The following is a 71,098-nucleotide window of genomic DNA, read 5'->3' as shown; positions in this document are numbered from 1 at the left end:
CTGTGATGAACTTCTTCAACCAGACTCCCTCCTTTGCTGCATCTGATGCAGCAATGTACTCCGCCTCTGTGGTCGAGTCAGCAGTGGTATCTTGCTTGGAACTCTTCCAGCACACTGCTCCTCCATTCAAGGTGTACACATACCCTGAATTCGACTTGCTATCATCGACATCAGACTGAAAACTTGAGTCAGTGTAGCCTTCAACCTTAAGGCTATTACCTCCATATACTAGTAAAAGATCCTTAGTCCTTCTCAAGTACTTAAGGATACACTTTACTGCTTTCCAGTGCTCCAAGCCTGGATCCGCCTGATACCTGCTCGTGACACTCAGAGCATGCGCTATATCAGGCCTAGTACATAGCATGGCATACATGATAGACCCTATTGCTGAGGCATAAGGTATCATATCCATGTTCGCCCTTTCTTCTGGAGTCTTTGGGGACATACTCGTAGAAAGCGATATCCCATGTCTCATCGGTATGAGACCTCTTTTGGAATTTTCCATGCCAAACCTTTTGACAATAGTTTCTATGTACCTGGACTGGGACAAGCCAAGCATCCTTTTGGATCTATCTCTATAGATTCTAATCCCCAAGATATAAGATGCTTCTCCTAAGTCCTTCATGGAGAAGTGTCTAGATAACCAAGCCTTTATTGTGGATAGCATTCCTATGTCATTCCCAATGATGAGGATGTCATCCACATATAACACCAAAAAACTAATAGCGCTCCCACTTACCTTTCTGTATACACAAGGCTCATCTTCGTTTTTAACGAAGTCATAAGATCTGATTGCCTCATCAAATCTTATGTTCCAACTTCGGGAAGCTTGCTTTAGTCCATAAATGGATCTAAGCAACCTACACACCTTATCTGGGCAGTTCTTGGACACGAATCCCTCAGGTTGCATCATATACACCTCCTCCTCCAGGTTCCCGTTGAGGAATGCGGTTTTCACATCCATCTGCCAGATCTCATAATCATAGTGTGCTGCAATAGCCAATAGAATTCTGATGGATTTTAGCATTGCTACGGGTGAGAAAGTTTCGTCGTAGTCAACACCTTGCCTTTGACGATACCCCTTAGCCACTAGCCTTGCTTTATAGGTCTCTACCTTTCCATCTACTCCGATCTTTTTCTTAAAGATCCACTTGCAACCGATGGGTACAATACCTTCGGGTGCATCAACTAGGTTCCAAACCTTATTGGAGTACATAGAATCCATCTCAGAATTCATGGCTTCTTTCCACTTCCCGGAGTCTATACTCATAATAGCCTCCTCGTAGGTCTGAGGATCAATATCCTCTACATCCTCTGCTCTAATATGTCCCACATATCTCTCAGGAGGATGGGATACTCTATCAGACCTGCGTAAAGTTGAAACTTGTGTATTAGATACCTGAACAGACTCGGGCTGTAGAGTGGTGCTTGAGCTTGGTTCTCCAACCTCGCTCAATTCTATCATTCTCCCACTGTCTCCGTCAAGAATGTGTTCCTTCTCAAGGAACACTGCTCTCTTAGCTACAAAGACCTTTTGGTCCTCGAGATGATAGAAGTAATACCCACAAGTTTCCTTGGGGTATCCCACAAATTTACATCGCCCTGTCCTTGATTCTAACTTATCGGGGTTGTGTCTTTTAACATGGGCAGAGCAGCCCCAAATCTTAACTACTTTAAGATCAGGCTTCTTCCCTTTCCATATCTCATATGGTGTAGACACCACCGACTTAGTTGGAACTCTGTTCAGAAGGTAAGCTGCGGTTTCTAGGGCATATCCCCAGAATGAGATGGGTAGGTCAGCGAAACTCATCATGGACCGTACCATATCTAATAATGTACGATTTCTCCTTTCAGAGACACCATTGAGCTGAGGTGTATAAGGAGGTGTCCATTGGGATAATATCCCATGGTCCTTGAGGAAGTGAGTAAACTCTGTACTTAAGTACTCACCTCCTCGATCTGATCGAAGAGTTTTGATACTCTTTCCAGTCTGGTTCTCCACCTCATTCTTATACTCTCTGAATTTCTCAAAGGCCTCGGACTTGTACTTCATTAAGTACACATATCCATACCTTGAGAAATCATCAGTAAATGTAATGAAGTATGAGTAACATCCAATGGCATGAGTTGACATGGGTCTACATACATCACTATGTATGAGTTCCAACAACTCAGTGGCTCTCTCTCCAGTTCCACTAAATGGAGAGTTGGTCAGTTTTCCACGAATGCAAGGCTCACAAGTTGCATATGACACATAGTCGAATGGATCTAGATATCCATCATTTAGCAACTTTTGAATCCTTCTTTCATGGATGTGACCTAGCCTACAATGCCACAGGGTATGCACTGTTCAACTCATCTTGTTTCCTTTTGGACACATTTACATTCATGATATGTGGAGTGGTGTCTAACATAAATAAACCATTATGCAATGTTCCTTTCGTGATGATCTTATCATCTAATAATATCGAACAACCATTGTTCTCAAAAACAAATTTATATCCACTAACTGTTAAACATGAAATGGAGATAATGTTTTTGATAATAGAAGGAACAAAATAACGTGCATCTAATGCAATAAAAGCTCCACTAGGCAGATGTAGGGCGACCTCGCCAACAGCTAATACAGCAACTTTTGCTCCATTACCCATCTTGAGGTCCATCTCGCCTCTCTCTAGTCTCCTAGGCCTTGCCAGAACCTGCAACGAATTGCATATATGATAAGCACTACCGGTATCCAATACCCATGTGTTATCATAAGAGTCTGACAAATGGAGACTGATCATGAATGTACCTAAAGCTTCATCAAGCTTTTGTTTCGCCCTTTCTGCAAGGTACTCTTTGCAATTTCTCTTCCAGTGCCCATCTTTACCATAGTGGAAGCACTGGCCTTTGTCCTTTGTTGGGTCTTTCTTAGCAACCTTTGCTTTACCTTGTTTGCCCTTGCCCTTTCCCTTCTTAAGGGACCTTTGCTTTCCTTTTCTTTCTGGTCTCACCAGTGTAGAGAACTGGCTTCTCTTTCTTAATAGTACTCTCTGCCTCCCTCAACATATTTGAGGAGCTCTGGGAGAGTCACCTCAAGCTTGTTCATATTAAAGTTCATTATGAACTGTGAAAAGGAATCTGGTAGGGACTGAAGCACAATGTCCACACACAAGTTATCCTCTAGGACCATTCCTAGACCTGTGAGTTTCTCTATCCACTCAATCATCTTTAGGACATGGTTCTGAACCGGTGTCCCCTCAGTCATCCTAGCGCGGAAAAGGCTCTTGGATATCTCATATCGTTGAGTCCTTCCCTGTTCCTCAAACAATTTACGGACATGTAGGAGAATGGATCTGGCATCCATCTTTTCATGTTGTCTCTGTAACTCTGGAGTCATAGAGCCCAACATATAGCACTGAGCAAGAGTGGAGTCATCAATGTACTTCACGTAGCGAGCGATCTCATCCTCGCTTGCCCCTTCTTCGGGCATAGGCATCACTGTATCAAGGACGTACACGATTTTCTCCGCTGTGAGAACAATTCTCAAGTTACGGAGCCAATCCGTATAATTTGGACCAGTGAGGCGGTTGACATCAAGTATGCCACGTAAGGGATTTGAAAGCGACATTTTCTGAAAATAAAGATGTAGCAAAAATGAATAACATGCAGATTTTGCAAGAAATAAACTATCAAGATATGGACTTCTATCTTAATATGCTCCCACTATTTTACTAACGAGTCACGCGACACCCTCAGCACGTGAAACGGAAGTCTCCGGCAGACTTCTAGTGGGGATCAGGATCCAATCAGCGTCTTAGTGTAACCTCGAGGGACTCGACCAATCACACTAAGCCTAAAAGGTAGACAACTCTTGCCGATCACAACTCCTTGTGATTCCCGTCCTGTTCGGCCTCCGAATCACCATGGCCTCGAGGGACTCGACCAACCATGATGCTCGGTTAAGTCAACACCTTCGTTACAAGATGAGTCTGATTTGATGATATACCCTCGAGGGACTCGACCAAGCATATCATGCCCTCAGGTCACCGGTGACATCTCTATGTCGTAAGCAAGATAGCGAATCGCGATATAGGTGAGTCTCGAGGGACTCGACCAACTCAACCTACACCGGGATTCGGTTCCTACTCATAACGATGGAAGGCCACGTGGGTCAATCTAATTGCCTCACGTTTACCGACTTAATTTTATCGAGAGATGTTTCTATGATTTGGTCTCCTAATATGACATGTCACACATATACATATTTAATATATATCTACATCGCATGCAAATATATATACATATCTAGTATGTGTGTAAGCAATCACACCAGATGATCATGGACCACAACCTAATATGATTAGGCCCGAGCCAGTAGGCCTAATCACTCACATCAAGATCTATGTGTGCAACGGTTCATCTCCATGCCTTGTGATCGTCCATCTCGTCCTCGTCGGTTCCGTCGACATCTTGATGCATCTCCATGCATCACGATCGTCCGTCTCGTGGGTCCCGCTATGGCTTCCACGCTCCCGCTGCGCCTCCTCATGTGATTACAACTTAATCATAGGCACGCAGGCCCGACAATAAACGAGAAATATAATGGAGGTTCGCAGACCTCAATAATAATAATCACAAGTACACACATCACACGGTCCATGATCATCCGTCCACTCATCATACATCACATGTATAAATAATCATCATCATGTAGGACTACTAGATAATAATAAAAATAATAATCAACTAAACCTTTTAATTAATTAATATTTTCTGAAATCAGGGATATATAGGGAATTTCTCAATTCCTAAGGGTATTTTCGTAATTTGGACAAAAGACAGAAACTGGAATTTCTCAAATTCCGAGGGGGCAAAACTGTCTTTTTGCCCAGAAAACCCTAATGCCCTTCTCCCCCTTGCTGCTGCGCCGCCGCCGCCGCCACCCTGCTGGCGGCGGCCTGTGCGGCGAGGGCGAGGGCACTGCCCTCGCCTGCAGGTGGCACGCCCGCTGGGGTCGCTGCCGCTGCAGGTGGGCGCCCCCGCGGGCGCCGCTGCCTCCGCGGGCGGTTCTGCCCGCGAGTCAGCGCCCGCAGGTGGTGCTGTCTCGCTGGCGGCCGCCCCTGCGGGGTTTTTGCCCGTGGGAGCAGCGGCCACAGGCGCCGCTGCCCTGCGGTGCCTCTGCCCGCGGGCTCAGTGGCCGCAGGCGCTTCTACCCGCGGGCTGCCAGCCCCGCCGGCCGCGAGCCTGCTGCAAGCAGACCGCCGGCCGGTTGCTGCAGACGCAGCCCCTGCGCTGCCCGCCTTCGGCTGCGCTGCACGCACGCAGATCGAGGGCAGCAACTGTTGCTGCCCTTTCTCGCTTTTGCGTCAACGATTTTGACGTCAAAATTCTTCCTAAACACAATACACGCAGTTCAAAACTAATCATTCGCACGAACAATCTGGCTCTGATACCACTGTTGGGAAATCATAGGGGGCGACATCATATGCGCAGCGGAAGAACAAGAAAACAAAAATCCCCGATTCCCAAAAAGATGTTCATCGTCGTGCGAAGATTGGTGCGCAAAATCCGTAAAAAAACACAAAACTGCGTATAAAGATTGTGTTACCTAGGGAGATCGTATATCCCTGTTTCCTTGCAGATCCTTAGGAGAGGGTGAAGGAGGTCAAGCGTCCTCCTCTCTAGCGGTGATCCACACAGCAGGGTTGCGACGACGCTCCTCAAAACTCCAGGCCTACTCTGAGGGGGAGAGGGAGAGGAGAATAGGAAGGGCAAGCAAAGACTCTAGCCTATGAGGCTGTGAATCCCTCCTATTTATAGAGATCCCGTGTCAAAACCCTAATGGGTCCTTTCCCTAGTGGGTATTGGATCTGCATCCAATAAGACAAGGGCTCCGTCGGATATCTCATATCCGAACCTCTACTCATCGCAATGCCTACCATATGTGTGTGACCCTCTAGGCCCAATATCGAGCTGGCCGTGAGTCATACCTGTCAGAACTCCTTCTAACTCAGTGAATTATTATCTCTGTAATAATTCACTCGACTCATCGACTACGGAAGTACTAGGCCACTACGCCGTAGTCCCCAGACGATACAGGGGAATCCAATCCATTGGACCTGTCTGTCCTCAGTTACCATGTACCTATAGTCCCTCATCCATCTAATATCCCAGAGACCGTATATCGAGCATGGTGCTGTCAGACCCATACGGTTTCTACTCGAGTCTCGCTCTAATCGGATTCTCCCGGAGAACTCTTTCTCTCTCAACCCGAATGACCCTGGCCAGGGATTTGTCTGAGCAAGAACACATGGGATATTCCTCTCATGATACCGAGAGTGGATGATCCTCTATCGACACTCAATAGCCCTCGTAAGGTCGACTACCACTCCCAATGACCAGCTGTACTAGATCTGGGAACAGCCAAACCTATAAGTCTGGTATCAAAGAGTGGAGCACTCATACAGGACATCCTTGGTGTCTCAAGTCTAAGAACCAGATACACCACTAGGACTACGGAATCGTTGTGTGACAATAAGGCATCATCAACCATCCAGCATTCCGTAAGCGGATCAATCAGTGAACTCATTCTCCAATGAGCACCTGTACTGTATCCCTAGTGTCCCTACACGAGCAGCTATGAGACCAGCTGCATCCATCATATGGACGGGTATACAGCACACCAGTCTATCCGGTTATCACGATGTCCCTCTCGAGTAACCTATGACCGGGATTATTTAGGATATGTGTTTAAAGGTGAATCGATCTCATTATCGTGATCTCATCACGATCCGATTCCCATTGCACAAATCCAAGGACATCACAATATATATACATTTATGCAATAGTTATAAAGTGATATACGCCAAAATATAATAAGCAAAAAGATTCTGTATCAAGTCACACGTGCCATCACTCACGTGATTGGCTTGCTGGGCACTTATGACTAGCATCATCGACCATTTAGCACTCCGTAAGTGGATTAATCAGTGAACTCATTCCCCAATGAGCACCTATATTGTATCCATAGTATCCTCACACAAGCAACTATGAGACTAGTTCGATCCATTATATAGACAGGTATACAACACACTAGTTTGTCTGGTTATCTCGATGTCCCTCTCGAGTAACCTACGATCGAAATTATTTAGTATCTATGTTTAAAGATGAATCGATCTCATTATCGTGATCTCATCACAATCCGATTCCCACTGTATAAATCTAAGAACCTTACAATATATATATATATATATATATATATATATATATATATATATATATATATATATATATATATATATATATATATATATATATATATATATATATATATATATATATATATATATGCATTTATGCAACAAGCAATATAAAGTGATAAATGCCAAAATATAATAAGCAAAAAGATAGCGTGTCAAGTGACACGTATCATCACTCACATGATTGGCTTGCAGAACACATATAACTTGCAATCTCTAGCTTGACTTAAATACAATCACCTATATGTCTGATCCCCATCAAACCCTTATGATGCTCAAAGACAATATGAGATAACGACTTTGTCAGTGGATCTACAATGTTATCTTCGGATGAAATTCTTTACACTGCTATATCTTCTCGGGTCACGATCTCTCTAATAAGTTGGAACCTCCTAAGAATACTTCTGATGAGACCCAAGTTCCCTCATTTGAGCAATCGCCCTATTGTTGTCGCAATATAATGGAATCGGCTCCTCGCTGCCTGAGATGACTCCTAGATCTGTGATGAACTTCTTCATCCAAACTCTCTCTTTTGCTGCCTTTGTTGCAGCAATGTACTCTGCCTTTGTGGTCGAGTCAATAATAGTATCTTGCTTAGAACTCTTCCAGCACGCTGCTCCTCCATTCAAGGTGTATACATACCATGAATTCGACTTACTATCATCAACATTAGATTGAAAACTCAAGTCTATATAGCATTCAACCCTGGGGCTACTACCTCCATATACTAGTAAAAGATCTTTAGTCCTTCTTAAGTACTTAAAGATACACTTTATTGCTTTCCAATGCTCCAAGCCTGGATCCGCCTGATATCTGCTCATGACACTCAAAGCATGCGTTATATTAGGCCTGATACATAGCATGACATACATGATAGACCCTATTATTGAGGTATAGGGTATCATATCCATGTTTGCCCTTTCTTTAGGAGTCTTTAGGGATATACTCCTAAAAAGCGATATCCCATGTCTCATCGGTATGAGATCTCTCTTGAAATTTTTCATGCTAAACCTTTTGACAATGGTGTCTATTTACCTGGACTAAGACAAGCTAAGCATCCTATTAGATCTATCTCTATAGATCTGAATCCCAAAGATATAGGATGATGCTTCCCCTAAGTCATTTTTGGAGAAGTGTCTAAATAACTAAGCCTTTACTGTAAATAGTATTCCTACACCATTCCCAATAATCAAGATGTCATCCACATACAACACCAAGAAGGTGATAGCACTCCCACTTACCTTCCTATACACACAAGGCTCATCTTCATTCTTAACGAAGTCATAAGATCTGATTGCCTCATCAAATTTTATGTTCCAACTTCGGAAAGCTTATTTTAGTCTATAAATGAATCTAAGCAACCAGCATACCTTATTTGGATAGTCCTTGGATATGAATCCCTCGAGTTGTATAATATACACCTCCTCATCGAGGTTCCTATTAAGGAATGCAGCTACGGGTGAGAACGTTTCGCCATAATCAACACATTGTCTTTAACAATATCCCATAGTCACTAGTCTTGTTTTATAGGTCTCTACCTTTCCATCTACTCCGATCTTTTTCTTAAAGATACACTTGCAACCGATTGGTACAATACCCTCGGGTGCATCAACTAGGTTCTAAACCTTGTTAGAGTGCATGGAATCTATCTCAGAGTTCATGGCTTCTTGCCACTTCCCAGAGTCTATACTCATAAAAGCCTCCTCGTAGGTCTAAGGATTAATATCCTCAACATCCTCTCCTCCAATATGTCCCACAAATCTCTTAGGAGGATGGGATACTCTGTCGGACCTACGTAAAGTTGGAACTTATGTGTTAGGTACCTGAATAGACTCGGGCTATATAGTGGTGCTTTAGCTGTGTTCCTTCTTAAGGAACACCGCTCTCTTGGCTACAAAGACCTTTTGGTCCTCAAGATGATAGAAATAATACCCAAAAGTTTCCTTGGGGTATCCCACGAACTTGCACCGCTCCGTCCTCGATTCCAACTTATCGGGGTTGTATCTTTTAATATGGGCAAGGTAGCCCCAAATCTTAATAGCATTAAGATCGAGTTTATTCCCTTTCCATATCTCATATGGTGTAGACACTACCGACTTAGTTGGAACTTTGTTCAGAAGGTAAGCTACGGTCTCTAGGGCATATCCCCAAAATGAGATGGGTAGGTAAGTGAAACTCATCATAGACAGTACCATGTCTAACAACATACGATTCCTCCTTTCAGATGTACCATTGAGCTGAGGTGTATGAGGATGTGTCTATTGGGATAGAATCCCATGGTCCTTGAGGAATTGGGTAAACTCTATACTTAAGTACTCACCTCCTCGATTTGATCGAAGAGACTTGATACTCATTTTAGTCTGGTCCTCCACTTCATTCTTATTCTCTCTGAATTTCTCAAAGGCTTCGGATTTGTACTTCATTAAGTACACATGTCCATACCTTGAGAAATTATCAGTAAAGGTATTGAAGTAGGAGTAACCACCAATGACATGAGTTGACATGGGTCCACATACATCACTATGTATGAGTTTCAGTAGCTCAGTGGCTCTTTCTCTAGTTCCACTAAATGGAGAGTTGGTTAGTTTTCCATTAAGACAAGACTCGCAAGTTGCATATGACTCATAGTCGAATGAATCTAGATATTCATCCTTTAGTAACTTTTGAATCCTTCCCTTATAGATGTGACCTAGCCTACAATGCCACAAGTATACACTGTTCACCTCATCTCGTTTCCTCTTTGGCATACTTACATTCATGATATGTAAAGTAGTGTCTAGCATAAACAAACCATTATGCAATGTTCCTCTCGTGATGATCTCATTATCTAATAATATTGAACAACTATTGTTCTCAAAAACTAATTTATATCTATTAACTGTCAAATATGAAATAGAAATAATATTTTTAATAATAGAAGGAACAAAATAACATGTATCCAATGCAATAATAGCTCCACCAAGCAGATGTAGGGCGATCTCGCTAATAGCTACCGCAGCAACTTTTGCTCCATTGCCCATCTTGAGGTCCATCTCGCTTTTGGCCAATCTCCTAAGTCTTGCTAGAACCTGCAATGAATTGCAAATATGATAAGTACTACCAGTATCCAATACACATGTGTTATTATAAGAGTCTAGCAAATAAAGACTGATCATTAATGTACCTAAAGCTTCTCCAAGCTTTTGTTTCGCCCTCTCTGCAAGGTACTCTTTGTAGTTCCTCTTCTAGTACCCATCTTTTCTATAGTGGAAGCACTGACCTTTGTCTTTTGTCGGGTCTTTCTTAGCAACCTTTACTTTACCTAGTCTGCCCTTGCCCTTGCTCTTCTTAAGGGACTTTTCTGCTTTCCTTTTCTTTCTGGTCTCACTAGTGTAGAGAATTGGCTTCTCTTTCTTGATAGTGCTCTCTGCCTCCCTCAACATATTGAGGAGCTTTGAGAGAGTCACCTCAAGCTTGTTCATATTAAAATTTATTATGAATTATGAAAAGAAATTTGATAGGGACTGAAGCACAAGATCCACACATAGGTTATCCTCTAGGACCATACCTAGACCTGTGAGTTTCTCTATCCACTCAATCATCTTTGAGACATGGTTCTGAATCGGTGTCCCTTCAGTCATCCTGGCACGGAATAGGCTCTTGGATATTTCATATCGTTGAGTCTTTCCCTGTTCCTTAAATAGTTTATGGACATGTAGGAGAATGGAGCTGGCATCCATCTTTTCAAGTTGTCTTTGTAACTCAAGAGTCATGGAGCCCAACATGTAACATTGAGTAAGAGTGGAGTCATCAATGTACTTCACGTAGTGAGCGATCTCATCCTTGCTTGCCCCTTCCTCGGGCGTAGGCATCATTGTATCAAGGACGTACGTGATTTTCTTCGCCATGAGAATAATTCTCAAGTTACGGAGCCAATCCGTATAATTTGAACCAGTGAGGCAGTTGACATCAAGTATGTCACGTAAAAGATTTGAAAGCGATATTTTTTAAAAATAAAGATGTAGCAAAAATAAATAACATGTAAATTTTACAAAAATTAAATAATCAAAATATGAACTTCTATCTTAATATACTCTCACTATTTTATTGGTGAGTCACGCGACACCCACAACACGTGAAATGAAAGTCTCCGACAAACTTCTAGTGTGGATCGAGATCCAATCAACATCTTAATATAACCTTGAGGGACTAACCAATCACACTAAGCCCAAAAGGTAGGCAACTCTTACTGATCACAACTCCTTGTGATTCTCGTCCTGTTCGGCCTCCGAATCACCATGGTCTCGAGGGACTCGACCAACCATGATGTTCGGTTAAGTCAACACTATCATTATAAGATGAGTCTGATTCGATCATATACCCACGAGGGACTCGACAAAGCATACCATATCTTCAGGTCACCGGTGACATCTCTATGTCGTAAGCAAGATAGCAAATCACGATATAGGTGAGCCTCAAGGACTCAACCAACTCAATATACACCAAGAATCAGTCCCTACCTATAACGATGGAAGGCCACATGGGTCAATCTAATTACCTCACGTTTACCGACTTAATATTATCGAGAGATGGGTTTCTATGATTTGATCTCCTAATATGACATGTCACACTCATATATATTTAATATATATCTACATCGCATTTAAATATATATACATATCTAGTAGGTGTACAAGTAATCACACATCATATGAGCAATCACACCAGATGATCATGAATCGCAGCCTAATGTGATCAGGCTCGATCCAATGGGCTTAATCACTCACATCAAGATCCATGTGTGCAGCGATGCATCTCCATGCCCTGTGATCATTCATCTTGTCCTCATAGGTTCCATCGGCATCTCAACACATCTCCATGCATCGCGATCGTCCATCTCGTGGGTCCCGCTATCGCATCTACGCTCCTGTTGCACCTCCTCGTGTGATTACAACTTAATCATAGGCACGCAGGCCCGAAAATAAACGAGAAATAAAATGGAAACTCGCATGCCCTAATAATAATAATCACAAGTACACACATCACACGGTCCGTGATCACATCCGTTCACACATCATATATCACATGTATCAATCATCATCATGTAGGACTATTAGATAATAATAAATAAAAATAATCAATTAAACCTTTTAATTAATTAATATTTTCTGAAATCAAGGACATATAGAGAATTTTCTTAAGTCTAAGGGGGTATTTTAGTAATTTAGACAAAAAGGACAAAAAGGAATTTATCAAATTCATAGGGACAAAACTATCTTTTTGCCCAAAAACCCTAATACCCTTCTCCCTCTCACCTGCTGTCGCCGTCGCCATCGCCACCCTACCGGCGGTGGCCTATGCGACGGGGGGCGGGGGCGTTGCCCCTACTTGCGGACGGCATGCCCGCTAGCGATGCCGCCCTTGCAGGTGGGCGCCCCCGCAAGCTGCTGTGCCACAAGCCTTCCTCAGCAAAGCCGAGGAAGGGGCGACGACCCCTTCTTACGGGTGTTGTGCCGCCCATAGGAGCACCCTTGCGGGTGGCGTCGCCCCTACGAGCGCTGTGCCCGCAGGTGGGGCACCCGTGGGCTTCCAGCCCCCCACTTTGCTAGCTGCAGGCCTATTGCTGCAAGCGCAACGCCTGCACGTGCGTCAGCACTGTACCGCCTGCTCGCGGCTACCGCTGCAACGGTAGCACACACGCAGATGGCAGCACTGCCATCTGCGAGGGCAGCAACAGTTGCTACCCTTTCTCGCTTTTGCAACAATGATTTTCACGCTAAAAGCTTCTCCAAAATACAACACATGTAGTTCAAAACCATTCTTTAGCATGAATAACTTGGCTCTGATACCACTATTAGGAAATCTTGGGGCCCACATCACATGCACAACAGAAGAACATAAAATAAAATCCCTAATTCCCAAAGATATGTTCATCGTCGTGTGAATATTAGTGCACAAAAAATTTCACAAACTAGAAAACCACGTATGAGATAGATTGTGTTACATAGGGAGATTGTATATCCCTGAATCCCTGTAGATCTCTAGAAGTGGGTAAAGGAGGTAAAGCGCCCTCCTCTCTAGCGGTGATCCACACAGCAGGGCTGCGATGACGCTCATCAAAACTCCAAGCCTGCTCTGAGGTGGAGAGGGGGAGGAGAATAGGAGAGGAAGCAAAAGACTCTAGCCTATGAATAACTGATTCCCTTCTATTTATATATGTCTCCTATCAATATAACCTTAATGGATCCTCCTCTATTGAGTATTGAATTTCCATCCAACTACCCAAGCCTATAAGATTAGTAGATCTCTATCCAATAATCTCTCATGTGCTCTTATTGGATCTCATCCATAGAATCCAATAATTCATGGGCTTATTGAACATCCAATAAGATAAGGGATCCGACGGATATCTCATTTTCGAACCTCTACTCATCCCAATGCCTACCATATGTGTGTGACCCTCTAGGCCCAATATCTAGTTGGCCGTGAGTCATGCTTGTCAGAATTTCTTCTGGCTTAGTAAATTATTATCTCCATAATAATTCACTCGACTCATCGACTGCGGATATACTAGGCTACTACGCCGTAGTCCCTAAACGATACAGGGGATTCCGATCCATTGGAAATGTCTGTCCTCAGTTACCATGTACCTATAGTCCCTCATCCATCTAATATCCTAGAGATCGTATACCGGGTATGGTGCTGTCAGACCTATATGGTTTCTAATCGAGTCTCACTCTAATCGGATTCTATCAGAGAACTCTTTCTCTCTTAATCCGAATGACCTTGGCCAAGGATTTGTCTGAGCAAAAACATATGAAATATTCCTCTCATGACACCGATAGTGGATGATCCTCTATCGACACTCAATAGCCCTCGTATGGTTGACTGCCACTCCCGATGACTGGTTATGCTAGATCTGGGACATTCAAACCTATAAGTCTGGTATCAAAGAGTGAGGCACTTATACCGAATATCCTTGGTGTTTAAGTCTAACGACCAGATACACCACTAGGACTACAGAATCATTGTCTGACAATAAGACATTATCAACCATTCAGCATTCCGTAAGCAGATCAATCAGTGAACTAATTCCCCAATGAGTATATATATTGTATCCCTAGTGTCCCCACATGAGCAACTATGAGACTAGATGCATCTATCATATAGACGGGTATACAACACCCCAGTTTGTCCGGTTATCTCGATGTCCATCTCGAGTAACCTATGATCGGGATTATTTAGGATTTGTGTTTAAAGGTGAATCGATCTCATTATCGTGATCTCATCACGATCTGATTCTCATTGCATAGATCCAAGGACATCACTATATATATATATATATATATATATATATATATATATATATATATATATATATATATATATATATATATATATATATATATATATATATGTTACGGATTAGTAACTTTTTTAGCCATGACCTCTGGGTCGATGCGGCTGATTCAGGGCTCCGAATGGCTGGGATCATACGTGGCTTCCCTCGGGGTGTTGTGGTAGCTGACACAGGGGATCTGGCTGGAAAGTTCTACGGCGCCAAGTAGATTCAGCAGCGGTCGAGTACCTGCACACAGGTCGGGTCGGTTGCTCGGCCCGACCCCTCCGATGATCAAGTTAGTGATGGTGGAGAGGAGTTTTTGAGTGATCTCTCCCCTTGCCCGTTGGGAGCCAGGGGGTATTTATAAGTAGGTTTGATGTTACCTGATGTGCCATCCTGCCGGGGCAGGGTCGTACCTCTGACGGTGTCTGTCGTTGTCATGGACGTCGCGTGGAAGGCCGAGCTGCCGCAGGGTATGGGGGGTGTCAGTCAGAGCCTTCGCCTGCCTCGGCCGGCCGCGAGGGGTCAGCCGAGGAGGTTGTTCGGGTACGGTGGGTGTGGGTGCGTGTCGTTGTTAATTCTCGTTCTGGGGTAGTGCGTCGCCTAGGGTGTCCGACGTGGGGATGTATTACGTCAAATCCGGGGGTTACGTCAAACCAGTTTTTTACCCCTATCATATGCCCCACCCGAAAGGAGCCATGCGTCAACTTTGCATGTGGGGAGTCCGATGCGTGGCTTCCTGTTTCAAGCGGGTTGTTCAAGTGGGTCTGAGGGGCATGATGCAGACGGATCGGTCACACAAATGCATCTCGAGCAGTACAAGGACGAGGCACGCGATTTAGTCGGGAGGCCGAGTAGGATTGGCCTCGGGGGCAAAGGAACCGATGAGGACCGAGGAGCACAACGCGGGCGGGGTGACAGCGCGGGTGTGGTCCTATGGTGGTACGGAGCTGAGGGCCGAGGAGCACGACGCAGGCGGGGTGACCGCGCAGACGTGATCTCGGGAGGCGTAAAGCCGAGGGCCTAGGAGCACAATAGGCGAGGTGACCGTGCAGGTGTGATCTCGGGAGGCGTGAAGCCGAGGGCCGAGGAGCACAACAGGCGGGGTGACCGCGCAGGTGTGATCTCGGGAGGCGTGAAGCCGAGGGCCGAGGAGCACAACAGGCGGGGTGACCACGCAGGTGTGATCTCGGGAGGCGTAAAGCCGAGGGCCGAGGAGCACAACAGACGGGGTGACCGCACAGGTGTGATCTCGGGAACATGGAGCCAAAGAATACGACGCAGGCGGGGTGACCGCGCAGGCGTGGTCGCGAGGGCCATGCGACCGAGTAGCACGATCAGGTGGGCAGGACGCGAGGACGCGGCCTCGGGCACCACTCGGCCGAGGAACACGGCAGGCGGTCGGGCCGCGCCGAGGGGGGTCTCGGTAGAGATCGGCCGAGGTGCTCGGTGCAGGTAGGCTGCGCCGAGGGACGAGGAGTAGGTGGATGGGGCGGTGGAGTTTGACGCGGGCTGGCTGGCCGCGCAGACGTGTCTCGGGCTTTATGGAGCCGAGGGGCATGACGCGGGCGTTCTGGCGGCACTGGTTTGTCTCGGGAACATGGAGCCAAGGTACACGATGCAGGCGGGGTGACCGTGCAGGTGTGGTCGTGAGGGCCATGCGACCGAGTAGCACGATCAGGCGGGCAGGACGCGAGGACGCGGCCTCGGGCACCACTCGGCCGAGGAACACGGCAGGCGGTCGGGTTGCGCCGAGGTGGTGGTCTCGGGCGCAATACGACCGAGGTAGTACTTGGTTCTTGATCAGCGTTTGGCCGTTTGACCGTTGCGTGGGCGCGGGTGGCCAGGTTGCTTTTTCCCTGGGGAAGATCAAAAGGCCACCCCTTTTGGGCGTCGCCGGTTTTCGAGGTTGACATGATTAGGGACCCCGTACTTTGCACCGCACTGCGATTAAACGTCGCGCCCGCCGTAGTTATGACGATGCGATGTTTGCGTCTTCGCAACGCACTTCAGGAGAGGAAAGGTCGCCGTTTCGGCGGGAAACCGGCTACAAGTAGCGCTCCGTTGGTCTCTTCCACTTCTTGGTACCTACATCCGCTTCGACCCCCTCTTTGGGTGATTTAGCCTAGCACTCTTTAGCCGCCCCACCTCCCAAGAGCTCGGTACGGATGGCTTCCCCTCCTTCATTCTCTCCTTCGCCTCCTCTTTCCGGGGCCGTCGGCAAGGAGGTGGCGTTGGCGAGCTCCTACTTGTCGTCCAAGGAAAGGGCCACCATAGCCCTTGAATCGCTGATGTGGTCGCACGACCTCGACTCCACTGTGAGCGAGTCGTCGCTTGGCCTCCTTTGGGATCGTTACAGTATCCCGACGGAGTTCACGCTCATTGCCCCTGAGCCGGGGCAGCGGGCGTATGATCCCATACCTAATGGCTTTGCCCTAACCGTGGATGCCTTCGAGGCCAGGCTACGCCTTCCATTCCACCCCATCATAACTTCCTGCGTCCCATGGTGGCGCATCTCTCCTTCTCAGATGGCGCCGAATTATTAGCGTTATCTGGTGGCGTTCCTCGGGGAATGCTACTATGCCAAGGTCACCCCGAGTCGATCTCTTTTCCTCTCCTGTTTTCGTCTATCTAGGGGGTCGAGGGGCTATTACTTGTCTGCCCGACCGGGTTTCCAGGTCAGCGGGGCTCCTTCCAGCAACAAGGGGTGGAAGGAGCGCTTCTTCTATGTTTGTCATCCGGAGAGTTGGAACTTCGGGCTCCGGTGGGCGGCGCGCGCAGTCGATAATACTGCCCCGGCCTTGGATGAGGGGGAGCTCCGAGCCCTTCGAAGATTGAAGGAGATCCTACTATCCTCCAAAGTCATCCGAAAGATGACCGAGGCGTGGTTGGTTGAGGCGGGCTTGAGCCCGGTACCTCGAGGTATGCCTTGAGAAGGTGGCGGTGGGCCTTCCAGTTTTATTTTTCTCATTTGGGATACTAACCGAGGTTGATATGCTTGTGCAGAGATGGTGAACCTCGCTGTAGTGCGTGGAGGACGCGTCCCGCGTGCCGCATCTCCACGGCGCCAGGTTGGCTTGGGCGTCGGCACCAGAGAGGCGCCGGTGGAGCTCGAGGTCGTCTGTCCTCGAAAGAAGGCCAAGGTTGCTGCTTCGAAGAAACCGACTCCCCCAAGGGCTTAGGAGAGCGTGGGGGCGGCGGAGTCGGGCTCGCACGACAGGCAAGGAGGACGAGGTCGGGGCGAGGCCGGCCCGAGCAATGAAGTGGCGGGGAAGGCGCATAGGGAGCCTTCGATCCGGGACTTGTGTCATCTGCCCGTGGGGTCGCCGAACGACTCCTATCAGGCATGCCTGATGGGTGAGCTTATAGAGGGCCAGCCTTTTGATCGGCTGGTAGCCCGCTGGGGGGGGCTGACCCACGGGACCCGGGTGTGGGCCGACGAGGAGACCGCGGCCGCGTTCATCCGAGGAGGGCTGCATCCCGACATGGCTCGGGAGATGTACACCATGCCCTCGGACATACTGCTCGGTAAATCCGTGAAGTCGTTGCTATGGGTAAGCGTCCAGCCATTGATTTCCGGCCTGTGGTTTGTCCGAGGATCGTTCTGACTTTCCTTTCGCAGGGCCAGCACTACGCCATGGCATTGGCGGATCGCGTACGCAATGCAGGTCGGGCGCTGGGCATCCTGTGCGATCGAAATACCGAGCTACGCAGGCAGCTCGAGGAGGTTCGCGTGGGGGTGGCTCCGGAGGCGGTCGCGGCAGCCGAACAGCACTCCTCGGAGCTCGAGGCGGAGGTGACGCGCCTCCGGGTTGAAGCGGGGGCGGCCGACCAACGCACGTCAGCGCTGCAGGCCGAACTCCTTCGCTTGAAGTCCGAGGCGAAGGCGGCTGAGGAGGAGAGAGACAACCTCCGAGGGCTCCTAGGGGGGGCGTAGTCCGAGGCTTGTCTAGCCCGAGGCGAGGTGGCCGTCCTGACCCAGTGGCTGGAGGGAGCCCTGGCCGATGCGAAGGGGGCCTCGGAAGCTCTGATGACCGAGCGGGAGCGGCGGCCAGAGAAGGAGAAGGAAATAATTGAAGCTTATTAGCGATCCTCAGGCTTCCAACTTGGGCTGGTTCGGTCGGGGCAGGTCACCTATGAGTATGGGTACCGGATTGCCCTGGGCTGGTTCCAGATGCGCCACCCCGGGCTGGAGGTCGAGGTGGATCCGTTTGTCTCGCACCCCGAGGACTTGGATGTGGATATGCCGGAGGAAGTTCCTTTCGACGATGGCATCGGAGGTTCCGACGATTAGGACAGTGTTGAGGTCAGCTTGGCTGAGCTGTTATCGAGTCCTGTAACCTTCTTTTGCAATCTTCGAGTCCTATCGCAGTTGAGTCTTGTAATTCCATGCTTAAAAAATAAAGAGGTCTTTTCCCAGCATGTCTTTAAGCTTCAAAAATTGCAAAGCTTCGACTTGAAAGAGAAACCATGGGTATTGACCTTAGACAAAGAACTTTTTAAGGTTCTGGACGTTCCATGTTCTCGGTAAGGAGGAATCGTCCATCGCGGTGAGCCGATAGGTACCCGGTCGGACCACCCTGGTGACCCGATAAGGTCCCTCCCACTTGGGGGCCAGCTTCCCCCTCGTTCGGGTCGGGTCACTGACCTCGGCCCTTCGTAGGACTAGATCGCCTAACCTGATCGGTCGGGGTCGCACCTTTCTGTTGTAGATCCTTACGACGACTCTCTTGTGGGAGAGGGCCTTTAGGTGCACGTCAGCGCGTCGCTCCTCGAGCACGTCGAGGCTGGCGCGGATTCCCTGGTTCGAGGCTTCCTCGTCGTAGCTCCCTGTCCGAAGCGTGGCGACAGCCATTTCGGGCGGTAGGACGGCCTCGGTTTCGAACGTCAGGCTGTACGGGGATTCTCCGGTTGTAGTCTTGGGAGTGGTGCGCAGCGACCACAGCACACTAGGGAGCTCGTCCGTCCAGGTCGATCGGGCCGTAGACACTCTTCTTCTGAGGCCATCCAAGATGGATCGGTTGGTTACCTTGGCCAACCCGTTCGTCTGAGGGTGGGCCACCGAACTAAACCTCAGTTGAATGCCATGACCGGCGCAGAATTACCGGAACCTTGTGCCAGCGAACTGAGGTCCGTTGTCGGTGATGATGACCTTGGGCAACCCGAACCGAGTTACCAGGTTCTTCCACACGAATTTCTCTATTTGTTGTTCCGTGATCGTCGCCAGTGGCTCAGCCTCGACCCACTTTGTGAAGTAGTCTACTCCTACAATTATGTACTTTCGTTGTCCAGAAGCCGGTGGAAAGGGGCCGAGGAGGTCCAGCCCTCACTGCGCGAATGACCATGCGCAGTCGATGGGGCTGAGCGGGACCGCGGGCTGTCGGGGTGCGCGGGCGTGTTGCTGGCACGACTTGCACCACTGTACGTAAGCTTTCACATCTCGGCACATGGTCGGCCAGTAGTAGCCTTGGCGGAGTATTTTGTGCACCAAGGTTCGCTCGCCGATGTGCTCGTCGCAGACCCCCTCGTGGGTTTCGGCTAGGACCGTCCGGGCTTCGTCAGACTCCAGGCATCGTAGGAGGGGATAGGTGAAGGACCATTTGTAGAGGCGCCACACTCCTCGGTGTACCACGCATGCGTGCGACGCAGGCGCCGAGCCGCGCCTTCGTCGAGGGGAAGGGTTCCATCCCTCTTAAAGCGCAGTAGCTCTTGCACTCACGTGATTGGCGCGCTGCTCGGGGTCATCATTGCTATTTCGATGGTGCGGGCAGGGAGCTCCTCAATCTCCGTCCCTGCTTCAGGGGTTGGTCTCAACACCAGCTTGGCCAGCGCGTCGGCTCGCTCATTTTCTTCCCTCGGGACATTAGACAACGTAAAGTAATGGAACTTGGTGGTTAGGTCCCTTACCCGAGCTAGGTATTTCGCCATGGTTGTGTCCCTAGCTTCGTACCCGCCGTTGAGCTGCTCGGCCACAAGTTGCGAGTCGGTGTGGACGTGTATCGCGGCCACCTGCATCTCGAGGGCCAGCCTCAATCCTGCTAAGAGTGCCTCGTACTCCGCCTCGTTGTTGGTAGCTTTAAACCCGAAGCGGAGGGAGCGCTCAAACGAGCGTCCGTCGGGGGCGAGGAGTACCAGCCCCGCGCCGGCACCCTTTGAGTTGGCCGAGCCGTCGAAGTGTAGGGTCCAAGCCTTGGGAGCCTACTCGAGATTTATATCTTCCATTTGAGTCAGCTCCGCAATGAAGTCGGCTACCGCCTGGGCCTTGATGGCGGTCCTGGGCAGGTATCTTATGTCGTGTTCGTCGAGCTCCACCGCCCATTTGAGGAGCCGTCCTGCAACATCAAATTTTGTTAAGACCTGCCGGAGAGGTTGGTCGGTGACGACTTCCACCGGGTGTGCCTGGAAGTAGGGGCGCAACTTCCGAACCGAGAACACCAGGGCAAGCGCGAGTTTCTCTATCGGCGGGTAACGTTCCTCAGGTCCACTCAGGACGTGGCTGACGTAGTAGATCGGGAGCTGTTGGCCGGAGCTTTCCTTGACCAGGACAGAACTGACTGCATGCGGGGAGGCCGCCAAGTAGAGGCCCAGCTTCTCGCTGGGGGAGGTGGAGGCGAGCCGGGGAAGACTGGCCAGGTGCTGCTTCATCTATTTGAAAGCCTCCTCACATTCTGATGTCCATTGGAAGTTCTTCGGGCTTTTAAGCACCTTGAAGAATGAGAGGCAGCGATCGCCCAATCGGGCGAGGAAGCGAGATAGAGCGACCAGTCTGCCGTTAAGTTGCTGCAGGTCTTTAACCGTCCGGGGGGACTGCATATTGATTATTGCCTGAACCTTCTCCGGGTTGGCGTCGTCGATTCCTCTCTGGTGTATAATGAACCCGAGGAACTTCCCGGAGGTAAGGCCGAAAGTGCACTTTGTGGGGTTGAGCCGCATGCCGAACTTGCGCAGCGTGGCGAAGGCCTCGGCCAGGTCGGCAAGGTGCGTTCCGACCTCTCGGCTTTTCACAATCATGTCGTCCACGTAGACTTCCATGTTCCTCCCGATCTGATGGGCGAACATCTTGTTTACCGTCCTCTGGTATGTGGCTCCAGCATTCTTTAGCCCGAACGGCATGACCTTGTAGAAGTACACCCCTTGACCGGTGAGGAAGGTCGTGTGCTCTCTGTCTTCGGGTGCCATCCTGATCTGGTTATACCCTGAGTAGGCATCCATAAAAGAGAGTCGTGCGTGGCCGGCCGTCGCGTCGACCAGCTGGTCGATCTTTGGGAGGGGGTAGCAGTCTTTAGGGCATGCATTATTGAGGCTGGTATAATTAACGCACATCCTCCAGCTTCCATTGTGTTTTTTCATGAGGACTACATTGGACAACCATTGAGGATATTTGGCTTCTTCTATGAAGCCTACGGCTAAGAGCCGGTCCACCTCCTCTTGTATTGCACGTTGTCGGTCATGGGCCTGGCGCCGAGGCTTTTGTTTCACTGGGCAAGCGTCAGGCGGGATGTTGAGGTGATGCTCCGCGACCTCTGGATCGACACCCGTCATGTCTGACGGGGACCAGGCGAAGACGTTGGCATTTTCCCATAGGAGACTGATGAGCTGCTCCCGTTCCTATTCGGGTAGCTCAGATCCGACCTTGACTGTCTGGTCTGGGCGAGCTTCTTGCAAAGGAATGTCAACAGTGGATCCCCTCGGCTCGGGGTGGGGAGCTAGTTTTTTTGTTTCCCGCGGGTCTTCCAGGGACGCCTCGGTCCTGGCTCTCTTGCCCAATGTAACGGAGGTGAGGTAGCACCGCACCGTCTGGACTCTCGGGGGCTCGGGTTGGGAACTTGATGGTCTGGTAGTAGGTCGAGACGACGGCTTTGACCTTATTAAGGGTCGGCCGACCAAGTATGGCATTGTAAGCAGTGGGGAGGTCGACCACCAGGAAAGTGGTCACCACTGTCTTCGACCTTGGTGGGGTCCCCAGGGTCAAGGGCAAAGTAATGGCCCCCAGGGGCGATATTGAATCTCCCGTGAAACCGGTGAGTGCCGAGCACATCGGGCTTAGATTTTCCCTGGCCAGGCCCAGCTTCTGGAAGGCATCGAAGTAGAGTATGTCGGCCGAGCTCCCCGTGTCGACCATGATCCTCCTTATTTGCACGTTGGCTACCCTGGCCGATATCACCAAGGCGTCATCGTGGTCAGGTCGCTCGGCAGCTCGAGTGGGGAAGGTGATCTTGGGCTCGGGCTCATGTTCCGAGGCTTCGTCTGGAACGGCTCGGGCATACGCCTTTCAGCCCGACATGGAACCTCCTCCGGATGCGGGGCCCCCGGCTATCACATCAATGTGTCGCTCGACGGGGCCCTTTGGGCGAGGCGACTACTCTTTGTTCAGCCGGAGGTACTGGCCGAGATGACCCCTGAGGATGAGCTCCTCGATTTGTCTCTTCAACTCGTAGCACTGCTCAGTGTCGTGCCCGTGTTGTCGATGGAATCGGCAATACTTCGAACGGTCTGCGATCTCCCGCGGGTTCTTCATCGGGTGAGGGTCCTTGAGCAGCCCCTTTCCCCTCTCGTGTAGGAATATTTCAGTCTGGGAGGAATTCAAGGCGGGAAGAGGAGGCCTCAGGTCAGGTCTGTCCAACTTTCGCCGGGAGGCAGCGGGTTATTGCTGTCGGGGCGGCTATGACTTGACCTTTTTGTGCTCCTCCCGCTTTCCAGCCATCCAGGTTTCCGCGGTGATAAACTGACTGGCACGCTGGAGCATCTCGGGGACCGCGGTGGGGGGCCACTCCACGAGCGACCAGAAGAACCTAGAGGGCCGCAGGCTAGTCATGAAGGCATGCATCAAGAGAGAGGGGTGAGCATCCGACAATCCACGGATTTGCATCGTAAATCGGTTCAAAAAATAGGAGAGGGGCTCATCCTCCTTTTGGTTGAGCCCCAGGAGCAACGCCATGGACGGCTTTGGTCGGGCGTACGCCAGGAAGTTAAGCTCGAAATCCTTGGCGAGCTGATCGAAGGAGGCGATGGTCCCCGGCTTCAGGCTGCTGTACCATGTGCGGGCCGGTCCCCGCAGAGTCGTTGGGAATGCCCTGCACATCAGGGTGTCTGAAGTCCTGAACAACGCCATCTGGGCGCGAAAAGCGGCTATGTGGTCCGCTGGGTCGGCGGCGCCATCATACGCGTCCAGCGAGGGGAGGCGGAAGTGCAGAGGGATCGCTTGATCTTGTATCTCGGGGGTGAACGGAGATCCTTGGTGCTCGTCCGTCCTGAGCTCTCCCCTTGACTTGCGAACATCCTGTTGTACCTCGTCAAGCCTTTGACTAACGAGACGCAGCTGAGTCCGTAGGGCATTTGTCGAATCGACGGTCGGAGCCTCGGGCTCGGGACGGCTCGCCGCTTCTTCTGCTTCTCGGCTCCCGGGCCGAGCTGCGGGGTTTTGAAATGAGATGGGGAGCTTAGGAAGTGGTGCGCGAGTCTGGACAGGTGTCTCCCGTTGGGGTTAGAGCCGGGTCGCGTGCGGAGGGGTCCGCTGGGAGACGATCGGGATGATGGTCTGGACCATGCTTGTCAGGGTCCGGACTTGGTGGGCGAGGTCATGAAAGGTCTCGGGTGACACTTGCGACGGGCCGACGGGTGCGCCGCCGGGGGGCGACAAGCCTGGGTCATTGAACAGTCGCCAGTAGCGTTCTGATGCCGCCGCGGGGCATTCGTCGTGGGTTTCATCATGTGGGGGATGCTCCCCCAAGGCGGGGAGCTCAGCAGTTGAGGATCCGCCGAGGTGGATTCGCTGATCGCCTGACATTTGAAAGGCCCTCCTTCTAGCGTCAATCTGTTACGAATTAGTAACATTTTTTAGCCGTGACCTCTGGGTCGACGCGGCTGATTCAGGGCTCCGAATGGCTGGGATCAGACGTGGCTTCCCTCGGGGTGTTGTGGTGGCTGACATAGGGGATCTGGCTGGAAAGTTCTGCGGCGCCAAGTGGATTTAGCGGCGGTCGAGTACCTGCACACAGGTCAGGTCGGTTGCTCGGCCCGACCCCTCCGACGTTCAAGTTAGTGATGGTGGAGAGGAGTTTTTGAGTGATCTCTCCCCTTACTCGTTGGGAGCCAGGGGGTATTTATAAGTGGGTTTGATGTTACCTGATGTGCCATCCTACCGGGGCAGGGTCGTACCTCTGACGGCGTTTGTCGTCGTCATGTACGTCGCGTGGAAGGCCGAGCTGGCGCAGGGTATGGGGGGTGTCAGTCAGCGCCTTCACCTGCCTCGGCCGACCGCGAGGGGTTAGCCGAGGAGGTTGTTCGGGTACGGTGGGTGTGGGTGCGTGTCGTGTCGTTATTAATGCTCGTTCTGGAGCAGTGCGCCGCCCAAAGTGTCCGACGTGGGGGTGTATTACGTCAAATCCGGGGGTTACGTCAAATCAGTTTTTTACCCCTATCAATATATATATATATATATATATATATATATAACAAAGCAATATAAAGTAATAAGTGCCAAATATAATAAGCAAAGATCTCATTATCGTGATCTCATCACGATTTGATTCTCATCACTCAAATGATTGCACATATGATTAGCAAGTATAATATTGATGATATACAACCGCTATGACTCGCATTGATAGTTGGACTTAATATAGTATTATTATGTTTATTAGACTTATTGGCTTGTTTTAAAATTTATAGCCATGTATAAAATATTTTTTAAAATTCATTGGAATCTAATTAGGTAAATTTATTTTTTAGATAAATTTTATTTAATTTATTTTAGTTTTGAATATCTTTTTATATCTTATCAATTAATGGGTTAAGTGGGAGAATATTAGATTTTGTGACCCTTTATAATTGGATAAGATATATATAATATAACTAATTGGATTCTAAAGACATATATTGGCCAATAAAAAAGAAGTCCACTTAAAGTATGATTCCTTAGGAGATAACCTTGATGGGATGAACTCTCCTAATTACTAATCCTAGACCCTTTGCTCTCGTCTATAAATAGATAGGACCTCGAAGGACTGGACAAGAAGAGATGTTACGCACCTCATAGATGATTTAGTTGAGAGATTACAGTCTTATCAATCTAGGTGATCCCGTGAAATGATGGGAAGAGAGGAGAAGAATCTAGTTCTCTTGCAAATTGATAACGATCTTGGATCTAAAGACGATGTCTTTGCAGATCAAAATAGAGATCTCTTTTTCAGATAACATCAAAAAGTACATATCGTAAAACTAGATCTAATTATATTTGATTTTAATCCTAACATAAAAGATTATTTTTACATTTAATATAGTATATTATTGATTTTATGCTAACAAATACTAAGTGTTCGATGTACCCTCTTATCATTTGAGAGTCTTGTATATTATTTAGATGTTATACGAGACTGATGCATTATTTTATTTATTATATAAAAAATTATTATTATTTATTTGATACATGAGTTTCATGATGAATTGATATGTTATTATTTCATATTAAAGTATTAATATTTGAATATGTTTCATGTATATTGAATATTATTTTTATATATTTTTTTGGATGTTCTTACTCGGTATATATAATTGTTTATATGTTTTAATATTTATTTTCACTTACAATAGACTTTTCCGTGATTTCTGACACTATCAAGAAGTCATAGCTATTTTTTATTTGAATATATTTTCGGCACATGCATTATAAAGATAAAAATATTGAATTTTTTTTTTTTATAAATTATGCATATATTATATGTAGTATGTGATAATTTATGTAATACAATGTGCATAAGACATGTTCTTAATACTTAACATGAGTAGGATGTATAATTCAATACAATCTCTCGAATGGAAGGTTTGATAGAGGATAAAGATATCACTAAAAATAATATAAAATAAAAAAAAAACACAACCTCTATTACTCATAAAATTAAAGTGTTGATTAAGCAATGGAATAAGGAACATGAAAGACTCGAACAAAAGATATTTAAATACAAATTGTCTTGCCATGGTACTATCGGGAGAAAGAATTTATTGTTGGTTTTGATGTCCTCTTTTGCTGTTTAAACTTCCTCTTCAGATTTGGACAATAAACAACAGGGCTCTTAGATTTCTCACAACAGATAAAACTTCAAATTAAAGTTTTAGCTATTAGAATTTAGGGAAGAAGGGGTTGCGACGAGAAGAACTTGGTAGCACCTCTCTTTTTTTTCTCCTTTGGCTCTTTTCTCTTGCTTTTGGCAGTAACCTAAATGGCAGGGCTGATTGGGGTACTTATACTAGGCATATTTTTTATGATTAGCTTATGAAGTATGCATCAAACGTATGTTTGACATGTAGCCCGAGAAGAACACAATGGGCACATTTTCGATGCTTGGTCTATGGATTTATTGGGTGTATTTTTTATACCAAGAATGATGCATCAAACATGTTTTATTATGTTTGGCTCACGCATTGAGCTCATTTTGGATGTTTAGTATGAGAATATTACATTAAATATTTTTTATGCATGATCTAAAAAGGATATATGCATTTTCGATATTTAGCTCAAGAAAAATACGTTGGCCACTTTTCTAATATTCTGTTTGGGAAGAACGCGTTAGGCGTAATTTTAGTTTAATATCGAGTGTATTTTTGATTAACTTTGTTTAAAATACTTTAATCTTATATATATAAAGTATTTTAAACAAAGTTGTCCAATAAAAAAAAAATAGTGAACGTCTAAATTGTATTAAAAAAAAACAAAGTCTAAATAATTAGTTTGATATGGGTATCTCGAATAATTTAATTTTGTCTAGTAAATTTTCATCGTATATATCATTTTATACCTAAAATCAACATCATAACGGATAATTCGAGCTACATAGCAAAGATGCTATTAGAATTGAATTATTATTTGCATATTTGAAGTTACACGTAAAAAACACATCTTTTCTGCATTTGTGCCGTGGAGAATTGAATTGGAAAATAGAAATAAAACACTATTTTTCTCAAGATAAATATTTTTTTGAAGTTTATTGACCACCTTGTGTACATTGCACACAACGAGAAATTGCTTAACATATTAACCATATCATAAATAAAAACAAGAAACGTATATCTCTGTGTTTTTATCGAACCGTTCTAAAACAAATAAAAAAAGTTTCAATTCTGATTTAGATCGGTCAAACAGATATAAATTATAAATTAGGCCCCATTTTAAATATTTTTGAATATTTAAATATTCAAATAGGTATAAACCTATATCTATTAAAACAAACAAACATAAATTTATATCTATAAAAGCAAATATATATATTTTAAATATATATTTTTTGAAGCTTATTGATAGTACATTTTGATATCGCCCACGAGAACCTAAGCAAGTAGACATAATGATGCAGACGTGAAACTTCAAGTTCGATGTAACGCGCAACACACATGTGATGGGCAGTCGTCCCGAAAAGCTCATGATATAGCCCTCTCCGTACAAAAAGACATCATCATGGTGCAATCACCCCGAAAAGCTCGAGGAGGCACCATGCAACGTTAATCTGTGCAAGTCGGTCGGCGCTCGCACAAAAGCTTAAGCCAACCGCCTAAGGAGCCAAACACAATTATTTGATCTCATACGATTAACTCATACTCACAAGTAAAAAAACTAACTCTCCTTAATCAAGAAGGGAGGAGGGGATTTTTTCAGAAAGCTTAACCCTTTTAAACCACACCCAATACTAACTTAACCTTTGGAGGGGCTAAGTCGAGAGACCTCTCTTCTCCTGACTCAGACCTATACGTAGGAGCCTAGCAACGACGAAGTAGACTACGTATTATTAGAATTGTATCGACACTAAGAGGGGGGAGAGGTAAATTAGTGCTTTCGTAAAATTACGTCAATTTGAAAAACTTCATTCGATGAAATTATATCGGAAATACATTTGACTTAAAAGCATTCATAATCGTAGTGAGCAAATAAGAGTAGTAGACAATTAAATCGATAAGTAATGAGAACGAAAAGTAGAACAAAATTACAAATCGAGTTTATAGTGGTTCGATGGTTGCGACCTACGTCCACTCCCGATTCCTCTTCCATCGAGGCCACCGACGTTCACTAATGATATTCTTTCAACGGGCGAAGATCAACTGCTCTTTTACAACTCTTTCTTTTTTTGACATGCTTAGGAGAGAACCTTTACAACTTCTTTTTTACACTAGACCTCACTCCTCACTTAGAAAGACCTCTAACTCAATGAGAAAGAGATTCTAAACTTTAAAAGAGAGTATAATACTTTTTCACTCGAGTATTATTTTCTCTTTCTACTCAATTTCTTCCTTTCATATGTAGGAATTTATGAGGTATTTATGGACCGTAAATGACTTTAAAAATTAGAGCTAAAATTTAAATTATCAGGTTTTCAATAGTATTGGCGGTTTGAGAGACTGCCAGATTGACACTAGGTAATACTACCACTTGACATAGTTTGAGAAACTGTGTCTAGATGGTACCACCATCTGACACTGTTTGGGAGATTATGTCTAAGCGGTACCACCGCCTAACATAGTTTAGGAGATCATGTCTGGGCGACACCATCGCCTGACACTAATGATACCACTACCTAATACAATCTGGGAGACTGTATCTGGCCGGTACCACCTCTTGACCCATTTATGGGTCACTGAATGGGCCTCTCAATGGGCCCAAATCAACTCTAAATCAGGCCCAATGGGCCCCTAATTGAGTTAGCCTAGTTATATTCAAAATCAACTCAATTAGACCTAGACTATTTCGATCTAGACACACATGATAGTAAGCGCGAATCCTATATTTTTCAACATGTCATTAGTTCATCTGGTGCTTCGTCCAATCCTTCGGTGCATTATCCTCTCTTTCGGTATATTGCACAATCGGCATACTGACCTTCTGCAACATTCGATCTCCTTTGACGCAATATCCGATCCTTTGGCTCGATGTCCGAACTCATGATACGAAGTCCTTCGACACGTTAACTTGTTCTCCGGCTCAATGTCCATTCTTCTGACATATTCCACTCTAACCTAACATCTGAATTTTCCTGCTTCAATCTATTTGTCTTTCCATAATTGAAGTTAGTCCTACGTCACTTAAACACATATTAGATCATAAACTGATTTTATCATCAAAATCCGAGATTCAACACGTACCGATAGACGGAGCGCGCATGGAGCCAACTCTGAGTCCGACCCGACGAAGGCCTCAGGATGGTCTTGAACATTGACAACTAGATCGAGCTGTGCTGACACCTCGACTACGGTTAGAAAAGTTCATTAACGCTTATAAGTCACCTTGGTACTTCTCACACAAAATATATTATCCATATGATGAATAAAAATACGAAACCTATATATCTGTGCTTTTATCGAATCGTGCTAAAACGAATAAATGAAGATATATAAATATTAAAGAATCGAAATCCACGGTTGTTATTACGGCCAATTTTAACGCGGTCCAAAAAATTCGAACCGACTCGAACCGGATTTATCAATCTGTCTTTTTTTCCCGCCGCTGGAGTGATGGATTTGGCGCCACGAAATGAATCGTCGCCAGAGGAAGCTCCTAGAAGCCGTGACGGTTGGGGAAGTCTCCAGAGGCCGGTAGACTCCTCGATGCCTTTGGGAAGCTCCTCGAACCCCGCATTCTATATAAGAATCCCTTGTTCCTCTCTCCTCTCGCGTTACACTCGCGCTCCGATCTCTGTTTCCGAATCCTCGATCTCTCTCTTGTGCTTTTCTCTGTTCTTTCTGCGAAGTGGAAGCGACCGGCGATGGCGGAGGTGCAGATGGGCGAGACGGAGACCTTCGCTTTCCAGGCGGAGATCAATCAGCTCCTCAGCCTCATCATCAACACCTTCTACTCTAACAAGGAGATCTTCCTCCGGGAGCTCATCAGCAACGCCTCAGATGTGAGTCCTCTGGGATTTGTTGATCTTGGTATTTTGGTGAATTTGTATTGGCCTTTTGTCGACTGCGATTGACTTGGGTTTGTGTGTTTGCTTTGGATAGGCGCTGGATAAAATCCGATTCGAGAGTCTGACCGACAAGAGCAAACTCGATGCGCAACCGGAGCTGTTCATTCGCCTCGTCCCAGACAAGGCCAATAAGACCCTCTCCATTATCGACAGCGGCATCGGCATGACCAAAGCTGGTAAAGATCTATTTCTCCAATCGTTTGATTTGATTGGTGCCTGATCTTGTTGTTTCAATTGCAAAACGAAACCCACGCACTCCGTCCTCGGTATTCTTGTTTCTGGTCTCGTTTTGCTTGCATTTTATTGATCATGGCTATTTAACCAGAATTAGCTGTGATTTGGTTTATTTTGCTGTCTTGAATGTAGAGTACTAGCAGGTGTCCCATCAGGGGAGAAGTTATGTATGTTAAGCCTATCTAATAATCTATAACTTATTTCATGGAAAACAAATTCTCTTCAAAGCTACTCTTTCGGTGCTCATTTTCTTGCTAATACCTCTCGTGGAACTCTCAATTCTGATCTCGGTATGTTTCGTATCTGCTGTAGATCTGGTGAACAATCTCGGGACCATTGCTAGGTCTGGCACAAAAGAATTCATGGAAGCATTGCAAGCCGGAGCCGATGTGAGCATGATCGGTCAATTCGGTGTCGGATTTTACTCAGCCTATTTGGTAGCTGAGAAGGTCATTGTGACGACCAAGCACAACGATGACGAACAGTACACCTGGGAATCCCAAGCCGGTGGCTCCTTCACCGTCACTAGGGACACTACTGGTGAACAACTTGGCAGAGGAACCAAGATTACCCTCTTCCTCAAGGAAGACCAGGTACAGTTCCTGCCATGATCTTAGTAATGTACTTAATGTTATCATATTATGTTCGTTGTTTGGTTGCTGATCGATGGAACAAATGGTTACAGCTGGAATACCTTGAAGAGAGGAGAATAAAGGATTTGGTCAAGAAGCACTCTGAGTTTATCAGCTATCCTATCTACTTGTGGACTGAGAAGACAACTGAAAAGGAGATCAGTGACGACGAGGACGAGGACAACAACAAGGAAGAAGAGGGTGATATCGAAGAAGTTGACGAGGAGACCGAGAAGAAATCCAAGAAGAAGAAAGTGAAGGAGGTGTCTCACGAATGGCAGCTCATCAACAAGCAGAAACCCATCTGGCTTCGGAAGCCCGAGGAGATCACCAAGGAGGAATACGCCTCGTTCTACAAGAGTCTGACCAATGACTGGGAGGATCACTTGGCTGTTAAGCACTTCTCCGTCGAGGGGCAGCTCGAATTCAAGGCCATTCTCTTCGTGCCAAGGAGGGCCCCGTTCGACCTCTTCGACACGAGGAAGAAGATGAACAATATTAAGCTCTACGTTAGGAGGGTCTTCATCATGGACAACTGCGAGGAACTCATCCCCGAGTACCTCGGCTTTGTGAAGGGCGTCGTGGACTCTGATGACCTTCCTCTCAACATTTCCCGTGAGATGCTGCAGCAGAACAAGATCCTGAAGGTGATCAGGAAGAACCTCGTGAAGAAGTGCATCGAGATGTTCTTTGAGATCGCCGAGAACAAGGAGGATTACAACAAGTTTTACGAGGCTTTCTCAAAGAATTTGAAGCTCGGGATCCACGAGGATAGCCAGAACAGGGCTAAGTTGGCCGACCTCCTCCGCTACCACTCCACCAAGAGCGGTGAGGAGATGACGAGTTTGAAGGACTATGTGACCCGGCTGAAAGAGGGTCAGAAGGACATCTACTACATCACGGGTGAGAGCAAGAAAGCTGTTGAGAACTCCCCCTTCCTGGAGAGACTGAAGAAGAAGGGCTATGAGGTGCTCTTCATGGTGGATGCTATAGACGAGTATGCTGTGGGACAACTGAAGGAGTACGATGGCAAGAAGCTGGTTTCTGCTACCAAGGAGGGGCTGAAACTGGAGGAGACCGAAGAGGAGAAGAAGAAAAAGGAGGAGAAGAAGGCTGCTTTTGAGAGCCTCTGCAAGACCATGAAGGAGATCCTGGGTGACAAGGTGGAGAAGGTTGTGGTGTCCGACAGAATCGTGGATTCTCCCTGCTGTTTGGTAACGGGCGAGTACGGGTGGACGGCAAACATGGAGAGGATCATGAAAGCCCAGGCGCTGAGGGACAGTAGCATGAGCTCTTACATGTCCAGCAAGAAGACGATGGAGATCAACCCTGAGAACGGGATCATGGAGGAGCTGAGGAAGAGAGCCGAGGCAGACAAGAACGACAAGTCCGTGAAGGATCTGGTCTTGCTCTTGTTCGAGACTGCTCTGTTGACCTCCGGGTTCAGCTTGGAGGACCCGAACACGTTTGCCGGAAGGATTCACAGGATGCTGAAGCTCGGTCTCAACATCGACGAGGACGAAGCCGGCGGCGACGACACCGACATGCCTGCCTTGGAGGAAGATGACAATGAGGAGAGCAAGATGGAGGAGGTCGACTAAAAAGTCTCTCGCGCACAGGATCGAGTCCGTTGATGTGTCAGTCTGTTGTCGATTGTCCATGCTTACTACTTTCTCCCAAATATTACGTTCTCCGGAGTAATACTTAGTTTCTGTGATAAATCTTGGTGAATAATCTAGAGTCTGTATTGGCATATATATAAGCTCTTGATAGTCTCTTGAATCTGTCTTTCCTTCTGTTACGCGCAGCTCTGGGAGTGTGATAAATCGATTGAATTCCACATTTTGATGGGAAAAAAGTGATTGCACGACTCCCATTTCGGCGAGTGTCTAAATTCACCATTTTTGTCGTACCTCAAGTTTAGGGCAATGATGTGCTTGCGAGAGGACAACCTACCTGTTCGTTATATTGTTGGGAAACTCGAATTCCATCGTGTTTGATATTAATAATCATATTATTATGAAAGCCATATTGAATCATTATTAGACGCTACGTCTGCAAAGAAATATTGGTTTATATGTAAAAATATCAAACATTATTTACAACTGAAATGAGACTCAAAAGTGCTTCCAACGACACAATGAATCGGACATATATCCATCCACCTAATTATCTGATTCAGTACGGTCGTCGTTTGGCAATAAATACCATCTCTATAAACTCAAACAACTCGACTAGTGTCTGAAACATCGCCTAATCGAATCCGTCTTAAACCTATTTTCTTAAAAAAAAGATTATTATTAATCTAAGCAGGTTCGGGCAAATCAGACCATCCGCAAGCAATGATAAATCCCATGATGTTTGGCTACACTTACAGATGATATTATTTTTACCACTAAAATTAGACAGGCTGTTTTCGCGGGGTCGGTGCCCGAACCTTTGCGTGACCTGGAAATAGACCTCAAGGCTGAAAAGCCAATCAAAGACCAACGCGGTCGGATGTTATTTTACTGTGGCTAAGCTGGACGTCACATCGTCATCTTTACCCTTTCCTCTTTCCCCGTTGCGGTTCCCATTCTTCCAATCCCTTACAATAACAAAGGCCAGAGGAGTGACGCTAGCTTGCTTGGTATTGGAATCCACTCCCTCGTTTCCATGGATGCGTAAGTAATAGTCTCTTTCGCTTCCTTCCTTCTTCGTTGGTGGCGTGCGGAAAAGCTAAGGCGACAGCTCGATCCGTTTGCTTGTTTCCTAGATCGGAGGACAACCAGCCCAAGGAGTACACCATGAGCGGCGGCGGCGGAGGGGGGATGACGAGCATCCACGTGACGGCCCTGGACGGGCTGGTGAACGTGAACTCCCTCTTCACCATCGCCGTCTTCGTGGGGGTGTCCATCGCCGCCCCCGGCCAGCGCAGCCTGGAGGGGCGGTCCACGTGCGACGCCGGCCCCGACGTGGCCCGCAACCTCCTCGTCTTCGAGGTGGTCTCCTTCAGCTTCTTCCTCTTCTCCAGCCTCGTCGCCCAGGGCCTCAAGCTGGCCATCAACCTCCTCAACAGCAACGACGTGGACGAGGCCTTCCGCGCCCACATCAACGCCCGCGTGCTCCGCCTCGGCATGCTCGCCTCCGCCGTCGGATCCGTCATGGGCTGCCTCTTCCTCCTCCTCTCCATGGTCGACGTCATCCAGATCCGCCTCGGCCTACTCTCCTGCGGCAGCCAGTCCGCCGTCCGCGCCGTCGCCACCCTCGTCACCCTCGTCTGCACCGCCCTCGCCGTCTACATCGCCACCATCTTCTACGCCTTCACCCACTAATATAAACCCTCCCTCTTCTCTTCCGCTTCGATTTCACAAACTCGGTTATCTTTCTACCGATTTCAATGTAATGTAATGCGGGGCAGCATTTTCTAGATGGACACAACTTTACCTCAATCTGAGGTGCTTCTTTCGATCACGTCATCGCTCAAATTAGCAGCAGCAGCAGCAGCAGCACAGAGAGGGGGTGGATTAGATTAGACCTGTCAATTAGCAGTCCAAGTAACGATGCTTGGAACCCTAGAATCGGATACGGTGTGTGGGCCGCACCGACTCCCTCATTCCAGATGAGCAGTAGGTATAACGTACACATCAAAACAATAAATGAAATCGACTTTGTTGTTCCCCTTTCATCGCTTGCTATATCTTCTCATCTCTTCCTATTAATTCTATTACCATAATTAAATGTAGGATTTCTAATTATTTTCTGTAATTTCTTTCTAACATAGAGATTATGAGTAATACTAAAAACAAAAAATGGTTTATATAATATATAATTATTTTTTTGAAAAAAATTATATTTATTACGTCAAACGATAGATAAGATTAATAAATTTAATACAAAAAAATATAAAATTTTTATTTATCTCAGAATCAATGCTTTAAATTTTACTCTACAAATAAAACATATTTTGTATAGTTTATCTGCTGCTATTATGTACGTATATATTTGTGGGTACCCCAGAAAAGAAAAATCCTTTGCCAAACGGTCGACTCAAGTGACCCACCCACGTCGGATCCCTAAGTCCTCCCGTATATCCATTCCACGCCACTCTTTCTTCCGCCCAATCTCCTCTCCATCTCCGTTCATGGATGTCGCCTTCACCCCCAAGCCGCAAAGGCCCATCTGCTCCGTCTCCCTCCCCTTCTCTCCGGGCCTCCTGCCTCTCTCCACCCGGAGGGAATTCCTCGGATGCGCAAGCCATCTCCGGCCTCCCTCCGGCCTCCGTTCCCTCAAGCGATTCAAGAAATCGGGCCTCCAAATCCATTCTCCCCGGTGCCTCTCCCAGGAATTCTCGTACGAGGATTCCGTTCTTACCGCTGCCGCGGTGGTCGCTGCCTTCACAGCCTTGCAGTTCATTTACCTGAATCACAAGCGGAAGCGGAGGAGTGAATCCCCCAAAGTGAGGGGTTCTTTTGCTTCTGTCTTCCTAATGTGTTTTCCGTTCTTGATCTTTCTTTGGATTAATGTACGGTATCTAGTGTTCGATGACAGTTTGTCTCTTTGGTGCTTCTTTCATTAAATATCTGGAAATTAGGCTTTGGTAATTTTGTTTGTCGGTGACAGCCTTGCGCATTGGGTCTGCCCTTTCTATTCACTATTTTCTGTGATTTTTGTAGGTGTTCAGTCATTATTATTATTATTATTTTGTTATTTTATGATATCATGTAGTGTCCTATCCGAGCGTAGTTTAGGAAAGGAGGCCTATTTGAGTATGGCATCGATGATAAGGAGTCTTATCTTTAGATATATTGTGGTTTAGGAAAGTTATTTAGTTATTAGGGCTTCACTTTAAAGAGTTTCATAGGTCTTTCTTGTATGGGTTTTTGTGGGATGGTGAACCAGTTGAACAGATTCTATAATTAATCTTGTTTAGTTTTGTCATTTGTATCTGAGGTGGCTCCAGTTTACTTCAGTTAAATACACAGTTTGGGTTTCTCTATTAGTCATGGTAGTTGGGCAGAGTGCAGATCTTATGGGCTGTATCTAAGCCATTATATGGATGATATTTGGCAAGCAGCTATCATTTACTATCTGTTACTGGTTTTGGTCTTTGTAAGTGTTGATCAGTCCCAGACAAAAGAATAAGGTAACCATATTATGTGGTAGGTTATCTTGGTTATGGTACTTTCAGGGACTGGGGATTACATGTTCGCTCCCTCTTTTCTTTGTTTGGCTTTGGCAGGTGTAGACATTATTCAATTGTCTTAATTGGGAAGGTGCGATTATATGCTTGTCCGTCTTGTCATTTAATAAATTGACTGGAGTGGAAATTGTTGAGTTGTGTTTTGATAAAGATGAGCGGCATTGCCTAGAATAAATAATCTGGTTAGGATTAGTTGTTTTTGGATATTTTATAAAAGGATTTGTGAGATTTGGTGATTATAACTTTGTCTCCGCTCGCACTTGGTCTCTGTTCCCTGTTTCCATATCTTTCTTTTTTCTCTACTGTATCTCCTTTTCTCTACTTTGGGAAAAAAAGCAAATTTCTTCTTCTTTGGTATTTACAACGATGTAGACTTAAAATTGGTTGGAATTCACCTCTCTCAGCCACCCTAGTTATCTTTGAGAGTCAACCTGTCACAATAATATATATTTTGCATGGTAACCATTTCACTACTGCTACCGGAGAAATCAAGAGGCTTCTCTTCATTACAGGTCTTTAAATTATTAGTCAACGAGTTCCATATAAGGTAAGGATTATGTGAATATGTGGAAAACCATTTGTAATCTAACTTCTGGTGCAAACTTGACAGTTCTCAGGTTTACAAGTTTCTGATGTTACGGTTGGCTCTGGACCCTGTGAGCAAGATGCCATTAGTAGGAGTAAGGAAGGTGCGGCGAAAGAGTTTATGATCGGTCAACATAAACAAACCATGAATAGAGGAAGTGATATAATTTCCGAGAGGCCTCATGGATTTTTGCATCTAGATCAAGGTAATGCCTTTAAGAAACCAGTAGGCTGCATTCAAGTTGGTTCTATTTAGTTGTAGCATGATCCTATTGACCTTTATGTGAATTTTACAATATAAAAGATTTATTTCTTCATATCCATTTCTATTTTTGGGTTTATTTGGGTCAGCAATAGTTTAAAGAGGAAACATGATGATGAATAATTTTTTATTGATTGACCACTGTAACTTATACTAATATATTTTGGTAACGCAATATAGAATTTGTTAAGATGTAAGGTCACTGATACAAAGAAATACCTCTATATACTAATTGGAAGTACCACCTGCAACTATAAATATTCGCTGTAGTTAAAATATGATGGACACTCAGAAGTGCTTGTAGTATTATGTTTGAAAAATACATGGCTTGTTCCATGTTTTAGTTAATCTGAGTCAAGGATTACATACCAAACCAGTGATATGTATTAGTCTGACCCCACATTAGTGCAGCATACCAAAGCAATTCTGAGGCAAACATTTTCTTTTACAATTGCATAATGTGGTGTGTCGTACGGTGATGATTTCATAGTGGATGAGTATTGGATGCAGACCAGAAGTTATAGTTGAAGAGGGCTAGGTTTCTTAAACCAACGCAAACTAAATGGCTTTGATTTGAATAACATCATGCTTCTTACCATATTTCATTCATAAATTGGATGTACCTGCAGCCGTAGACAAAAGAATGTACATTGTTGATACTTTATGCTTTTCAACCTGCATGAGTACGTCCTGCTTTCTTTTGTAGTTACCTAAATAGAATAATCTGTAGGGCTGCATAATTCTTTTGACCCACAAATCATTGTTCTAGAAAGACAAGTTTTCATTAAAAATACCATATTTGCTGCCAGAATAACAACAACAGCAGTAGTAGTTCTGACACGCCTTACAAGTTCAACTTTCTTTTACTTTCTCAGCTAAGAAGAAGCAGGATTTGGTCAGTCAGGCTGATGATTTGCGCCATATTACATCCATGGGTGGTCAGAAAACCATGCTTACTAGGGATAATAGCCTATGCCTTAAAGAAACTCTTGCTTGCAGTGAAGAGGAACAGCTTGACTTCAGGTCTCTATCATGCTTTAAAGGTTTAAGTGCAGAACCTCTTCATCTCATCCTTCAAGAAAACAATGGTTCATGCAGTCAGTTAATGCTTGACCTGAGGTATCAGGACGCTCTTGCAAAAGGCTCTTTTCTTACAGCAGGTAAAGCTTGAAAAGATTAATAGTAGGTATTCTACTTATTTATTTTATGATTAATGTCTATGCTCGAGTCACAACAAGGTATTTTCAACTTCAGTTGGCTTCAAGCAAGTCATCTTTGTCAATTTCAGATCCTACTAAACAACAACCACCTATGTCATGCTTTAAGGAAGCTTCAAAAAGAGAAGAAAAAGTACTAAGAAATGTGCATGAATTTGCCAAAGACATAGGAAGAAACATGAGATGTAAAAAGGGTGATACAATCTTGTCCAGATTGCCTCAGCCAAAGAGGAATTTTGAGAAAAGTACAAATGATCTGTCATCATGGTTGAGAACCTACAATCGTCTCTTAAGGGATGGAAGGTATTATTTACATTAGCATTATCCGAGTGAATGATTTAGCTGGTTCATGCATAAAACTAGTGCTTTTAAGGTAATGTCGGTGTATTGGAAGAAAGAACTTACCAATAGCATTCCAAGTTGACATCATCTACTGAGTTTTTATTCTGCTACAATTTATGCTGGCCCATTTAATTTAAGTCTCCCAGTGACAGACTTTGCTTATCAGGTTGGCAGAATGCATCGACTTTCTGGAAAGCATGGAAAGGAAGGGATTGTTGGATATGGACAAGGTGACTGCGGTGACTCTATATGTCCCGTGCTTTTGCTTAACTTATCTGAGTTTCATCGTGCAGATTATTGATTGTCCTTATATTTTCAGGTTCATCATATGAGCTTTCTTAAAGCTTGTAAGAATAAAAAGGCTGTAAAAGAGGCTTTTCAGTTTTGCAAATTAATTCAAAACCCAACGATGAGCACATTTAATATGCTTCTATCTGTATGTGCAAGCTCTCAAGATTTTGAAGGTCGTTTATTCTACCTATTAGTTTTGACTATTCTAAATATCACTTAAAATATGGCTCGAGTATTCACTTCAAAATTCTAATGCATAGATTCCATGTTGCCTTTTAGGAGCTTTTCAAGTCATGCTTTTGATCAAGGAGGATGCACTGAAACCTGATTGCAAACTTTACACTACGCTGATATCAACCTGTGCCAAAAGTGGAAAAGTTGATGCTATGTTTGAAGTATGCTTTCCTTCTCCTTTATCGTGGAAGCTACAGTCTTAGATGAGTAGTTGTGAATCTTGTGATTGAACTGCAATATCTTCTTTTATACTTTCAAATTTCAATAACCAGTTCCTGATGTAGTGATAGTGGGGAGGAGGTGACAATGAACAACAGTAGGAGCAAGGTTCGCAATATCGTACTGTACCAGTATTTTGATCTGGGCTCGATACCGGTACGGTATGGTGTACCGAGCGATACACCCAGGTGTACCGAGCACTGTAGCAGTGCAGCGTACAGTGCTACAGTGCACCAGCACACTGTAGCAGTGCAGTGTATAGTGTACTGTACTGCTACAGTGCGGACCGGTACCGGGTGGTCCGCATACTGCTGGCCTGTCGGACCGGTACATACCGCCCGTACCGGACGATACGATTTGGTACGACAGACACTGAGTAGGAGGCGGCGGTTGTGATGTAGGAAGAAGGGAGAAGGGGGGAGAGAGGAGCTATATATATATATATATATATATATATATATATATATATATATATATATATATAAGAAGAGGTAACAACAGTAGGAGGTGGTTGTGATGTAGGAAGGAGGAGGTGGAGGAGGGAGGAGAGAGGAGCTATCATTATTTATATATAAAAAAGAAGATACAGTTACCAAGTAACAGGCAGAGGTGGAGGAGAAGGGAAAGACAGAGGAAATAAGGAGGCGAAGGAGCAAGAGGAGGTGGTAATGCATACTGGTAGGTGGAGGAGGAGGTGGAAGTAGCAATGTGGTAGGGAGGAGGCAAAAGAGGAGAGAAAGAGAGAGAAGGGCAGAGCCAATATGAGATGTCACTATTTAGAAAAAAAAGGCTATGAATATCAGGTGATACAAACCATACCTGACTGAAATGGGCGAAACTGTTGGTTCTATCCTGGTTGGCTAAAGAGCAGCCCATGCCGACATATATGGACGGGTTTTGAAACTTTGGTTAGCAAAGAAAAATGAACGTCTGGGTTCTGAGATCTTGTTGGTTACAATTTAAGATAGAACTTTTTCATTTTCCCTATAAAAATTGGAGAGTACTCATTTTGGCACAATAACTATTTTCATTAAACACAATATAATCAATAACTGCTGGTACAAATTTTGAGAGGAAAGATATTTTTATAATTTTTCAACACTTTAGGTAATCTTTGGTATCTATGTGTTGGAGGGTTTCATGTCATAGTTGTCACTAACTTATTCATCTTGGACATTGTCTGCATTATAATTGTCAAAGTGCTGGCAATGACTATATGTTTAGAAATTTGGACCTTTTATAAATGTTATCAGATGTCACATTCTTTTGTTCAATTTTCTTAGCTTAATATGTCTGTGAAAAACCTTCAGGTTTGGCCAAAAGCTTCTAATTTATGTCTACTCTTGATTAACTGTGTAGCACGGATAAAAAAATTGGTTGTGTAGGCCATGGAGCCATTCTTAGTCAACTAGGATAGTCTTTGTGAAAACAGTTGTTAAAAAAAATGCTTGCTAGTGTTTCATGAACTCAGCACCAAATCTGTACAAATTCTCAATAGTTTTCTTCCTAGGTTTTCCATGAAATGGTAAATGCTGGAATAGAACCAAATGCCAACACATATGGCGCACTTATTGATGGCTGTGCAAGGGCTGGACAAGTGGCTAAAGCTTTTGGTGCTTATGGAATTATGAGATCGAAGGTACAATCATGAACATATTCTAGTGTCTGGCTTTGCTTTAATTGATATTGTAGTTCTTAGTTTGGATGCTTATCATAGCTTTGTAATTATAGGTTTCTGTCTTATATGATTTATCCTTTTTGTATTTGGTAATATTCTGTGGACTTAAGAAGGTTTTGTATGCCAGTAGAAAGTGCAGCCTGATCGAGTTGTATTCAATGCCCTCATCACTGCCTGTGGTGAGGTAGGAGCTGTTGATCGTGCATTTGATGTCTTGGCAGAGATGAAGGCAGAACCTAAACCAATTGACCCTGATCATGTCACTGTTGGTGCTTTGATTAAGGCATGCAGTAAGGCTGGTCAGGTATAGTTTCTCATATTTCATTTTTTCACATTTTTGTTCTAGTAATTAATGTTAAATTAGTTTACTTATGTTGAATTTTGAACTACTGATCCTGTGTTAGGTTGAACGAACTCGTGAAGTTTACAAAATGCTTCAAGAGTATCACATAACAGGCACCCCAGAAGTTTACACTATTGCTGCGAAGAGTTGTAGCCAGATAGGTGATTTCCAATTTGCTCTTGAAATCTATGATGATATGAAAAGAAATGGAGTCATACCTGATGAGGTAATTTTTCATCACCAAATAAGAAGCTGTAGTCTAGTTCTTGCGGTTTCTTTTGACTGAAATTCTTTGTCTTATTTCTAATTTAAATTGCCATTATTTTGACATCTTATCTATTTGATCTTTATGAGATGCTTTTGGAGTGGCAATTATTTATGTGTCATAGACATATTGGTGCATCCCTATTTCTGGTGCTGGATGGTAGCTTCTTTAATTGGATTTTTATTCTATTGATGACCATCACATGTTAAATTGGCCAACATGAACCAAACCTTTGACAGATGACCACATCTGGTTGGCCATGACCTCATAAGGCAGGCTAGGCTTGCACCTTGTATGTAAATTTTTTGAAGTTATTGAAAGTTTTAACCTGCAAAAAAGTAATAAATTTGAGTTTAACATAGTCTAACATTCACCATGTAGCTATTTTTAGAAAAAAAAATGTTAGCTGCAAACCTGCAAGAAATATTTACTGAATTATAATAGTTTATTGGGCAACATTAGGCAATGCCTACTTGCTTTTTTTAATTAAAAAGATGGATTAAGGTGCATAAGAAAGCTTAGAAGAAAGATTACGGCAAAAAAGACCAGAGATAATTATCTGCTATGTGAAACACTTTTAAGTGAAATGATTCTAGATGAATTAGCTTTCTCTTGGGGATGTCAATCCTATTTATTCATTCGATCAGAGTTCTCCATTTCACCCGGACCAGTATGAAATGGATGGTACCAGTTTGTGCATGGTTCGGTACACTAATCACCCCTGTTTCGGATGGTCCGATCCAAGCCAATAAAAGAATAAAGAACTTCAATTTAAATTAGGGCCTGCAAACATGAGCCCTATTTTAGCAAGGGGCATGGAACAGATGCCACTGTTGTTCATTACTACCCACCTTCCCAGGATGCTTCCTTCTTCTCTTCTCCTCCTCCATTGCATCTTCTTCCTTCTTCCTCTTCCTTCCTCTTCCTCTTTCTCTTCCTCCACTACCTTCTCCCTCTTCCTCCTTACTCGTCTTCCTTCCTCTCTTCTTCTCCTCCTTCGAAGCACCAATGCATACCAGTGTATTGACACACAGTACATCGATATCGATCAATGCGTACCGGTCAAACTATGGGTCTGGTACATGAAATGACATTCCTTTTATTTGATCACTAATTATGTCACTGACTATAGACATTGCCCCTTCGGGTAGGGGGGAGAGAGAGAGAGAGAGAGAGAGAGAGAGTGTTTGTGAGATTAGCATCTTGCAATAAGAATTCCATGATTCAAGGGATTTTAATTGTATGATGTCCTTAGGGGAGGTGGGGTTTGTTTTAGATTTTTAACAAATTTACCAAGGAAATCACAGATTATATAAGTTCTAAGAATAATGATATAGAAATTTAAATTCTATATACAATTTGAGACAATAATTGTTTATAAATTTTTTTTATGGTATAGGAAATTTGTATATAGCAAAAGTGACACAACGATGATCATAATCGGTTTGTATTCTAGCTTACACTAATTGGTAAAATTGGCAGTTATATCAAAAAAATTATTTCTCTAGAATTATTTTGTTTATGCTCAAACATATTAATTTGATTAAATGTAAATTTTATCATTAAATTTGTAATGTACTTAATGGAAAATATGGAAATAAAACTTTCTTGGAGGAAATGCTAAAAGAAAGGCCTATGCATATTTTTATAAGTATATTTGACCAAGGACTACAATCTCATATCGGGTATTTACTAGTTCCTAGTCAGATCGGTATGTACCAACACCGGTATCGGTGTACTGACACAGTATATTGATCTATACTGAAAACTCGAAGAGGAAGAAGAAAGAGAGGAGGAAGGAGGAAGTAGAAGGAAGAAGAGGAGGATGAAGCATTTCCAAGTTCATAAGAGGGCAGCGAAGTGTGTGGACAGCAGTGAGGAGAGGAGAGGTAGGTGGTGATGGATGATGACTAGAGGAGCGGAGGTTGACAAATGATAGATAGAAGAGCGGAGAGGGTGTCATATGACGTGGAGAAGATGGGAAGTAAGCAGCAAGGGTGATAGATGATAGCTAGAAGAGTGGAGAGGGTGACGGATGATAGCTAGAAGAGTGGAGAGGACGGTATACGACAACAAGAGGATGGGTCTGCCAAGAAGAGGGCTCACAATCTCAACCCTTTTCATTTTTTTAATTAAGGCCATTTGACAGTTAAATGGGGGTGGTTTGTATACCAGTTCACACCCGAACCAATATGTAATAGTCTGGACGAAAAGGAGATCTATGATTGGGTGGATTTATGTAATTAATTTTTATATATTTGGTTTTTTGTAAGTTGTATATTTCACAATTGTTGTTAAAATGAGCAAAATGTAGGTCAAATGTGTATTCAGTTTGGTTCAAATTTCAGCTTTTATTTTGGGCAGGGAAACTTGAATAATAACAAAATGTTATTTGGTTTTCTGTCTTTAAAATTGAAATTGTCAGCTTAGGTGAAGTGAACAGCTTACTTCAATTCAATTTTCAGTTCTCTTCAACTGATTTTGTGTAATTTATATGGTATACAACAAATGCTGAATGGTTTGCGAGTCTGGTTTAATTTACTTATACAAGTTGTTGCTGCCTACCGAAAACCTTCTTGAATCGGTTATAATTTTGCATCCTGATACTTGGAAAGTTCTATGCAGATGTTTCTTAGCACCATAATTGATGTTGCTGGGCATGCTGGGAAGATAAATGCTGCCTTCAAAATCTTGCAAGAAGCAAAGAGTGATGGAATAAAAGTTGGAAATATGTCATATAGCTCTTTGATGGGGGCTTGTTGCAATGTATGATGGTGAATTCAGCATACATGTCATGTTAATTCATGCAATACTTTCATGCTAAGTGAACATTCTACTCTTTTTCTGAATAGGTGTTTATTTACAATGTCAAAATTAGGTGTAATAGATATATGCTGTAACCTTAATATAACTCACCGCTGACTCCAAGTAGTTACCACGTTATGCCGGGCTGTTATTGTTTATTTACATAAATTATCATTCTTTCTCAGGCCAAAGACTGGAAGAAAGCACTCGAGCTATATGAGGAGATTAAAGCAATAAAATTGCTTCCTACAGTTTCTTTGTTGAATGCTTTAATCACATCATTATGTATGTCTCTTAATCATGAACCTTTGTTATGGCAGTTCCTTTTCTTTCTTTTCTGTATAGTCCATGGAAAACATCAACTTTTATTTCTTGGTTGGTCTTTTATATTTAGCAAGTATCTGACTCAGATAACTGTACTGTGGCTGTCTTCATTTTGGTTTTTTAAATTTTGTATCAATTATTTTGATACACTTCTATAGAGCTGCAAACTATTCAGATTGAAACATTCAGAGATGATCATATTGTAGCTAAATAATCTACAAAATTTCTATAATAAATTGAGTTTGAATATGTGAATCGGAAAACAAAATAATGTCTCTTGTTAAAAAGTTGATTTTACTGACCATATTTTAGCCCCAACAGTGTCATGACCTGATGGTATAATTGTCTTGTTAATTTTGTCGAGTCTAAGCCATTGATCTAAAATGCTTAAGCCTAAGTTAGTACAGCCATCAGACTCTTATAAGTCAACCTAAGTTTTAGGCACTCCTGATGTGGGAGAAAACCAAGGTGTTACAAACAATTTGTTCATCAAACTCAATCTGGAAGTGAACTCCATTGAGATGTTATTTTCAGCCAAGAGTAGCCATTATTTTAGGAAGAGCTTTAATGACTTACTAGTAATTGATGGTGACTAATGTAAGGAAATACTGATATTGAAAGCTTTGTGTAGTTAGGTTTTCAGATACTATAGATAGCACAATAGTTCGCAATTGCCATTATACAAAAATGGGTTTTTAATCATATCTTGGATCGAACTGTATATGCTTGTTGGTATTTGTTATAAAGGCACTAAGAGGGTGGGAGGGGGGGGGGGGGGGGGGGGGAGAGTGGTGAATTAGTGCTTTCGAAATAAAGTTCCAATTTGAAAAACAATTGAAAAATACATATCGGAAATGTGTTTAACTTAGAATATGAGTAAGGGTAGTGAGCAACTAAATTAGTTAGTAATAGCAATGAAAAGCATAACGAGATATGTAAACCAGATTTATAGTGGTTCGGTCGTCTCGACCTACATCCACTCCCGATTCCTCTTCCTCGAGGCCACCGACTTTCATTACCGATCTTCTTTTCAATGAGCGAAGATCAACTATCCTTGTTACAACTCTTTCTCCTTTTCACAGGTTTAGGAGAGAACTTTCACACCTCTCTTTTGCAAGAAGATCTCACACCTCCCTTAGAATGACTTCTAGACTCAAGGATGAAGAGACTCAACACTTTAAGAGAGTTTACACACTTAAAATCATAAGTTTTTGTTACTTTGTTAAGCAAGCATGAGTGGGGTATTTATAGGCCCCAAATGGTTTAAAAAATGAAGCTAAAAATTCAAATCCTCAGATTTTCAGGATACTAGCTGTACTACTGCCTGACAGAGCTTGGGAACTAGGACTCTGGTGGTACCATCGCTTGGCTGGGCGATACTACCGTTGGCCTGGATGGTACCACCGCCTGCCTAGGTGGTACTATCGTCAGGAATCCCGGAAAAGTATATTTCGTACTTTCTAGTTCACAGGTGGTACCATCGCCCAGCCCAACCCCAGGTCACTGAATTGGCCTTCTGACATGCCCAATTCAACCTTGGTTCAGGCCCAATGGGCTCCTAGTCAAGTTGGCATGGTTACGCCCTAAAACCAACTCAATTAGACTCTAAATGACTCCGATCAAGACTTAACGACTCCAATTACAATCATGAAGCCTTCAACATGTTGTCCAGCATGTCATCTGCTCGTTTGACACTTCGTCCTAACCTTTGGTGCATCGTTATTTCCTTCGGCATATTGACCTCCCGCAGCATCCGATCTTCTTAGCGCAATACCCGATCCTTCCGGCCTAATGCCCGAACTCATGGCACGTCAACCAATCCTTCGGCTCGACGTCTAATTTCTGACATGATGCTTTCCGACCCAATGTCTGATTCTCTTGCTTCAATGGTTCGAGTCCATGATTGAAGTTTTCTTGCATTATTTATCTCGTACACTTATTAGTTCATAATCTTGATTTCATCATCAAAATCCGGGATTCAACAGAATTGTTATCTGTTCTACTATCACTGTGAGCAATCTAGATATTTATTTAAATAATGACTGATTTTATTTTGCTTTTGAGAGTAGAAAATGTGGTAACCTAGATTTTTACTTAATTAATGGCGGTGTTAATCTTGTTCTTGTGATTAAACAATGAGGTAACTCGATATGTTTCATAAGTCAGTTATCATTTTCTTGAATGAAATAATAGTATGTGATCCTGCTTTGATTTGCTGTCGCACATAGGTTTCAAATCTTCTATTTGTCAAACACTCAACCTTGCTCTTTTAGCTCTCTTCTAATGCCTCTTGCCAGCGCAATCTGTTATGAACCAGGTGGCTATACTTTAACTGGCTTTGGTTAGCGGCTATATTGTCCCTGAACTGAGATGGATAATCTAATCTTGATCCAATTAAAATTAGTTTGGTTGAAGTCTGATTGAATTTGAGTTTATTGGATGGCCTCTTTCATCAAAAATCTCCAAGGTGGGGTTAGTCTCTTTCTACCTTGCTAACTTGAAAGCTTGAACTGTTAACAGTTTTCTATGCTTGGGTTGTTTGTGGGGGCAAGATATGGCAACTGCAAGTGACTGTTGAATTAAAGGTAGGAAGATTGTCGTCCCATGAATAGGCCATTCTAGCCTGTATATTGTATCTTGATAAAATTTCATTTTGGACACTCTGTTATTACTTGATTGTGTTTCAAATCATGCTACGGAAAACAATCTTGACTCATGAATTCCATAAGGACGGTCCAATTCATGAGGCTACTACCAATGTGGTCTTTGAGGGTCAATGTAATAACAAATGCACTGAATTTCCTAACCTAATAGTGAATTACCCTTCTTGTTTTATTCAGTTATAGAAACTTACATAATTCCTGAGTTTAGTAAACCTACCAGATAATGAACAAAATGGCTCTGAGTTTCTTTCTTTTTTTTTTTTCCTGATACCTTAGTTAATGCCGCATTAGAAAATGGTGTTGGATTGGATTTGGTGTATGATTAGATTAGTGTACTAGTAAGTTGGCTTGAAGTACATTGTGAGGCATGGTTTAGGGCCTCTCAAATGGAAGTTACTTGGCTAAAAGGTCTAATCTAACAATAAATATGATATGGCCTACTACTACGAATTGCAGTGGTCTTGTAAGAAAGGTCTTAGTAGGCCTAGTACTTACCTCTAGTATGATGCAGCTGCCTGGTAGCAAGCCGAATGGTGCCATGTGCCTCATGTGCTGCCTACCAATGAATGATTCTGGATATTTGTTTGGTCTTGCTGAAAACATGAAGCTTTTGAGTTTTGAGTGCAGGATATTATGATGCCTTAGTTATTCCTGAATCAAAAGTGGATGTTTGGTTGATTGATATGTAAAGTTTGAAGTGCTGATTACTTCCATTTGAGTCATTAAAAGAATATGTGGTGCGATTTTCCCAACACAGAAAAGAGAAGGATGGTGTGTCAAATTGTTATGTAAAACTTGCTGGGCTTATTTCTAGTAAGCTGGGTTATGCACACGGGCTCAAGTGAGATGGATGGTTGATAGTGGCTGCAGGATATCAAATCTGTCCTTTCTATCAGGGCCACCTTTAATTTGAAGAAGATGAGTACTTAAAACTAAGAAGAAGGAAGTAACTAGATCAAACTTTTAATTCTATTAGAACAGTGAAAGTAATAACAGTTAAATTTTTATGTCCAAGGGGCCTTCTTTAATTTGAAAAAGATAAATAATTCTTGGACCCACGGGGCTTATATGCTTATATATAACTAATCAAGAAGCCTTGTGGGAAAAGGTTATTTATTATGAACTGAAGTCAATCTGCAATATCCTATCTAAAGATACCTCTAGTACTTTCAAGAGAATCAAGACACAATATTAGTTGTTTAAAGGCTTGTCCAACCCTATTTTTATTAAGAAGCATAGGGCATTAACGAGGTTTTAATTAAAAACTAAGCACCACAAAATAATATGATAAAATAATAACAAATAAAATGTTTATCACAAGCTGTTGTCCTTTCTCTTGTTGGGTTTAGGAATCCTCCTTGGCCTTGGAAATCCCTTTATAGATATTTTAAAATGTCCTTTCTGTCTTAGTTTAATCATCAAACAATCAATATTTGTCTTGAGCTTTCTCTGGAAAAGCCTGTCAATACTATCCTAGTATTATCTTATCGCTAACAAAGGCCAATGATGGCTTGTTGATGGCCAAGACACCCTGACTGAGCCCTCTTAGAGGTGGTTTGGATTCTGATCACTCCGTAATGCATTATTACCATCATAATTGGTTATAATGGAGACTCAAATTGAACCCTCGTGAGGATGGTTTTGGCTTGGGTCACCCTCTAAGTCATTATCACCCTCGTAACAGGTTATAATGGTTTTGGGTGCCGTCCAGTGTCCCTGTTAATGGACCTTTAGAACTTTGGTTTTGTACTTGTATCTCAATGTTAATTGGTACAATCATACTTTATCTATTTTAAATAATGAACCTCTAAAAGAGGACAATGAATACTTACCTTTTCTTTTCAATGATAAATCTGCAATAATGAAGAGTCTATTTATTCATTTGGGCCTATGTATATTGATTTGTACCTGTCATTTGTGAATTTAAGGGTCATAATTTATGTTTTGTTTATAATTTAATATATTGTAATGGTTAAGGATGTGATTATATATATTGGTTTGAAATTTTCGTTCATATATCTATGACTATAAGTATAATTTTCTATGTCAATCATGAAAGCATCATAGAACTTTCTGGATCTGTTGATTTGTTGTCTCATTCCTCCAACTCTCTGAATTCTTACTAAATGAAATGAAATTTCTTAAAATTGTCCATGGCTTATAACTACATATGTGTGCAGGCGAGGCTGACCAAGTACTGAAGTCTGTTGAAGTTCTTGATGAAATGAAAAAAAAAGGTGTACAACCAAATGAAATTACATATTCTGTCCTCATAGTAGCATGTGAAAGGTGATGGTCATGAACTTAGTTCTATTTACATTACTGGTCATTTTCTGAAGAGAAACTTTTGGTTTCAAAGAAATGGCGAAGCTGAATTGGCCTTTACACTCTTTGGAGAAGCAAAAAGGGATCGCGTCCTTCCCAATATCATTATGTGCCGCTGTTTGACTGGTGATTTTGTGAACTACCTATTTTGTTAATTTTTCGCAAGAACAAAAAATACACTTTTCTGTTTTGTTAAGCAATTGTAGGAGATTGTCTTGGCTTGGAATTATCTGGCTTTGGTTTGTTATACTTGGAAGCTTAAATAAGTGTAACTACACATTTTCTAGGATCTTTATTGATGTCAGTTTCGTCAATCCATATTAAGATTTCTCTCTTAACTTAATTGCTCTTTTTGTAGGTTTGTGCTTATACAGTTTTAAGAAGGCTTATTCACTTGGTGAGCCTATTGTTTCTTTCAACACAGGGCGGCCACAAGTTGATAGTAAATGGTATGTTGGTATTAACAGATTTATCTTTTCTAATCTTGAAAATATCACATATGGACATTGAAGATTAGTTTACAATCCTTTAGTTGAGGGGAGGAGAGGTTTATTTGACTATTTGAATGTATTTTAATTTTATTTTATAAGAGACTTTCTCAAATTTCTGTAAAAAGTTCATTTTTAGACCTTTTATTTTTTTGTAATCATTGGATCTAGTTTTCCTAGGCCTGCTGCTAGGAATGTGACATTATTTGTTGGGATCGTTTGTTTTATAATATTCATTAGGAATATGAGAGAGGACATCATCAAAGGAGTAAGCTTTTGCTATTTAGCGCTAGGTGTAGCACTTTGGTGATCTTTAATGACCTAGCATATTCTCCCAAGCAACCAAAATGGAATGAATGATAGCTTGTCAACTTAAGGATGTGCGACAAGTACAAGAGAAGAAACTATTAATAGAAGATGTCTTACACAGCATAGTCTACATTTAGATACATATCTCAAAATTTTATACATGATAATTATCTTAATTATGAAGTAAGTGATGGTGAAAGGTTTCAGCATGTTATGTTTTTAGATGTTGATATGTTACCAGGACTTCACTAGCAATAATGGTCTATCGTGAAACCATTCAAGCTGGTGTCATACCTACAATTGAAGTTTTTTCGCAAGTGCTGGGATGCCTGCAGTTTCCACGTGATTCTTCATTAAGAAAAACATTTATTGAGAACCTGGGAATAGGTTTTGATTCCTCAAGATCTTCAAATGTGAGTTCACTGCTAGATGGTTTTGGTGAATATGATATCCGTTCTTTTTCCATACTAGAGGTAAGAACAACAGCAGCAGCAGCAAACTATTTGGTTTACATGCTTAGTTTCATTGATGTATTCATCACGAAGGAACTAACCTAAATCTTAGTACTCAGGAAGCTACTTCACTAGGAGTAATTCCACGTGCAACGATGAAAGATAATCCAGTTGTTGATGCAAGGAAATTGCAGATTCATACCGCTGAGGTTTGATTGCCTGAAAACCTCAGAATTCTGTTAACTTTTATTGTTTAGTCTGTTATTGTCATTTTCAAGTTCTTGTCACTTGGATAAGAAAAACAATATTTTGTTAAAATTGTCATTTGGATTGACTTCTATAAACAATCCCATATCCAGATGTAATAAGATTGCACAAAGCCTCATGTATCAGTTTCCATTTTTAAGTAACTAACATTTCTGGAGTAATGAGGCCTGCTTTAATTGCATGGGAATTGAAGGAAGGAAAGCATTAAGTGGGTAAAACTAGAGAAAATAGGTTTAAGAATATCGAGACTTGACTTGTTTGATCCGTGAATGTGGCTTAGAATTTAGAGAGAAAAATGAATTTTATTTTTATTTCCTGATCAACTAGCACTTTTTATTTCTAAATTGTTTTTTGGATTTTGAACAACTTTGGCTGTATGCATCATGAAGTGCATAAGTTGCTTGAGAACAATTTACAATAAAACAGTTGCTGAGGTAACATAAAATTTTGCATTGTTTACTTGAATTTTAATGGTGGGGATCTGAGTGATGATTTCACTGTGAATATTCATCTGAAATTACTTGTAAAATAGATAATAATCTAGAACACCATTTAAATTATTTCACAATTCATCAAATAAGGTCAGAGAAGATAGAGAATATCTGATTGTGATGAGGACATGCTCAATGCTGCATGAGAATGAGAACATGCTTTTTTCTTCATGCAGCATATTTAATACATATGATCTCAAGGGAAAACTACTTAGAGCAACAAACTTCGACATTATCTTGTTGAAAATACAATGATTTCAGAGAGTGAGAATTGAAAGTGAGGATGAAAAGAATAGAAAGAATGAAGTGATTGATTTGTCATATTACATAGGTTTCTCATGGGCCTCTAATCATAGAGCACTTTGGATGCCTTTAGCATATGTTTCGGTGGTGGTATGACTGATGTCTCAATCCTTGGCCAAATAAAGGAAAACTGAGTAGAAAATGGTTCCGGATGCTGCTAATAATGAAAGTGGCCGATATACAAATTACAAAGAAGTGATCGATCAGCCATATTCCGTAGGTTTCTCATGGCTTCTGATTATCAAGCACTTTGGAAGCCTCTAGCATATGCACCAGTGGTGGTATGACTGGTGGGCATGTCCTAGGTTGTCACATCAGCTGCCTGGTCATTGATGTCCAGTTAGTAGCCTAACAGCTAATAGGCTGTTGTCTGGAATGAAAGCAACAACAGAATTTTCAAAGGATTGAATCATGATATTGTTCTATCATCAGAAGGGTCAGTTTGTCAGCTTCATGGGAATGCTTCTGACTTCTGCAGAGAGGTATGAAGTTCGTTTGTGTTTTTTTCTCCTTTTTATTTTATAATTTCTATCCTCTTCTTTGTTCTTTCTTTTCATATGTACTTATTTCATGCTTTTAATAAGTAACCTCAAGGCCTTGCAGAAAAAAAACAACAGAGGAGAAACTCTGTTGTGTTTGTGTTGCTTGTGCTTATTATGTGCCATTGTAGAATAACCTATATGACTAGGGTTTAACACCCAGAAATTTTTTAGTTTCAATATCTGATAATTTGTAATTTTAAGCATTACACGAGAAACATGCATGTCTATTATCAGGTACTGTTGTTCTAGTTTTCATAGCTGTTCTTGCATATAGTTCTTTAATTGAGTTAAATTTTGTGGTAAAGAGATACTGATAATGATCAATTTCTAATATGAGAGTTATGTACCACTTTATAATAGCTGATTAGTCTTTACAAATGTTTCAGGTGTATCTCTTAACAATTTTGAAAGGTCTCAAGTATCGGCTTGCTGCTGGTGATCTTGCTTCTTTGTTGATGCTTGATTTCTTACATTATTATTTTTAGTCATTATTTCTTACATAGTTAAGCATAGAATGAGTTTCAAATTCCATTTCCAAAATAAGTTGAGATGATACTGCCAATACACATATGTGATCAAGTTTAGATATATCACTCATGGATGTGTGATGGAGAGGAGAGTATAATGCTATTCATATTGTGCTAGCAATAATAGTACAAAGACTTGCGCATAAGAAATAAGTCAATTTAGCATCTCACTGATCTTAGCTTGCCTCCCCGCTGATTAAAACTTCTTGGTTATTTTTGCAGGTTCAAGGCTACCAAATATCACAATTTTGTTACCTACGGAAAGGACACAAATAGAGTTTTCCAAAGGAGACAGAACAATTAGCCTTGCTGGAAGGTGAAAGATGTTTGATTGTAATTTATGACATTGATTATTTTATTAGGCAGCATTTGAAAGTTTTTATTGATATTCTCATCCGTTCAATCTCCATTCTTTATGATTATTAGGCTATGAAAAACCAAGGAATGCAATCTTGTACCAACCCTTGTATGTCCAGTCAGTGATTTCAATAGGCGCTCGGGCGAGGCGAGACGAGGCCCTAGTGCCTCGCTTCATTTCCAGGCGGCGCGATTCAAAAAGGTGCCGCTTGGGCACCCGCCTAAGCCCAAGCGTCGGGAGCTTCAGGCGAGCGCCTGGGTTAAACCAAGTGACTGAACCAGCGTTTTAGGTCTGGTTCGGTCTCCGGTGCTTTAGTTGGTTCAATTGAACCAACTAAAGCACTGATATCAGCGTGACTTCCCCAACCCTAACCCTGTTCGCCGTTCACGCTGTCGCTCCCACTGCTCGTTGCCACTGTTGTCGCTCGCCGCTCCCGCTGCTCGCTGTTGCCACTGTCGTTGCTCTCGATGCCGCTGCCGCTGCCACTGCCACTGTCGTCACTCCCGCTCCCGCTTTTCTCAATCAGCACCCTCGGTCTTCCCTTCTACTCTTCTCTTCTCTTTCGATAGTATATTGTTAACAGTATACTGTTAACTGTATACTAGTAACAGTATTTGTATTTATTAGATTAATAATATCAGGGTCTGCCGTACTGAGCCGTACCGTCCGGTACGGGCGGTATGTACCGGTCCGACAGGTTTTCGGTACGCGGACCGACTGTTATCGTTCCGAGGTACTGTAGCAGTTTACTGTATCAGTGCTACAGTAGTCGGTACACCTGGGTGTACCGCTCGGTATACCGTACCGTACCGGTATCGAGCCCAGGTCGAAATACCGGTACGGTACGGTATTGCGAACCTTGAATAATATATTATTTTGATTTTAATATTGTTAATTTTTATTTATTTGAAATTATTGTTTTGAATTTTGAGACTTATTGTTAATGTGACATTGTGATTTTGTACCTTATATTTTCTTAATTTAATAGCATATTTTTATTTAAAATTTTAAATAATTATATTTATTAATTATATTTTATATTTTTATATTTAGCGTCTCACTTCACTCGGGTGAGTCGGGTGTTTTTGGACCTTAGTGCCTTTTGGCGCCTAGCGCTTTTCAAATCACTGCGTTCATTGCTATGTACTCCAAGTACAATGTACAGACACTCGATACAGTTTTATGAAAAAAAAAGCTGAAAGATCAATCGAAAATTGAAAAAATAAAGAGGAGGCAGTGGCGGCAAAGGAGGAGGAGAGGCTGTGACACAAGAGAGGAGGGAAGGAGGTGGTGGAGGAGGAGAGGCTGTAGCACAGAAGGAGAGGAGGCAACAGAGGCAGAGGAGGAGGGGCGGTGGGGCAGTGGCACAAGAGAGGAGGGAAGTATGCAGTGGAGGAAAGGATGGTAGAAGGCAGTGACGGAGAAGGTGCAAGAGGGCAGAAGACTGAAGGAGGACGAGGAGAAGGAGAAGAATATTGACGAGGGCTGGTGTGAGCGAACGGTGAGGGGTGCCGGTGAGGGATGCGGGCGACGACAGATGCAGATGTGGGGGAGAACACACAAGAGGATAAGTTAGGGTTTTAATTTTTCATTTTAAATATTTGTTTAAAAAATGGGCTGCCCAATCCAAGGTCATTACCGAGCCTAAGTCGGTAAGCAGAGTTCAGAAGCCTTACTGCTTGGTTCATAGGGCTTACTGAGTGGTGAGGCTTGTTTTACACTTGAATCAAAATTGGGTTGGTTTGTGTGTTGGTCAACGGTTGGACCAACAGTTGGATCGGTAAATACGGGCTGTACGACACCAAACCGGATGAAATTGCATTCCTTGTTATATATACTATGGGTAAAATAAAGCAAGTAGGAGATATGCTGCTCTAGAAATATGAGTTATTAAGAGTCCTGCTTGAATGCTAATGTCACACTTATTAAGAAACAAACTGTCGCATATTAAAACATCTAGGAATATGCACATGATAATGCTAGTGGCACATTTGCATACACTTGAATACTTAAAAATAGTTTGTGCATATTGCAACTTATTTCTGCATTTTGCATTAAGATGATAGCTTTGGGATTATGTTAGTGGCATACTTGCACTTTTCAGTTGTTCTTATATAGAGGTTTGCTGCTTTTCACATTAAGACAATAGCTATCAGCATTGTGTCAATGCTGCGTTTGATTATGCAGTATACTTCATCTTGATTGTGGTAACTGAGGTGTTATATGCAATACAGGGTTGGTCAGGCAGTTGGTTCGCTGTTGAGGAGACTGGGCCTTCCTTATCAAGGAGAAGAATCATATGGGAAAATTAGAATAAATGGTCTTGCTTTGAGAAGGTGGTTTAAACCAAGGGTTACCAGCACATCTTTTTCAGGAAGACCTGCAGAAATGATTCCAACAACTGCACGTTTGGCCAAAGGGATTGCCGATCAGCAGCGCAGCATTCGGATCAGCAAAAATTTCTCTCTTGAATAACATGCTGCATCACTTCAGCTGATGATTTTATTCATGTTTGGATCAAGAAGAATAATTGGACGAAGATTCAGTCGCCAATATGATTGTTGATATGGTAGTTCTGCTTCAAACCTCTTTTTATCATCTAGAACAGGATACAAAATGTTTCCATTTGCGTACATGTCCAACATTGAAGGTGAAGGTAGCATGTTTTGAATGATGAATCAGCATTATGGTATGAATGGTATTATCATCTCGATAAATTTCCAGGATTATTGGTATTTAGCATCCAGCTTGAGCATATTAGTTCAATAGTAGATGTCCTTACGCTGTTCATGGCATCAAATCATAGTCGTGGATTACTGTATCATGGTCGAGTTGTTGAGGTTTAACAGTTAGCTGGTCGGTGTTCATCGCTGTTTCCTAGTTAAATTGCACTAATTTTTTTGTCGTGCATAACTTGTATGGTTCTCATGCTACAACTTGTGTTTTGATGGGGTTCTTTTTAGGTTTCAAATGGCTAAAATGGTTTGATTTCTTATTCTTGTACAAAGTCAGTAGTAGAAAATGGAATTGTTCTCCGTGTATACATAACAGTTAAAAAAATATTTTGCAGGGTATGGCATGCATTAATTACATGCTATTCTATTTAATCTGTTTCCGCGAGTTTAGTTACACTTTCCTTCTGGTTTTTGTTTATACATGATAATTGCGAGAGAGAGAGAGAGAGAGAGAGAGAGAGAGAGCTTAGATTGTATTTGGAGAAGTTCCCATTTACAGTATACAGTAGCCTTGTTAAGAAGGAATACTGTTCCTATAAGACTCAAAATATTCTCAGTAGTGTTTGGTGTTACTGTGATAAGTGTATCATTGCCTAGTTCATCCGAATTCGAAAAATATTTATTATATCAGCAATACGAAAAATAAAATATATCTCCAAATCATGGAAGGGGACGGTGATGATGTGGCATACGTGTGGTGCATATAATGCAGAGAGTTAGACACATTATGCATCGAATCTGACCTCGATTTCACATGACGGATGAGGAGGTGGCATAGGACCGTTTCGGTTGATCCATCACCCTTTAATATTCGTTAATAAGGCACTTATTATAAATTTAATGCTCCACGTCATTGGGTTTCTAAGTATGTTTAACGTCATCACACGGATGCCACATCACCATAGGGGCACGCTTTAATGTGTGCGGCCCATATAAAAGAGGCCCGCCCTTTACCGGAACTCGATAAACAAACAAACGCAAACGGGGAGGCCAACGCAAGTCCAAACGCCTCGGGTGGAAGCGGCAAAAGGAGCGAGCGACGGGCGTCCTCCTTCCCCCCGGCTTTTCTCCTTCGCGGCTTTCGCTTCCTCTCTCTCTCTCTCTCTCTTCCGCACCTAGGGTTTCGGTTCGCCCTTTGCTCTCCCGGCGGCGCCCCCGGTTCGTAGATTTCTGAGATCTTCTTTCGTCCGAGCAGGTTTTTTGCTTGCTTATCTTGTCTGTTTCTGTTGTTAAGGTTGCGGAGTGATGATGAGTACTATAATCGCCATTATGTCGCTCTCTCGATCGATCTCTTGCTCATTGTGTCGGAATTTGATGGGCGGTTTCGATTTTTGTTCTCTCGTTTGCTTCGTTGTTAGATTGGTTCGGCTGACCGTACATTATTGGCATCCGAAGAATGAGAGATATACGATCTTGAAGGTTTAGGAGCATAGGGAAAGGCACTACCGCAGCCTCATGCAACTGAAGATTGTGGGGCATCGTATCGACTTTTCTGAAACGATTATGAGTCTCAGAGGTAGAATCAGGGTTGTATTTGATACCTCTTTCTTGAGGTATGGTTATCTGAACTAGATAATTACAGTCATCAAACGCTAGAGGTCTAAGAAAAGGGTTTTGTTTTTTGGTTCTTGCTGATAAAAAATTACAGGACGGTAGAAGACAAGACATATATCAAATATTTTTTGGCTGGCTAATATGGTTCAACAATAATTACGGAGAATGCTAACTTGCATCTTATAACCTGGAATAGTGAAGCATCAACTTTTGTTGATGATCTCTGCCTCTCATCCCTTTCTTTCTTTTTGTTTAGAGCAAACCATATGTAATTGAACTATCACTGGGTTGATTGGTTTTGCCACAAAGAAGCTTACTTTTGCTTAGTTTCCTTTTCATGTCATGTACTTTGTTATTGATTCTTAGTATGTCAGTGCTTAAATACATCAACCGTTGCATTTAAAATAGCAAAAAAAATAGATCACCCTTCTTTGTACTTGGCATCGAAAACAAAAAAATAGGAACAAACTTCTTATTTCATGGGTAGTGCATCTTCGAAGTTGCACAAATGGGGGCATTATAACTCTATGCACAAATTTATATCCTGAATTGGAAATTCAAATAGATGACTAATTAGGAAGTCGACCATAACTTCACCAGTTATTCAGACCTATTTCTTTAGATTAAGCATAACCAATGTTAAAAGTACAAAATCTACAAAAGGTAAAGAATCAGGTCTTATTTGAAAAGTGGATCCTTAAATAAGAAAATTAAAATTTGGCATAAGCTCATGGGTTGGGTCATTGCCCTTTCTTTTGCAAATCTTGAAACTAATGCATCATAGGAGCATGGCAGATGACTAGATCATTGAGTTGACTATAAGAAATGGTCATACATATTGGCACCTGTGGGTTTCTGTTGTATGTATATCATGTGTGCATGTCTTACTCTTTAGATTTGTTTTGTCATATTTCATGGTAGTCTAGGTAAGCAAAACCGAGACATTATGATTCTACTTATATGCACTTATTCCTATGCTCTCCACCAAATGTTTCAGTATGGAAATATTCCCCTCATCTGCATGATATCCTTTTATTGGTGTTGGTAGACAATGATCTTTTCACCTTAAGTAGTCTGCCCAGGTAAGATTTCTTAGAGTAGCTTAAAGAAACCTATGGTAGTTCTGGTTAGAAAGTCTTGGGCAGCTCAAATTAAATTACGAGATGGTTTTTCTTTATTCCTTGTTTCCAGTTTCCGATGTTATTATCATCTCTGCATCTTTCATCTTTTAAATTATTAGGTCTTATCGCCACCTGGCTTGCTCAAAGCTGTCACCGTTGGTTTCTCAACCAATGGATCGGTGGACCGGATGTTTTAAGGTCTCCCTCAATCCGACCAAAGCTGGCTCCTGTTTAAAGGTTGCTGCTTCACTCATGTTCTCACCATCCTCCAGAACCCTTTTGGTAATATCTCTATCCATAGATCTTCCAGTTTCCAGATCCTGAGACCCCTGATTTTTCCCTTTGTTTTTTACTTTTGCCATTGGGAACAGATGCCTTCTGTGAATGCCATCTTATTTAACGGTGATAAGGTCCAAGGAACTGGGAATTCTGTGATTGAGAGGTTATCAGATTCAAGGAATATATCTGAATTGCTTGTGTCAAAACTGGGGTGTTCAGCCAATGTTTGGGTGGTGGAGGCTTCTACATTTAATGGACCTTTTGCCGTATACAAGGAGTTCATACCATCATTGACTTCTCGAGGTGATCCAAAACGGTATGACCCTAATGGATTTCCAGCTTCGTCTGCAATTGTTGCAATCTTATCCAGGTGTTTTGAACAGGTAAGAATTAGTTTCAATTTTGTTTTTAGAATATTCTTCCAAAGGTGGCTTGATTTGATTTTATATTTTCATGTCATTGTCACATATTTGATGCAATTGTACCTTATTTTTATAGAGTGTAGAGTAATAAATTCATTATGGTGGAAGCAAGTAGTGTAGAGTAATAAATTCATTATGGTGGAAGCAAGTAATCTTTTAGCTCTCACAATAAGGTAAAGCTAGGCTGACAGATGCCATTCTTTTGGTGTGAGGTCACTTCAGTAACAGGAAAACAAGGTGTAGTTGGCATCACTTTTAGATGTTATTATGGGAGTTCTCGTTGGCATTCGAGGAGCATTGACAAGGATTTTGCCCCTCAAGGCATCCTGCAACTGTGGTGTATAATATACTTTATAAGGCTTGTTGTAGGCATATGCCTCAGAAGTTTTAGTTGTAGGAGTCCTACCTTTCAGTTGTTTTTTTCTTTATAATTTGTAGATTGCTTTCTGATAGAATAATTATACCAATGCCAAGAAAACAGGGAAAGGGGTGGTCATTGTTACTCGTCAAAGCTAAGTCCTTGTCTTCTTTTTTATTTGTTTTGTGTTGTTTGAATCAATCTTCCCCTTATTTATCTGCCCACAAATACTTTTTCTGTTTTCTCTTCTCTTCTTTTTTCTATTTCTGTTGAGCTGCTACCATCCTCCTTTTTTATCTTGATCTGTCACTGATACTGCTGCCATTCTCCACTTCTTATATTGATCTGTTTCTGGTGCTGCTGCCTTGCAATGTTGCTGTATCACCTCTTCCTCTCTGATATTTGCTGCTTGTATTACCTTTTGCTCTAATTACGATATTGTCCGATGGATCCTTAACTACGTCATCCAGCAATCGAAGTTGTAGGTCAGAGATAGGCTAGTCCAGAGGGGTATTCTGCAACAGTTGAGCTGTGTTTTGCCTGTGGCACTATTTTTTACTCTTTCAGTGACAGGACAACTGGTTTGTTATATGTTTGCCAAGATAAACAACAGCGCAACGGTCTAGAGAAGGTGAGGTGGTTTTATGATTTCTGTAAAGGTAAAACATTGATTAATAATTTTATAAAAGCCTTAAAAGCAGCTGTTGTTACATCACTTATGGGCTGAAAGAAGTGTCAGAATTTACAGAAACAGATGGAGTCCAAGGAGGAGATGACTTTGAGGATTAAGGAGGCTGTTAGTGCTAAATTTTATCATCAGAGGCTGTGGATAGTGTTCAGAAAGTGAATTGTTAAAATAATGGAATATGCCCTTGTATGGAGAGAATACTTCTTTAGTGTACGTGAAGGGAGTGTTTCTATTTGAGCTCAATGTACATATATGTAAACTATGAGATTGTACATTTGATGGTAAATAAAATTGTTTGCTTTGGTAAAAAATCAATTTTAGTTGATTTTTTTGGTGATCTAACCTTTAGTAAAATTGATTGATTAATCATAGTGAACTTGTATTTCTGTATATGAAAGTTTTTGCATGTCTAAATGGAATCATTATGGAGTAGGTATTGCATCAAGTGTCAATACATCAGGGAAAAGGCTAAAAGTGTCTCTTTATGTTCCCTGCAAATATTTCTTATTTAACTTTCATTCAGAAGCTTCAGATAATGCTTAACATAGTTTCCAGAATACTTATTGTATGCATTCAGGGATTTTCATCTCAATGATCTCCATTTATGTTGTTTATGCAGTACTTTTAGCTTGTTGTCTGACTTCGCTTTATTCATTTTTCTGATCTTTTAAGATATAGATTTAGTCTTGCCCCTTTTTATGCCAGTATATTTGTTGTTGGTTAGACTAGAATACAAAACTGCTATGATTTAGTTGGCTTGAGTTTTTTATGAGGTCAAGAAATATTTCTGTCTGTACTCCTGGTATAAGGGGAAATAACTTGTGCGTGTTTATTAAAGTGTTTTGGATAGTATCTGAAACATATGATATATTACTGCTTGCATATGAATTATAGTTTATGTTTGGCATTTTGTGCCTAACTGTTATCCTATTTTAGGCTCGGACTCCAGGGATCTGGATATCATACTGATATGCCCGTGTTTTTCTTTTTTGTTCTATTTAGTTTAAATCAAGAGGTGTGAAACTGTCTTAAATTGATAATATTAAAATTTCTTAACAATCCAAAATCCAGGATCCTGACTAACAATTGAGGATACTAAATACATTCAAACATCTAACAATCCATAAAACCTGTGCAGTTTATAATCATACACCACATCACTCGATGAATTATAAGATCTAAAGCTAACTCACCAAAACAATAACCACATCATAAATCCACAAGTGTTCATACCAAACCATCCTAGTAGGATGACCCTTTACCAATATATGCTCTCAGAGTGGTCATTCCATACCATCCCTAGGGCCTATAGCTATCTGAATGAGGGTGTGCCCTTTTGTAACATTGCAATTTTGGCGTGAAACCACTTTAACTCTCTGCCATTTGCTGCCTGCATAAGCATCGACGCTAGAGCTGAGGCAGTCATCAGAGATCGCTTTTACTAGAAAATATAGCATGATGATAGGTTTTGTATTTTCTCCCTGTTTCTGCTTAGAAATGCAGCCTGGGTGTGTTCAATCAGGCTAAAGGTAAATCCTGACCTAACCCAACACCTAAATTTATTAACCTTAATCAACTAAAGCTGATCTTGAGAAAAAAGTTTGAATTGTGTACTGTTGGGTTCAGGACATGTTGAGTTAGCTCGTATTCAGATTGGTCTTGCATTGGGCTTTTTGATAAAAACGAACCCAATCCAAGTTGGGGTTTGGTTGAGGTTTTCCAAGAATTCCAATCACGTTTAGTGATCAGTTTAGGTCGACAAGGTTTGTGTTGAACCCAGTCCAAATTTCATCCCCTATTTCTGTGCAGATGCTTTAGATACATTCATGCTAGCATCAGTGAATTAAGTCAAAATTTGTTAATTTGATGGATAATATCTGGTTAGACCTATCTCCTATATGCAAAATATTCAGTGATCTAGTTTTTAATCAGAGATTGGTTGACTCATTTTGTTGCACTTTCGTGGAAAATCCAACCAATATATTAAGTGGTTTAAGAACACAGATGTTAAGCCTTCGGCATGCTGTAAGTTTAAGTGTTTCCACCCTTGGTTTCTTATTTTTTTAATTTAAGCTGGAAGCTTACTAGCCCATTTTTTACTATTGACAAGCCATTACTTTTGGGAACCCATTAATAAATAATAAAATATTATTATACTATTTACAATCGTAATATTACCGATTTTACTCCTTTTTTCTTCCCCACAACCTCTTATGTCATTTTCGCTGTCGACGTTGCTTCTTGTCAACGCCATGAGTAGTTTAGAACTTTTAAAAAAAATTAAAATGGGGTTGTAAATAGTAAAAAAGGGGCTGCAAATAGTAATCTCCTTTAAGCTGTGATGTTGAAAAAAATTAAGTGATAAATCTTCTACATAGCTTGGGGTCTTTAGCATTTACTAGTTAGAAATATACAAAATTAATAATGACCAACTAGTTTTCTTGGAGAGGCAGAACAATTGCAGTCATTAAAGATTTATCATGTGTATTTAGTACAATGCATTGAGAAATTACTCTTAAATGAGGAGTATGAAAATAGTCATAAACTGTAACTTCATCAGAAGTCTTCATGCATCCTTTTTTCTCAAAATATCAAACCTCTGTTAGTTATTTAAACTGAAAATGAAGAGCTTCAATAGTCTTTCTCCCTTTTTCTTCAATACCTATATTAGCTTGCCCAAAATACCAAGTAGAAAAATAGTGGTCAAGAAAATTACTGAATCCCTAGATTTGGATTGAATTATGCAATAAATTGCTGGAAGGTGCTTTTAAGAAGAAGCCTTTGAAGTAGGGGAGTTCGAATTGCTGGTGCTGGCTTGAAAAGATCCTGGAACTGGAATGTCCGCCTATGAAAATTGACTATTCTCGTCTGACACTTTTACTTATCTATTTCCTTTACATTCTCCACGAAGGTGCTGCAAGAAAGGTATAGTATTAAGAAATTATTGTCTTTCTTATATTAAGGGATTTAGCTTTTTCTGAATTAATTTTTTCAGTCTGTATTCGTAAAGTGTTCAATTCTGAAACTCATTGATATTGAAGTCCATATATGAAAATAACACAGTTAAAAATGAGTACCGTTTTCTTTTGTCCTACCGATTTGGTATGAATTTCCATCTTCTTACAGTAAAAGAAAAGGAAAAAAAATTGTTAACAATTCATATGGTGGCAACATGCATATTTTTGTCCTTTGTTTTCTCTTGTTGATTAGCAGGTGCTAAGCTTGACATCAAGCAACCTGGTGGAACAAACAAAAGGAAATGTAGATGCACCTACGTTGTTGCCAACCCCTTTCCCTAAAACAATAATTCTGGGTTTCAGCAAAGGTGGGACTGTGGTCAACCAGCTTGTGACTGAATTTGCTCACTTGAAGGCTTCACCCCAGATATTTGATAGGAGGCAAGATCACCTCTATCCCATAACCGAGGATGATCTGTTGTTCAGCATCTCTGAGTTCCATTATGTTGATGTCGGATTGAATAGTGCTGGAGCATATTTGACTGATCGGACTGTTATTAAGAAGGTTGCTGAGCTTTTATTGGTTCACAATGCTAGTGTTCGTTTTGTTCTTCATGGTACTCCAAGGCAGTGGTTTGACCGTCACAGGCCATGGATTCGTAAGGAGAAAGATATTATGCTGCAATTGCTTAAAGATGAAGCTCATAGATGTGAAGGAAAACTGCAGGCAACCGAAAGATTCTATTTTGCCAATAATCTGCCCAGTTTGCAAATGCATTTTGAGATAATTCAAGTGATGGATTTAAGTTAACGTTCTGCAGTTTTGCTTGCGACCTAGCGTAAGGTCATCCTTTTTTACATTTCCTTTATCGAATAGATCTCCCAACTAAAATTCAGATTTTTTTTTTTTGAAATTGTTTGCAGTTTATACAATTTTTTTTCTAATGTTAATAGGCACATTAGTTTATGTGAATTATTGCTTTTCCTAACTCATTTGCTATTCTGGCCAAATAATTCAAAGTTCTGTTGTATGTACCATACCATGAATATCACATCTAATCTTTTAAAATTTGAAAGTTATTGCTAGCTTTAGTAGTGGGCCTTCAATTTCATCTCACTATAATATTAAGTACTAACTTGTCGGGGTCATGCAGGGTTTTGAGGATTCTGTTTGTCTGCAGTAGAGAACCATTTAGATCTCCTTGTTTGAGCCTTAAAGCATAATACATTTATGTCCGGAGTGTATGTTTGACTGTAACACCTTTTATCATAACTCTGTATGGATAGCTTATTGCCACTTGATCAATGAATGTAGCAGGCATATTTTGAACATGACATGATAACGAATTATGTACGGTATACCCATAATGGTCAGATTAGATTCTTGGATTAAAAGTCTGGTTGTTTCAATTCGGGTGGTATGCTTCCTTGATGCATTATATTATCTCACTGGTTTTACTATGCTTCTATCCGTTTATAAGTGGTACTAGGTAGCACTTCTCAGAATAGTTGTCTCCACTCTCCAGTTGAAGGACTATAGTATGTAGAAAGTTGCTTGCTCTTGACACAGCTTTATTACAGACACCAGTGTCTCTCAACTTGGCTATCCTTTAAGATGGCAACTAATAGCAAGTACATGTTTCAGTTTCGTTTGAGTGGTAGCAATTTATGGACTTCTTCATGTTCCCTATTTGGAAATGTGATCCATTCAGTTGTGTCCCCATGTCATGACTAAAGTTACTTTTTCTAAAGTGTTTTTGAAGCCATGTAGGAAGGAGCTTTGGATTGACATTCTAAAAGGAACATTTCTCTGCTTGCTTTTGCACCTTCCTGCATCACATCTACATACTGTTCTGATCAATATTGACATGCTTTGATGGAAGTGGTGCTTCCAGGAACAGTTGTGTATCGTTGGTTATCTGAAACAGTGCTGCGACGCACTATGGATGTGTACGAGTGCAAAAAGATAAAAGAGGGTTGCATCAGGAGATAAGGTTCGTCTTCCCCAATTATATGCTCTTGGTGGATCCCGTTATGGTACCACTCTTGCCCTTATGCTTCTATTCTGAAAAGAAATCTCCGAGGGTCAAAAAGTAAAAAAAATCCACATCTCTTTCTCCAAGTGGCAAAATTAATTTGGTGGTAATATATCTGATTCACCTCTCTTATGTTGATAGTTTAAATCCTTATTATTGTATTAGTTGACGAGGACTTCGTTTCTAGAATGATACAAGCTTCCTAAAGTCTTAAGATAGTTTTCTTTTTCTGGCAAAATTTGCAAGCACATGTGACAGTTTTTTTAATGAGTTATTTGCATTACATAAATGGTAACTCAGCTAGGCCTGACAAAGTGCTCTGAACCGTCGGTTCCGGTTCCCCAAAATTGGGAATTGGAACCAGAACCGATGGTTTTGATTTTGATTTTGGTTCAGGTGGTTTCAGTTCAAATCATTATTTTTTTATTATTTTAATTAAAAATTTTAAAATATAAAACAAAAAGGTTGGGTAAATTTTTGGAAAAAACTTTAAATTTGAGAATTTTTTGTAGAGCTTCTCAACTTTAAAATTTTCTTACAAAGTACCTTTGGTTGTGTGAAAAGATTATTTTATCGCTAGCAAGTTTGAAAAAAAAAAAAATTTGTCGGACTCATCGTCGCATGCAGTTGTCGTTCTGTTGCTCGTAACTCTCGCGCAAGGGCTTATCGTCGATGTTTGTAGCCCTCGCGCGAGGGTTGTTATCGTCGCTCGTAACCTTAAACTTGGCCTCCCCCTTTTCCCCCATGGTTGGCCCTTTCTCAAAGGCTCGCTATTGCCTCTTGCAACTTTAAACTCGATTACTCCTGCACAACTCATGTAGAGCCATCTCTCCTTTGCCCCCACGATTGGTCCTCGTTGGACTTGCCATTGTCGTCATGCATACAAAGGTGATGCAGAGTGGAGACAGATCTAATCGGAGCTAAGGATAAAATGATTATTTATGAAAAAAGAAAAAAAAAATTCTCAGATTTAAATTTTTTTTTTAAGAATTCATCTAACAAATTTTATAAATTTATTTTTAAATAATAAAAAAATTTAAAATTAAAGATTTGGAATCGATGTTTTTGATTTTTTTAAACCTATGCACCGGAATCGAGTCATCCAGGATCAATTCCGATTTAATTTAGAACCAGCCAACTATTGGGTTGAGCGGTCTGATTCTGATTCAATTTATACATGCCTTTCAAACTAATCCTTGTCCGCCCACTCAATGGAAGGCTATGTTTTCATGTCACAGCCTGTACTGATGTAGATAGATAAAGCACTACAAAAGAGTGACAAGAGGCCTCCGCACCTGTGTGCCGCTTTCATGTCAGTGCTCCCAACAGACGTGGTGTCCATGTTGATGTTAGGACGCAAAAGGAAAGAAGGCCGAGCGATGCACAAAACCCTTTTGAATTCTATACATGACGACGACACGTGATTGACGTTTGTTCATCCTCTTCTTTAGTCCAACTTGCCACATGGATCTATGCATGTGAGGGGTGTGAAGGTGGATGAGAGACGCCTTTCCTACAGGTCCATCAGGGTCTCCTGCCGCTGTCATGCATCAAACGTCCTACTGCCAGTGAGAACTCTTCTTCTTCTTCGAACACTTGGAAGAAGAGCAACGAAAGAGACCGATCGAGTTGACCCCCGAGGAGTCCTTTTGGGAGTTACTTCCCTCGCTCTTCCTCCGTTGTTCCCTGTGCAATTGTTTGTTCCTACGTACCTCGTTTCCACCACATGGATATGATTTGATTACCACATAATTGAACATCGTCTACCTATTCATCGTCTATTTCCAACTCGGATCGTTCTCCAATAAAAGAACACCGTCATCGACATCATCAATGTCTTATTTCTATGTGGTGGCATGATACGACACGTTGCTCGTCCCTGTAAACTTGGACCATCTATCCAAAGGAAGCGTCATCCCTGACGCTTCAGATGTCCTCGCTAAGTCGAAGAACAATTATTTGTAGCTGTCTGGAACAGTCTCCATCTTTCCTTCGATTATTAACAGCGAATAATGTTTTGTCGTTGCCGCCGCTGCTAATGTTACAATCAATATTAGTGAAAGATCGAGATTGGATATGGAAGATGAAAAGCTGCATCGGATGTGCCCTTCTTCACCTTAGTTTATTTTTCTGTCTCGTGATTTGAGTGTCCGATAGGATATCTTCTTGGACACATCTCTCTCGATCTTTTGGTGATGCGTTGCTTTTCTTTTTTTGAAAGGTACGAAGCACATGCTTCGTTTCCAAGTCGATGGGGACGGTCAAAATCGACTTCATAGTGATTAAAGTCAGTCGATGCATGATGTGCTCAGAGACAGCAATCATATTGCTGGCTGGTTTTAGCTAATTGATCTCATAAATATTTACAGAAAACACGGATTATATATATATATATATATATATATATATATATATATATATAAAATTAAACTGATGATAATAAAAATAGGTTTACCGACAGGAGGAGGGAGGAGGGAGGAGGAGGAAGAGGAGGCCACGAGTCCTGTTTCTCCACGTCAGCATCTACGATGATTCGACCCCATCAAAAGTTTGGCGGCGTCAACAAAGTCAACCACCATAAAGTCACGATGGGACCCACGACTCTACCGCTCTGCTAATTAGAAGGTATCTGCCACGTGGACGTCGGCAACGTTTACACGGCGGGCTGCCGTCAACGCCCGATGTTCGATTTGGGTGACTGCCCCAACCGCTCCCGCTCCCAGCTCAGCTGTGGCGCAACCCCGTCGTGCATCGGCTGGTAATCCTGCATGAATTTGAATGTGTTTCAGATACTCTTTATCGACCGCACCGATCGTCTTCGGCGACCACTCGATCGCACGGTACCTCGAGCTCCGACAGCAACTCGTGGGAAGTCTGTGCGGAGATGATGATATGACGAGCGGCAGGCGCGATGAATCCCTCGTCCACAGCCTTGTCGATGAAGGAGAGCAGGGAGTCGTAGTAGCCATCGACGTTCAGCAACCCCACCTGCCAAACCCACCAGAGGATGGCGATTATACGACGGTGATAACATCTCCTGAAAGCGAGGCACGGGGGTCGGTCTCACCGGCTTGTCGTGGATCCCCAGCTGAGCCCAAGTTATCACTTCGAGGAGTTCTTCCAGGGTTCCGTAGCCACCTGAGTAGATAACAACGAGATTAAGATGCCAATGTAATGTTACGGCGGTCAAACAGTGTGCTTCTCGGCACGGATGTTTGTTTACCAGGCAATGCTATGAAGGCATCGGCTTGGCTGGCCATCTCCGCCTTCCTCTGGTGCATTCCCGACACGGCCCTCACCTCTCCCACCGTCTCTCCCGTAATCTGCAGGCCATGCTCGCATCAACCTCGTGTTCTTCTTCGAAAGAAAGATTAGAAATTGCAGGTAGCAAGACGTACGTACCTCTCGAGGCATCAGAGTCCTGGGAATAACTCTGCAACGTATCCAAAGAAGATAACATAAGCATCGGCAAGCATATTATATGCGTATTATACACGGAGAGAGACGGACCCCAAGACATGGCGGCCGCCATCGTGCACGGCTTGGGAGACGAGACCCATGAGGCCAACGCTTCCTCCACCGTACACCAAGTCTATGTTCCTTCGAACCTGCAAGACAGAGCAACCCCTCGCATCAGTCTGACCAATTCCACCGGAAAGATAAGCCACGCCCAGCGCAGATGGAGCTGCGACAGACTCATATATCTTGCTACGCTCCATTCTCAGGGGAAAAAAACACAGGAGGATTGGGACGACAGATGGAGACCGACCAATTCATGGCCGAGTTGGATCGCTGCGAGCTGGTAACTGGGTTTCCTCCCGGGGCTGCTGCCGCAGAAGACGCACACCCTTCTGAACCGAGAGGCTGTGGATCTCTTGCTCATCAAAGCCTGTGCCTCAGCTTCCATCGAGCTCGAGTTTAGAACAGAGAACCCTCTCTCCTTCTCACTATACGTGGGTAGAACTTAAGCTCTCGGCTCCCTAGCTCGAGGGAAGACAGTAAGCATAGGGCGTCCGTGCGGTTGCTTCCCCCTTCTTTGCCCCTTGCCCCTTTTATAATGAGTTGATGTCAGGGAACAGTGGAGAGAGACCTGTTATGCCCATGTTGTAATCTAGTTTGTCTCTGATGAACATTGATTAGATGATGATAAGTTTCTGAGAAAGCTCCGGTGGGACATCCACCACCTAATCATTTTCGATGCTTTGGCCAGCGGAGTGGAGAACGGACATGGCCCGTCGAGTAGCTGGAAGTTTAGTTCTTACCGGACGACACTCGACAACTTGGTACCCTGCGACCTCCTCCTTCCTCTTCTCATTATTTCCTGGTGTCTCCCGATGCAGCGGCAGGAACAATTTGGAAGACGAAGAGAACAGAGATCACAGACAAAGAATGATGCGGTCGATGCACGTGAAAGACCATTGTTATTTTGTGCCATGAAGAATTGATTTTTCCATCCACATGCATGCAACACTCGCGAGCTTAAGCTTTCGGTGGAGGACGCAAAGAAAGGCGTCGCTCCTTTTCCGTCTTTTTTGACATCATGTGTAGATTGCAGTGAGCGATCCAAAGACGAAAAGGGGGGCCTAAAGAGAGTATATGGCCACATGTCCTCCTTTTCTTTCTTCCACCTTCCCTCCACTCAGCAATGGTGTGCCCTAACGGAGGAGAGGAGTGACCCACAGATCGGATGGCAGCTGAGTTGGGTTGTAGGGGAACAGCCGGGCACATCACTAGTTGTTCCTTGGAAGCACTTCTCCTGGCTCATCTTGCTTGCTACCTTCCAAGTGGCATATGTTCTTGTAGAAATTTAGATTTGAGGTGGATAAATTTGCCTTAATTTTACTCTTCTTTTTCAAGCATTATATAATATGCCATATTTCTATATTTAATTAGACATCGATTCAATCTAAAAATTTAAATTCGATCAAGCTCAATACACATAACTCGATGTCAACTCAACCTAAAAGGTTAAATAACTATTCGTAATACTTAGTTCATCTCTTTCCGTCTTTCACATGTAAATATATCCTTATCGATGGATATAATAGATATATAAATTACTTGTATAGCTTTAAATATATATATATATATATAT

General features: G+C 42.6%; 5 protein-coding genes across 11 annotated transcripts; 4 read left to right on the top strand and 1 right to left on the bottom strand.

Annotated features, from left to right (window-relative positions):
- The first annotated feature begins 30,212 nt into the window (after positions 1-30,212).
- Positions 30,213-33,165, top strand: LOC103994990 (heat shock protein 83). Its single transcript, XM_009415473.3, has 4 exons — positions 30,213-30,449; positions 30,550-30,691; positions 31,062-31,342; positions 31,435-33,165. The coding sequence occupies exons 1-4, from the start codon at positions 30,312-30,314 to the stop codon at positions 32,980-32,982; spliced, it is 2,109 nt and encodes a 702-aa protein (XP_009413748.2). The 5' UTR covers positions 30,213-30,311; the 3' UTR covers positions 32,983-33,165.
- A 721-nt stretch (positions 33,166-33,886) lies between these two features.
- Positions 33,887-34,834, top strand: LOC135619221 (uncharacterized). The gene is made up of 2 exons (XM_065121028.1): positions 33,887-34,044; positions 34,137-34,834. Exons 1-2 carry the CDS (start codon positions 34,037-34,039, stop codon positions 34,693-34,695), a joined length of 567 nt encoding a protein of 188 aa, XP_064977100.1. The 5' UTR covers positions 33,887-34,036; the 3' UTR covers positions 34,696-34,834.
- Positions 34,835-35,406: 572 nt separating this feature from the next.
- Positions 35,407-56,595, top strand: LOC135619220 (pentatricopeptide repeat-containing protein MRL1, chloroplastic-like). Its single transcript, XM_065121027.1, has 20 exons — positions 35,407-35,819; positions 37,174-37,354; positions 38,286-38,570; positions 38,699-38,930; positions 39,136-39,199; positions 39,289-39,433; positions 39,540-39,655; positions 41,224-41,352; positions 41,522-41,695; positions 41,796-41,960; positions 44,625-44,765; positions 44,990-45,089; positions 49,972-50,080; positions 50,151-50,242; positions 50,475-50,565; positions 51,155-51,386; positions 51,485-51,574; positions 53,355-53,403; positions 53,718-53,811; positions 56,088-56,595. The coding sequence occupies exons 1-20, from the start codon at positions 35,505-35,507 to the stop codon at positions 56,326-56,328; spliced, it is 3,045 nt and encodes a 1,014-aa protein (XP_064977099.1). The 5' UTR covers positions 35,407-35,504; the 3' UTR covers positions 56,329-56,595.
- Positions 56,596-57,546: 951 nt separating this feature from the next.
- On the top strand, positions 57,547-66,248 carry LOC135619217 (uncharacterized). 7 transcript variants are annotated; one of them, XM_065121021.1, is made up of 6 exons: positions 57,547-57,746; positions 57,823-58,141; positions 59,383-59,545; positions 59,635-59,925; positions 64,224-64,806; positions 65,863-66,248. In XM_065121021.1, exons 2-5 carry the CDS (start codon positions 58,044-58,046, stop codon positions 64,776-64,778), a joined length of 1,107 nt encoding a protein of 368 aa, XP_064977093.1. In that variant the 5' UTR covers positions 57,547-57,746; positions 57,823-58,043; the 3' UTR covers positions 64,779-64,806; positions 65,863-66,248. The 7 variants fall into 7 exon arrangements, with proteins under 7 accessions (XP_064977093.1, XP_064977092.1, XP_064977096.1 ...); XM_065121020.1 differs by having other exon boundaries at positions 64,224-64,811; XM_065121024.1 differs by lacking the exon at positions 65,863-66,248 and having other exon boundaries at positions 57,823-58,104; positions 64,224-65,053.
- A 2,060-nt stretch (positions 66,249-68,308) lies between these two features.
- Positions 68,309-70,082, bottom strand: LOC135619219 (cytokinin riboside 5'-monophosphate phosphoribohydrolase LOG3-like). The gene is made up of 7 exons (XM_065121026.1): positions 69,773-70,082; positions 69,514-69,611; positions 69,406-69,436; positions 69,227-69,326; positions 69,071-69,141; positions 68,848-68,991; positions 68,309-68,767 (listed from the first exon to the last, which is right to left on the bottom strand). The coding sequence occupies exons 1-7, from the start codon at positions 69,908-69,910 to the stop codon at positions 68,675-68,677; spliced, it is 675 nt and encodes a 224-aa protein (XP_064977098.1). The 5' UTR covers positions 69,911-70,082; the 3' UTR covers positions 68,309-68,674.
- Between the last annotated feature and the right edge of the window lie 1,016 nt (positions 70,083-71,098).

Source organism: Musa acuminata, chromosome BXJ2-8 (assembly GCF_036884655.1).
Source record: "Musa acuminata AAA Group cultivar baxijiao chromosome BXJ2-8, Cavendish_Baxijiao_AAA, whole genome shotgun sequence".
Taxonomy (NCBI): Eukaryota; Viridiplantae; Streptophyta; class Magnoliopsida; order Zingiberales; family Musaceae; genus Musa; species Musa acuminata.
This window is presented reverse-complemented; position numbering and strand designations above follow the sequence as displayed.

Coding starts and splice junctions, on each gene's coding strand:
- LOC103994990 (XM_009415473.3), top strand. CDS start 30,312: ATGGCGGAGGTGCAGATGGGCGAGACGGAGACCTTCGCTTTCCAGGCG. Junction 30,450..30,549: donor TCATCAGCAACGCCTCAGAT/GTGAGTCCTCTG, acceptor TGCTTTGGATAG/GCGCTGGATAAAATCCGATT. Junction 30,692..31,061: donor CATCGGCATGACCAAAGCTG/GTAAAGATCTAT, acceptor TATCTGCTGTAG/ATCTGGTGAACAATCTCGGG.
- LOC135619220 (XM_065121027.1), top strand. CDS start 35,505: ATGGATGTCGCCTTCACCCCCAAGCCGCAAAGGCCCATCTGCTCCGTC. Junction 39,434..39,539: donor AAGCTCTCAAGATTTTGAAG/GTCGTTTATTCT, acceptor GTTGCCTTTTAG/GAGCTTTTCAAGTCATGCTT. Junction 50,243..50,474: donor TATGTGCCGCTGTTTGACTG/GTGATTTTGTGA, acceptor CTCTTTTTGTAG/GTTTGTGCTTATACAGTTTT.
- LOC135619217 (XM_065121021.1), top strand. CDS start 58,044: ATGCAACTGAAGATTGTGGGGCATCGTATCGACTTTTCTGAAACGATT. Junction 59,546..59,634: donor CATCCTCCAGAACCCTTTTG/GTAATATCTCTA, acceptor CATTGGGAACAG/ATGCCTTCTGTGAATGCCAT. Junction 59,926..64,223: donor TATCCAGGTGTTTTGAACAG/GTAAGAATTAGT, acceptor GTTGATTAGCAG/GTGCTAAGCTTGACATCAAG.
- LOC135619219 (XM_065121026.1), bottom strand. CDS start 69,910: ATGGAAGCTGAGGCACAGGCTTTGATGAGCAAGAGATCCACAGCCTCT. Junction 69,327..69,405: donor GGACTCTGATGCCTCGAGAG/GTACGTACGTCT, acceptor CATGGCCTGCAG/ATTACGGGAGAGACGGTGGG. Junction 68,768..68,847: donor AGTTGCTGTCGGAGCTCGAG/GTACCGTGCGAT, acceptor AAATTCATGCAG/GATTACCAGCCGATGCACGA.